This window comes from Balaenoptera acutorostrata, chromosome 13, assembly GCF_949987535.1.
Source record: "Balaenoptera acutorostrata chromosome 13, mBalAcu1.1, whole genome shotgun sequence".
Taxonomy (NCBI): Eukaryota; Metazoa; Chordata; class Mammalia; order Artiodactyla; family Balaenopteridae; genus Balaenoptera; species Balaenoptera acutorostrata.
Window position 1 is genome coordinate 78,369,142 of NC_080076.1, and position 60,948 is coordinate 78,430,089.

The 60,948-nt window shown below is 50.4% G+C and overlaps 2 protein-coding genes, 1 long non-coding RNA gene and 1 pseudogene across 5 annotated transcripts in view; 2 read left to right on the plus strand and 2 right to left on the minus strand.

The window, feature by feature from the left end:
* The window catches only part of LOC130704619 (uncharacterized), a 9,994-nt gene extending 317 nt beyond the window's left edge, over positions 1-9,677 (plus strand). The window contains exons 2-3 of the long non-coding RNA XR_009005060.1: positions 1,134-1,219; positions 9,503-9,677. This is a non-coding gene — a long non-coding RNA (uncharacterized LOC130704619). The remainder of the gene's footprint in view (positions 1-1,133; positions 1,220-9,502) is intronic.
* Positions 1-18,355, minus strand: part of DTX1 (deltex E3 ubiquitin ligase 1) — a 36,998-nt gene extending 18,643 nt beyond the window's left edge. The window contains exons 1-3 of the mRNA XM_028163758.2: positions 18,144-18,355; positions 16,678-17,660; positions 1-42 (exon numbers count right to left, since the gene is read on the minus strand). The exon at positions 1-42 is cut by the window's left edge and continues 637 nt beyond it. Of these exons, the coding sequence (XP_028019559.2) occupies positions 1-42; positions 16,678-16,936 (301 nt within the window). The 5' untranslated portion in view covers positions 16,937-17,660; positions 18,144-18,355. The remainder of the gene's footprint in view (positions 43-16,677; positions 17,661-18,143) is intronic.
* Positions 18,356-20,249: 1,894 nt separating this feature from the next.
* On the minus strand, positions 20,250-21,025 carry LOC130704642 (40S ribosomal protein S15a-like; annotated as a pseudogene).
* Positions 21,026-31,423: 10,398 nt separating this feature from the next.
* On the plus strand, positions 31,424-60,635 carry PLBD2 (phospholipase B domain containing 2). 3 transcript variants are annotated; one of them, XM_007170869.3, is made up of 12 exons: positions 31,424-31,804; positions 42,825-42,918; positions 45,034-45,192; positions 46,983-47,083; positions 47,303-47,517; positions 53,103-53,200; positions 55,906-56,066; positions 56,663-56,758; positions 57,019-57,090; positions 57,754-57,909; positions 58,467-58,629; positions 58,733-60,635. In XM_007170869.3, the coding sequence occupies exons 1-12, from the start codon at positions 31,515-31,517 to the stop codon at positions 58,898-58,900; spliced, it is 1,773 nt and encodes a 590-aa protein (XP_007170931.2). In that variant the 5' UTR covers positions 31,424-31,514; the 3' UTR covers positions 58,901-60,635. The 3 variants fall into 3 exon arrangements, with proteins under 3 accessions (XP_007170931.2, XP_057382704.1, XP_007170932.2); XM_007170870.3 differs by having other exon boundaries at positions 31,425-31,804; positions 57,757-57,909; XM_057526721.1 differs by lacking the exon at positions 57,019-57,090 and having other exon boundaries at positions 57,757-57,909.
* The last annotated feature ends 313 nt before the right edge of the window (positions 60,636-60,948 follow it).

The window sequence follows — 60,948 nt, forward strand, 5'->3', positions numbered from 1 at the left end:
ACGACGGGTCGTAGAAGTTGCGCCGCACCGGCCGCATGGTGCCTGTGCTCACAAGGGGGACGGGAGTCAGGACGGAGGGCTGTTAACATCCGCGGCCAGGGGGATCGGGACAGGCCGGAGGGGCGGGGGACAACACCGGGGTCAGCACGGGTGGAGGGTCAGTACGGGCAGGGGCGAGCTTGAGGGTCAGCACATATGGGTTGGGGCGAGAGGAGCGCGGGCCCGGGGAGGGGGGCGTGGAAGGCAAAGAAGCGGGGTGTCAGGACGGGGATGCAAGTCAGCAAGGGGGGCAGGGGACGTAAGCTGCCCCCACCACTCAAGGGTCAACACAGGCACTGAAGCAGTGGCCCATCACAGGTCCTGGGGGAGGAGAAGGGAGAAGGGGGTGTGGGCTGTTTAGACAAGGAGGGGGTGGGAAACAGAGTCAGAGCCTGAGGTGGGAGCCGGGATCAACAGAGGCCACGACCGTGTGGACACTGATGGTCCTTCTTTCCTTCATTAGTTCACTCATTCAGTAATCCATTCATCAGTCCATCCATTCATTAATTACTTCAAGCACAAGTTCATTTATGCATTCCTTAATTCTTTCATTCGTGCATTCCTTTATTCATGCCTTGGTTTGTGCATTCATGTATTCCTCAGTTCATTCATTCAATAATTCTCTCATTAGCTCATTCACCCATGCCTGCCATCATTCATACCTGCACTTACTCTCCTTCAGCAACTTTATCCATGATTTCAGTCATTCCTTCACTTACGACCATCCTATATAAAAATGTGCACCCTTCCACATTTCTCCTTTCCCCTCTCTCCTTCCCTGTTCCATCTGGTATACTTTATATGTTACATATATATCTTCCTTTCTGTCTGTCTCCTCCCACTAGAATGTCACTGCCACAAGGCAAGGACTTCGTTTTATTCACTGCTGTATCCCCAGTGCCTGCACACAGTAGGTGTTCACTAGATATTTGCTGAATGTGTGAATGAATTCATTAGTTCAGATATTGATCCATTCTGAGTTTGGTTATTTTATTCTTTCACGCCTTTTGCTATCCTTGCATTGGTCCATTCCTTCATCCACTTATTTATTCCTTTTTTCACGCATCTGTTCATTTATCTGTTCCTTCTTTTAGCAAACATGCTGCCTGTCTGCTCTGTGGAGGGCTTTGTGCTGAGCGGTCATTCAAAATGAACATAACCACGTGACAACCCCAGCCAGGTGGGTATTCATGCTCCCATTTTAAAAACAGGGGCCCTGAAGTTTGGCTCCCAACCTCTGCTCCATGCTTCCCAATTCTAGATGCTTCCTGAGAGCAAGGCTCCATGGACACTGGGTTAAAAAGAGATGAACAAGGTCCAGGCTGCAAGACTTCTCAGTGCCTTTAGCCTGCTCTGTGCCTTGGGGCCAGTGTAGAGAGATTCTTTTGGTTCACGTGGCACACTGGCAGGAAGGATGCACACTTGACTGCTCCTCAACTGTGGGCAAGTCCCTTAAGTCTCCCTAAGTCTCGGTGGCCCCATCTTGAAAATGAAGGTGATGATAATCCATGAGCCACCCCTCCCCTCTCACACGGGGCTGCTGGGAGGATTTGGTGAGAATAGCCACAGAGCACAGGGTCTGGGTGGGGCACCAGGGCTGGGAGGCAGACAGACCTCATTTCAAGCCCCACCTGCCCAACTTTCCAGCTGTGTGTCTGTGGTCAGGCGACTCAATGGCTCTGAGCCTCAGTTTTATCATCTCGAAAATGGGCACAAGTAGACCTTCCTTATAAGGTTGCTAAAAGGATCCATCAAGACAAATAGTGTCTCTACTCTGATGATTCCAATATCCTCTCCCCTTAGAGCCAGACTTCTGTATCCAGCTGCTCCCTCTGCACCTTCCCATGCAGGTCCAATGGGCTTCCCAAACTCAGCTCTGCCAGAGCAGAGCTGTGATCTTCCTCCACCCCAAACCTGCTCCTCCTGAAGCCTTCCTTGTTTCAGTTACTGGCAGCTCCATCCTTCCTTTTGCTCAAGCCCCAAACCCCCAATCCTTGGACCCATCCCTGACTTCTCATGTCATACCCCACGTCCAATCTATCAGTAAATCCAGTGGTCTCTATCTTCAAATACATCCCACATCTGACCACTTCTCCCTCTCCCCATCGCACCAAATCTACCTGGTCCAAGCCACTGTGTTTCTCTTGCCTGGACTATTGTAGTAGACTCATTACTGGTCACTGCTTCTGTCCTTGCCTTCTGTCGTCTCTTCCCCACACGGCAGCCAGAGGGATCTCATTCAATGCAAGTCAGATCACGTTCTCCTTCGGCTCAAAATTCTCCCATGGTTCCCTGCTTACTTGGAGTCAAAGTCAAAGTCCTGGCCATGACCTACAAAGCACCACATTGTCTATAAAGCCTCTACAATGTCCCACGGGTCTATAAAGCCCACCTCTCACTCACTCCCTGGCCCCATTGCTGTTCCTCAAACATCTGAAGCAATGTCCAGCCTCAGGCCCTTTGCATTTGCTGTCCCCTCCCCCTGGAATATGACCTAGCCACTCCCAGACGTTCTCACAGTTTTCTCCCTCCTTTCTTTTAGGTCTCTGTTCAAACATCCCCTCATTGGAAACGCCACCCTTCCATTGCCCTCCATTGCCATCCTCTTCCCTTGCTCTATCTCTCTTCCTGGCACTCAGTGCTACCTGCATGATACATTCATCTGCAGACTTGCTTTACTCTCTGTCTCCCCCGTACAAGGTCAGGGATCTTGCCTGCTTTACTCCTGACTCTATCCCCTGTGCCTAGCACAGTGCCTAGCATGCAGTGGGCCCTCCCTACATGGGGAGTGTTTCCACTGTCAACTGGCACAACCCCAGGGTGCCTGGCCCTGGAATCTGCAGCCAGATGGATGAGGACCCATCATGGTCCATCCTGAGGACCCCCTCCTTCCCCTGCCTTGTTTAAGCTTCTCTCTCCTGGGCACAGACTCTATCTGACCTTCACTTGGTCCCGACTCAGGGCTGAAACAGCTAGTCCTCTGCTCTCTCCTCTGTTTGAATCCCAAGGTCTATGGGCTATCCCCTGCTCCCTGTCAACCACCCAGACTCCGAGAGCTGGGGAAGTCGAGGCACAGAGCTGTAGCTGTAATGAAGCGTGGTGGGCGTGGAGTCCCCGGGCTCCTGTAATGTGCCAGTCAATCATATGAAAACTCCCCCCCTCCCAGGCCTCCAGGGCAGCCTCGTTCTCCAGTCTGTTTTATCATTTTAATTTAGCGTGCGCATATTGACTTTTTCCTTGACAACGGTGTTCTTCCAGGGCAGGCCTGAGAGGGGATTAGTTAGAGGGAAAATCTGGGATCCTGTTCCCACTCTGCTCCTGAGTCCTGGTCTTCCCCTCTCAGAGCCTCAGTTTCCTCATCTGCAAAATGAGGGCTCGTGACAGGTGATCTTCAGGTCCGATGTGTCTAAAGTACCACCATTAGCCTCCCAGTTAAGGGTTGAGGTGCTGTGTTACATGGAAGGTGTAACCCCTGAATGGGAAGGCAGGGGGTGGGAACTTGCTATATTTAATCACCTGTGTGCCAGGTCTTGAGCTGGGCAGGGCAGGGTCAGGGGCAGGAGGGGCAGAGTGAAGTGGTTGAGAGAAACAGCTCAGAAGTCTCACAGGCCATGTGCCAGTCCTGGCTCCACATTTAGCCTCAGTGTCCTCATCTGTCAAATGGGGGTATTAATACCCACCCCCAAGGAATTACTGTGGGGCAAAGTAAGATAATGCACGTCATAGATGCTTGGCAGAGCGCTTGGCTACAGTAAGTGCTTGAGGAATGTTAGCTAAGATGCTGTTATTATTATATACATTACCCACATTCACCTTTTCCCAGCCCTTGGTCCCTTGGCAAACTCCTATTCACCCAACAAAACCCTCTACGTGCCCACCTCCTCCAGGAAGTGCTTTTCCATTCTGCTGCTATAGCTAGCACATGCAGCTTTTTACTGCATGTATATCTTTGCACTATCATTAAGTGATTTGTTTTTGTTCTTAATCTCCCTCACTGGTTGATGACTTTCAGGAGGACAAGGACCAGGTCAGATCTATGTTTTTGTTCCCAGCACTAGGCACAAGGTGCAAATGAGGCATCTGCAACTGAAACAGGCAACCTACTTGGCATAGGTCAGGGCTCAGAGGGAGTGGGAAAGAGGAGGGGTTGGTCTTGATAGAGAGGGAGTGCAGACTGGAGCAGAGGCCAAAGTGCACAAGGGGTCCCCGGGGAAGGAGGGACAGGGTTCCAAAGGTCAGCATTGGCCAGCTCTGTAACAGAGGACTCTGGGAGCTCCTCCCAGCCAGCTCAGGGCCAGCCAGCCCAGGCGTCCCTCTCTCCAGGGCTCTATTTAGCAGGTATTGATTTTCCTGCCTGTTTACTGGTAGTTATTAAAGGCTGCGTCCCTGGAGTCCTTTTCAAACGAGATCGGAACCTGGCGAGCTGGAGTAATTAGGGCAGCTGCCGTCCTCCCCTCTGGGCCCTGCACCCTGAAGCGCCCAGCGCTGCCTGCCTGCCTGTCCGTCCACCTCCCAGCTCACGCTGGCCGTGCACCAGGCCGAGGGGGGCCAGCTGGTTCCCTGGTGACCTGCCTGGGCTGCGATCTCAAGATTTCCAAGGGAGCAGCGGCGGAAACACTCTTTTCTCTTCCCCAGTGGCCCTGGCCTAGATTTTCAGCCAGAACAATGGGTCTAAGATGAGGCTGGAGGTTCCTCAGCCTGGGAGATGGGAAGGGCCTCAGACTGGTGGCCTGGATGCACGGCTGGTCTTTCTAACGTGGACCGGCTCTGCTGGGTCCACTCCCCTTCTCTGGCCTCACGGGCACCCAGCTGCGCTGGCCATCAGGGTCGGTGTCCCCGTGGCAGTTAGGAACCTGTGTCAAGCACGTACTATTTCTGGGCCTGTTTCTGTGTCTGTTTTTGTTCCCTGTCCCCCCTACCCCCTCCTTTGTTTCTTAGGAATGTTTGGTTGAAAAATTCCAGTCTTATTCCAGCTGAACTGAGGGGAAAGGGGCTTTGGCCAAATGTCAGCTGGAGGATTGCAGGAGCTGGGCCCCTGGGGACCGGGTGTGGGGACGGCTGCAGCCACTGCAGCCAGTGACCAGTTCATGCCTGGGGCAGAGACAACCAAAGAGAGATCGAGGCACAGGTGGGGGGAGCAAGAGACAGGGAGAGAGGGGACCTCCCTGGCGGTCCAGTGGTTAAGACTTCACCTTCCAATGCAGAGAGCTAAGATCCCACATGCCTCACAGCCAAAAAAACCAAAACATAAAACAGAAGCAATATTGTAACAAATTCAATAAAGACTTTAAAAAACTGGTCCACATAAAAAAAAAAATCTTAAAAAAAAAAAAAGAGGGAGAGAGAGGCACAGAGACAGAGAGAGACGCACATGCACAGAGGGCCGAGATCAAAATGGGAAATGCTAAGGCAGATACAGGAGAGTGGGGGGCAGAGAGACTTAAAGAAACAGAATCCTGGGACTTCCCTGGTGGTCCAGTGGGTAAGACTCCACGCTCCCAGTGCAGGGGGCCCAGGTTCGATCCCTGGTCGGGGAACTAGATTGGGCATGCCGCAACTAAGACCCAGTGCAACCAGAATAAATATATAAATAAATAAATATTTTAAAAAAAGAAACAGAATCCTGAAGCCTAGAGACTGAGACAGTCAGGGACAGTCAGGGAGAACGAGAGAGCTAGGCCAAGAGACGGAGGAGCAGAGAGGGGGGACGGGGGGCGGGGGGGAAGACAACAGCTAGAGCAATACCAATAAAGCTAACGTTTACTGAGTCCCCACTATGTGCCAGAGGCTGTGTTCAGCACTTTCCTTGCACTATCTCATTATATCCTCACACGGTTCCTTCTAGGGAGGGACCAGAATTATTCCCGTTTTACAGGAGACAACTGAGGTCCCAGAAGAGTGAAATCTTGGGAGGGTTGGGGATAATGCTTCATTCACGGAGCAAAGGAAAGGCCAGGTTAGACTGGTTTTAAGGGGTTTAACTCAGCCAAGTGGTAGCCCAGCCTAGGATACCTCCAGCGACGGGGAACTCACTACCTCAGCTTTGCCCTCAGTTGTTTCACTGTGAGAGGTTTCTGGCTGGAGAACGTGGTCCTGATCTGACCCCTCTGCCTGAAGGTGGGGTGTCTGGGTGTCTCAGCCCCCCAGCTTTTGGCTTTAAGAAAAAGCTGACTCTGTAGAGAGACGGGAGGGTTCTGAGCCCTCCTCTCTGCCCCTCTAGCCTCCAAAGTGTTCCTCCCTGCGCTGAGCCAGTCCCAAGGCCCAGCAACAAACCACTCCCTCTGGGGGTGGCTTCCCGGAGGGAAGTGACCTCAGTTTGGGGGCACCCAGACCCTGACGGGAAGGGGGGCCCGTGGGAGGCAGTCATGGGACATCCTGTCAGGTGGGGGGAGTCCCGCTGCTGGCTGAGGCCTGTGATTGGGGGCTGGGCAGTGGGTTAAGCATGAGTTCAACACCCACTGGAGGCCAGGCCCCAATGGGGTAGTTTCCTGATTCCTCCCCCAACCCAGGAGTCATCATAACCATCATTCTCGCTCAGAGAACACACTTTTGTGGCCCAGGCTCATGTGAACTCATTTAATCCTCACAATGGCCCTATGAGGTAGGGATATTACCATCCCATTTTATTTTATTTTTTTTGGCTGCGCTGCGGAGCTTGAGGTATCTTAGTTCCCTGACAAGGGATGGAACTTAGGCCCCGGCAGTGAAAGCGCCGAGTCTTAACCACTGGACTGCCAGAGAATTCACCATCCCATTCTAGAGGCAAGGAAATAGAGGCACAGAGCAGGGTAGTAACATGTCCAAGGTTATCTGCAAGGAAGTGGTCCAGCCAGAAGCCATCCCAAGGCCACCCGGCTCCAGGCGTTCCCTTCACTGCTCCACTTGTACTAGCCCATGTTCCAGGGGAGGAAACTGAGGCACGGAGGTTACACAGTGAGTAAGGGACACAGCTGAGGTTCAAACCCAGACTGTTATGTGGCCTTCTGGAATAGCGACCCTCTCCCTTAACCCCTCGACTGATTATCTGCGTGGCTGGCCAACACCCTGACAGCAGTAACAATAGCCATCTTGCTTTATCGAATTCTTCTGTGCCAGCTACCGTGCCAAGGGCTTATGTGCACCCTCCAGTCCTCGCGATAGCCCTAGAGGTTTTGTGCACTACTGTTAGCCCCATTTGGCAGATGGGGAAACTGAGGCTCCTTGGGAGGACTTGGAGGTCCACCTGGGGGTAGTGGCTGGGCTGGGATTCGAACTGCAGTCTGTGGACCCGGGGCACCTCCCTCTCCCTCCCGCCCTGTGATCAATAATCCCGCAGTGTTCTGTTTCCCTCCAAACTCTCCCAGGGGACTTGTCAACAGAGCCACGGCCCATTAGCGGTTTCTGCACATCTGAAGCTGGCCCAGGCTCCCCAGGGTCTGCTGGCAGCTGGGCAGGAGAGGGGAGGGGTTCTCCAGCCCTGCCTGGGGAAGGCTGAGGGGCTGCACGGCACTCGGAGGCCCTCGCTCTGGAGGCCGCTGGCAGCTGCAAGCTGGCTTTGCCCACTTTATGGGCTGTGTGTGTGGCTTCCCAGTCACCTGGCTTCCAACACACTCGGGTTCAGACCCCCAGGCACGGCAGCAGCAGCTGAGAGACGGAGATGAGAGGGTAGGAAACAGAAGGAGCAGAGAGTCCTCTATCTCCTGGAGCCCTCAGTGGTGTTGGGCAACTGCCCTGATCCTACCAAGCCTCTGCTTCCTCATCTGTGAAATAGACATCCTCTTCCTCCTCATCATCATGATGGTAAACACTCACAGAGGGTCTACTCTGTGCCAGGTACTGCTCTAAGTGTTTCACATGTTAATTCTTAATCCACATTACACTCTGCAGAACAGGTACCATTATTATCATTGCCTTGTACAATTGCCAAAACAGAGAGGTGAAGTGATTTACCCAAATCACACAGCTAAGTTATTAAGCCAGGATTCAAGCCAGCCAGATTTGAACTTCTCCCCGCTTCCACTGCCACCACCCTGGTCCAAGCCACCATGACTGCTTGCCTAGACTACTGCAGCAGCCTCCGTCCTATGTCCCAGTTTCCACCTTTCGCACCCTGTAAAGCATTCTCCCAAGGCAGCCAGAGGATCTTTCACAAACTCAAGTCTGACCACATCACTCCTCTGCCCAACACCCATCAATAGCTCCCTAGTGCCCTTACGAATGAATCAGCCTAAGCTCTTTAGCTCATCTTCAAGGCCCATTACAAGCTGTCCGCACAGCCTCACACTCTAACGACACCAAACTTCTAGTTATTCTCTGAACACATCACGCATGGCTATGCCTCTGTATTTGCACATGCTGTTCCCTCTGTCTGGAATGTCCTTCAACCCACACCACCCCACTTCCCTCCCTGCCGAGTTCCTACACACTTGCCATGGTTCAGCTCAAGCACTGTCCTCTTGAAATCTTCTCTGCCATCCTCAGGGAGAGTCACTCCCTCCTTGGGACTCACATAGCACCTTGCACCTGCAGTACCGCCATTAAAGCCCAGAGCTCACTAAGTGTTGAGGTGTCTCTTCCCTCCAGCTTGGAAGCCTCTCAAAGGCTGGGCTGGCTTTCAGCCACCTTAGCATCCCTCCGTAGCCAGGAGCGCAGGGAAGTAGGTACTTGGAAAATGCTAGCTAAATGAATGAGTGAGTGAATGAATGAATGACCAAATACACACAAGTGAACCTACCTGAGTACTACAAATGACTAGGCTGGAGATTGCAAGTTGAGGGTGAATTTGATTTTGTCTTGGGCGCCACGCTATTTACATCTTGTAAATATAATGACCAGGCATTTAAAAACTGGGGTGGGCTCAGTCAAGTCTGGATTTCAAAAATCACCAAATATCCAAAGAGGCAGCCACAAGGGTTGGTCTTCTTGGCAACAGTTAGCAGAAGCTGAGTCACAGTCACTCCATTCATGTTTTCAAGTGTTTACTGAGTGCCTACTGTGTACCAGGCACTAGAGAACAACAGTTGAATGCCGTTGCCTTCCCAGCCACTGCACACACTTCTATTGGCTGCCCGGACCCTGGAAGCATCTGAATTTTCAGCCTCTTTCTGGATGGGGACATTGGAACCCAGAAAGCAAAAGGGGCTTTGTCCAAATCACCTACAACTTAGAGATAGATCTTGACCCCAGGCTCCTTGACTCTTATTTTCACAGCCCCAGGTGACTAAGACCTTGGCATGAGTGAACCTTTGTTCCCTAGAAGAGAGGAACCTGGGGAGGGCTCCAGAATGTGCAATTTCAGGTGAACCCTACGCTTCGCCTGGCGTGCTCTGCTTGCAGTGGGCAGGAGAGGGGACAAAGGCTCAGTGGCGGCGGGGCCCAGCCTGTCATCGGCAGAAGAGGTGGTTACGCTGCAGCTGCTGGCAGGACTGTCCCAGTCACCAGCGCTGCCTTCTTTGATTGCTTCCTCCTTTGTTCTGCATTTCAGGGCGTTCAGCTCCACGGCCCGGTGCCAGACTCCCTCCCATCGCCCATCACCCGCCTGCCACTCCTATTCAGGCAGGTGGAGGTGGCAGCCTGGAGCAGCTCCAGAGGGACGATGGGAGGAGCCCAGAGAGGGACAGGTGCTTGGCCAGGGTGACAGAGCAAGGATGCAGCTACACAGGACCTGTGGGGGGGACTCAGTCTCCAGCCTGCCTGCTCCTGGAGCCCAAAGATCAGGAACAGCCCCATATCCCGGATCTCCTCGGCGTCTGGCCTCCTGTATCATGCCCATCACCCCTACCAAAATACAAGGGCTTTGAGGGGAGCGATTTGTATCTGTCCTGTTCACTGCTGCATCCCTAGTGCCTAGGACAGTGTCTGGCCCATAGTAGGTGCTCACTAAATTCCTGCTGAATGAATGAACAAATTAATACTGACCACAATCCCATGAGATAGGTCCTGTTGTTGGGCCCATATTACAGAGGAGGAAACTGAGGCCCATGGAGAGAGAGTGGTTTACCCAAAGTCAAAAGCCAGCACCCCCTCACACCCTCACCGCACCCCACAGTCACCAGAGAGCTGCAAAGAAGGGAATCTAGAGCCTGGGCCTCACCAACAAGGCTCCCTGAGGCAGCCAGTTCCAGATTTGGGGCCCCTTGCTCTCAGCTGGTATCAGCCAAGGGCAGCTGGCGGCTGGTGGGGTGCCTTTGTGGACTGGGAGGCCAGGGGGACTCATGGGGGGGGCAACTGTCTTGGGACCTGGAGGCTGTGCTGCGGAGTGGCTACCACTGGGTGTGATGCAGGAGTGAGAGGAAGGAGGGAGGCCCAGGGAGACACAGATGTGGGGGGAGGGAGGCGTGGGAGGGCCCTGGGCACCTTCCATACCCTGAAAATACCACACAGAGGAGGGAGCTAGGGATCCCACTGCCCACAGCCTGAATGGACAGCTCCACTGTGGCCAGTCCTGCCCCATCACCTCCCCATCCTGGCCCCTCCTCATTACCCTCCCATCACATCCCCCATCACCCCCTCTGTAGAACCCCCATGCCTCCCCCTTCACTACCCTCCATCACAGCCGTTATTACCCTCCCCATCACGGTCCCCTTTATCACACCCGCAACTCCACCCCACCATCAATAGCTCCAGTCATAGGCCCCATCGCCTCCCTGGCCCCTCCCCCCTCCACGGCTCTCATCACCTTCCCTATCACCTCCCCTACTCCAGCCCCACACTTCCGCATCACAGCTTCCATCACCTCCCTCGTCTCTAGGTCACACCCTAGCTCCCTTGGACCGAGGAGGAGGGGCGGTTGGAGAGAGCAGGAAAAGATGGAGAGGGGAGCAGGAGGGGCAGGGTACATGAGAGGAGAGAGAAGAGGCTATGAGGAGGATTTGACCCAGGATCTCTCACACCCACACCCCACAGGAGTGGTCCAGCCGTGGGGTGGCGCTGTCCAAGGTGCTGGGGCAGCCGGGCCTGGCGCAGGGCGGGCGCTGCAGACCACCTAGATCTGACTCTCTGATCCATCTCTTCCTAGCTTGGGCAGGTGGATCCCCACCCTCTGAGCCTCACCTTTGCTATGCATAACATGGGTCAGGACGGGCCTGCGTCAGCCCCTGCCCAGCCTGCTTCAGCTCTGGCCTCCAAGGGCCCATGATTAATGAGGCTGGTCCTGCAGTGTGACTCTGGGTCCCCTGGGGCCTGGCTGCTAAAGGGTGACAGCTGGCAGCCCAGCCATGCCTGGTGGGACTCAAGAGGCCTCCCTTCCTCTCCTTACCTCTTCCCACTTCTGTCACTGCCTCCGTTTTCCACTCAGGCCTGGGTTTCCTCCAGCTGGAAGTGTTCCTCAAACCATACAGACTCTTGGAGGATTCCTCCTCCAGGAAGTCCTCCCTCTCAGAGGCCCCAGGCACACACTGCCCACATCACTTGGCCAAGGGCAGCCTGTACCTCTCCTATGAGGTGTTTAGATCTTTTTCCTACTTGAACGTGAGTACTATGAGCAAAATAATATTCTCCATGCTTTTAGCTACATTACCTCATTCAGTCCTCACGGTAATAATCCTCTCAGGTAGGGACTATTCTTATTCCCATTTTACAGAGCAGGAATCTGAGGCTCAGAGAGGTTAAGCGGCTTGCCCATGGTCACACAGCCAGCAAGGGGCCAGGCTGGAATTCAGATCTATATCTGAATCCAAGAGTTCAACTTCCATTCCCATGATACGTATTGATATTTGTCTTTGACTTCACTAGACCCTGAAATCAGTTTGGCAGGGGTCTTGTCCTTCTTTCTGAGTTCCTAGGAACCAGCCCAGGGCATGACACCCACGTGCGGACTAGTTGGACCTGCGGCCACCAGTGGACGGACCCCTCCCGGTCCAAATGCACATCATCCTTCTTGCCCCTGGTGTCAGGGCCAGCCCCCTGGGGCCCTCCAGGTTGTCTGCGAGAGGGTCCCAAGGGGTCCTGTAACTGGGTAGCTGGGCCCTGGAGGCCTCTGGGGTTGCACAGGCTGTTCCTGCTTTGGTACACAATCTGGCAACAAGCCAGAGCTCTCAAGGGAGAAGGGGGAGGGGACTCTCTCAGCTGGCGCGTTGAATGTCACCTTATTCTCCACCCTGAGACCTGTCTGAGAGGCCTGGGTTCCAGAAGAGTGATCGACTGTGTGACTTTGGACAAGTCACTCACCCTCTCTGGGCCTCTGTCTCTCCATCGATACAATGACCTGCCTAGGAGTCTAAATTCTGGCGGTGCCTTCCCCAGTGATGGCTGCTCTTCCCGCTGGGTGGCCCCACCTGGTCTCCAACAGCCTAAGTGTGTCTTCAGACAGGATGTTCCCATAAGGGCAGCAGGGCTGAGTGGAGCCCCAGCTACCCAGAGAAGGGATGATGTAGGCTTGAAAGGTGCTGAAACCAGCTGCCACCTGTGACTCCAGCCTGACAGCTTGCCAGGCACAGCTGTGCTTTGAGTTGTGGGGACAGCAGTTGTGGATGGTCCCCAGCCTGGCCTCACCCAGCCTCAGCTGTCCCATCTACAGAATGGGCAGAGAGCTGCCATAAGTGCCCCCAGCAGCAGTGGGAGGAGAGAATGGGCGTCACCAGTCAGTCCGAAAGGTGGCCCTCCCCCTGCCCCCAGCCATGTGAGCTCAGGGAGAAATCTGGAAATTGCCTAGGAATTGGTTAGGTCATATGCCTGTGAAAGGAACACCAGGGTCACAGCATCCCTGCCACTTGGGTTCCAGACCTGCTGGGCTTCAAAGGGAACCTCACCCCCTGTAGAGAGTGATGAAAACAGCTCAGTAGGGGAGAGGTGACGGGGCACCAGCTGAACAAACAGCAGCCCCCATGGGACCAGGCCTGGCCCTTCCCTTGTGGTCCAAGCCTGACATCTGGGCTTTCTTCTGCTGGCCGCATGACAGGCATATAGACAGGGCATTTGTGGGTCAAGCAGATTGGTGCTGTGTGCGTGTATGCACACACGTGTGCACCTCGGCATACGCCATGAGGTGAGTATTTCTGTATAGGCCACACTGGGCATGCAGTGGCACCACTGCTGTCCTACCCCGTGGGCAGGTTAAGAACATATTAGGGCAGGGGTTGGTGAACTGCAGCCCACGGGTCAAATCCACCCGCTGCCTGCTTTTGCACAGCTCACGAGCTGAGTGGTTTTTACATTTTCAAATGGTTGGGAAAAAAAAAAGAATTCATGACCCGTGAAAATGATATGAAATTCAAATGTCAGTGGCTGCAACTAGTTTTATCAGAACACAGACACATTCATTCATTTGCATACTGTCTGGCTGCTTTCAAACTACAGCAGGAGAGTTAAGCTATAGCAGCAGTTACAATAGAGACTGTAGGGCCCACAGAGGCTAAACTATTTACTATCTGACCTTATCAGAAAGTCTGCAGCTCCAAAGTCAGGGTGCTGGGGCATGCTGCTACCTCCCACAAAAACTTAAAGTTCAGCTTCAATGAACCTATCAAGAATTCTACAATTAGAAAATCTAGAGAGAGGTTGTGTCCATTTCAGTACATACACGTGAGCTTTGGGTTTTACAACTTTACATTGTTTGTGTGTGTGTGTGTCTGTGTACCACGATCTTCAAGATTTAGGATCTCCGACTCATCTTTCACGCGTCTGTAGTGTTCAGCACATGCTAGGCACATGGTGGGTAATTAGTTAAGGTCTGTGGGATAAAATAACGTGTATGGTTCTCTCCATCAACTCAACAGTCCTGCTAGCAAAGCGATACTCTTGCCCATTTCATAGATGTGGAAACTGAGGTCTGGACAGGTGACAACGCCTGCTTGAGGCTCTTTCCTGGACCATTAACTATGAGGACAAGATGTCCTTCCTTGACTTTGTATTGCTCCTGGGAGAAGTGGGCGATCACATTATAACACATCTGGTGGGAGACATCTTGCTCCTCCCTCTAGCAGTTTTCCAGGCATCCTAGGTCCCCTGCCGGCCCCATAGGTTTCCAGGCCTTCCTCCCTTGCTGGGGGGTCTTGGCAGGCTCCCAGGAGCCTGTGGAGGGATGAGTATTTTTTTTTCCCTTTTCCGGCAAACAGGGGGCAGGTGTGGAGTGAGCAGCTCCCGGAGGGGGCAGTGGGAAGACGACTGAAATTGAACTTCTGGGGGATCCAGTGAGGCTGACCCATAAGAGGGGTGCCATTGAGAGTAAGGGACCTGCTGAAAGGGGGAATGGAGGGAGTTTGGGGAGTTAGGAGCCCAAGTGGGGGTGTGGGGATAGAAAAGGAGCCCCGAACAGAGGTGTGGAGATCAAGGGCAAAGTGGCCAAGTTGGCAACCTCGGGTGGGGCTATCGCTGCTTCTGAGGACCATAAGTCACGCCCTGGAAAATCCGCAGCCCCCCCCCCCCCACCGCTAGCTTTGAACCTACAGAATGCAGACCACCGAGCCAAGGAGAAAACACACTCCTGCTGTCACACCCCTGCCCTCCACCAGAGACGGTTCCGGGATAAACCAGAGAGAATGGGGCAGGGGACGCCTAGCAATTCACCATCAGGGACGCTGCCTCTCTGGAAGGATTGGCACCAGGACTCAATGGTGACTTCCTCTACTCTCAGGATAAAATCCAAAGCCCTTTTTCACGGCTGTCCAGTGCTGTATGTCTGGTCCCTGTTCCAGTCTCATCTTGTACCACCTTCCCCTCATCCACTGCACTCCAAACGCAATGGATTTGAACGTACTCTGCTCCTTCCCACCACAGGGCCTTTGCACTGGCTGTTCCCTCTGCTGGGAACACTGTCTCCCACACTCATTCTTTAGATTTCTATTCAAACCTGACTTCCTCAGATTAGCCTTCTTGACCACTCCTAGACCAAGTTTATTTCATGTTCTCAGACCTGCAACTGATTATCTGTGTGGTTATGTGTTTGCTTGCTTGTCGACTACATTGGAATCTCCAGCATAGGTCCTCCACAAATAGACCTCTACTAAGGACCCTGGCTGTCTTTTTTTTTCTTTTTTTTTGGCCATGCTGTGTGGCTTGCAGGATCTTAGTTCCCTGACCAGGGATCGAACCGGGGCCACGGCAGTGAAAGCGCCAAGTCCTAACCCCTGGACCACCAGGGAATTCCCTGACCGTGGCTGTCTTGCTCCTTGCAGTATTCTAGGGCTTAGCACGGGGTCTGACACACAACAGGAGGTCAGTAAATCGATGATGGCGTGAATGAACGATTGGTACCACCAGTGACTGCTGCCAATACCTGATGTTTTGGAACACAGACGTACTGAAAAGTAACATCAACAAACCATCTGTTATGATTTTGCCTGTGTTTCCACACTTGGTGACCACCCTGTAGGCACCAAGCAATGTTCTAGAGCAGAGCTATCCACTAGAACTTTCTTTGGTGATGGTGATGTTCTGGATCTATGCTGTCCAATACAGTAGCCACAAGACACATGCGGCTATTGAGCACTTGAAATGTGGCTAGTGGGACCGAGGAAGTAAATTTTACTTAATTTTAATTAAACGTAAATTTAAATTGCCACATGGGCTTAGTGGCTACCATATTGGACAGCCCAGCTCTAAGAGAGAAGGAAAGTGTCCTACTGTCCCCAAGGTTGCTACATGCAGTTTTGTCATCTAGGGATTCACTGTAATTCCCTCAAACCTCCATCAGCTGGTCCTTGGGGGTGAACATGCCAAGGATTCCTTGGCAGCTTCCATGAGGCAGGACCTCACCATTCCCCACTGCCCACCAAGATTGTCGTAGAGACCACCAGGCAACAATGACTCAGGGAGATCTCCGCAGTGGTGGCAAACAAGAATGCTGAGAGTGGGACCTCCCCATTTTTATCACCATCATCACCTATCACACAGCACCAAGACTGCCACCAACCTCATCCTCTCCATCATTACCATCACACCACTCCCAAGACCACCACCAACACAACCATCAACACCACCACCACAAATTCCACAATCAATACTACCACTGACATCACCACCAACACTGTCTTCTCCATCATTACCCCTCCCACCATCAACACCACCAACACCCTCACCCCCCCATCATTACAACCACCATCACATCACCCCAACAATACCAATACTTAGAGCCAATATAAGATACCAGTTAAGAGTTTCGGTTCTGGAAATCAATTGGGCTTAAATCCCAGCTTTAAGTTTAAATCACTCAACTTCTGTGAGACTCAGTTTCTTCATCTGTAAAATGGGATGGCTACTACTACCACTACTACCACTAACATAATAGTAAGACTGGCTGTAACAGTTGGAAAAAAATCAAATGAGGAAGTGCATGAAAAGCCTTTTTACTATGATGATTGAGTGCTAATGATCTTCTAGGTTCTTTGCTCAGTGAGCACAATTTTATTGAATCCTCACACAGCTGTGAGAGACATTGACCCATCCATCTTGCAGACGAGGAAACTGAGGCTCAGAGAGGTGATGTAACTTGCCAACAGCCCCACTCCTAATATGAGAGGCTGGATTGGAACCCAGGTCTTCAGCAGGACTTTGCTAGACTGTCCCTTTTGGGGCGAGGGGGTTGGATCAGCAGATTGGCCTTCCGCAGTTCTGTGCTCCCTCTTCAGGGATGCCGGGGGGCATTTCAGCATCCCGCCATGAAAGGTGGTATTGTGGTGGTGATGGTGGTGGTGGGGTGGGGAGGGTAGCGAGTCCACTGACCTGTGTCCTGGCGAAACTGGTGCATGGACTGCAGGTCGATGATGTAGGGCACCAGCTGGGCGTCCACTTGCCCCAGGACCACGGAACCACGGGCATCCTCCTTGAGCACGTTCTCGATGTGGTGGCACACGGTGGCTGTGTAGGGCCGCCAGCGGCTGTGCTCGTTCAGCCACTCCCACACCACCACCCGGGCCACATTCTGCGGTGGGAAGCCCAGCCCGCTCACAGGCATCATCACACCCTGGCCTGGTCGTGACATGGCCGCTGCCGCCTCAGGGGCCAGGACCCTACTATTACTGGCCCAGCTCCTCCTGGGCCTGGGAGCAGGTGGGGAACTTCCTCTCTCCCCAGGGGGGCAGCAAGGACTCTCCGGCCTCCTTTCTAACTCCCGGCCCTCTCTGAGGCCCAGAGGCCTCAGTTAAAGGAGTGTGGGGTGATGTTCCAGGCTCCAAGACCCCTTCCCGGCAGAGCCGTCTCAGATAAAGGTGCTGCTCTGGAGAGCAAGTGTCTTTCCTATGATGGGGAAGACGGTGCTCTAGATTCCTTGGTTCCCTCGGCTCCGATAAGGGAGTGAAGCAGCCGCCTCTACTCTAGGTCCGGGCTCTTTCCCGCTGGTCTCCCGTTCTTCCTGGCCGCGCAGGGCCTGTCACCAGGAGGCCCGGCCCCAGCCTGCCGCTCTCTGCAGCGCCCAGCCAGCCCTCTGCGCTCCCCACTGCGTCCCAGACCCTGCGCCTGGCTCCAGTGGGGCTGCTTGCCTTGTCTCAGGTCCGCCCCCCCGACGGCTCCCGCTGAAGGGGGCGTCCCTGTCCCCGTTGTCCCCGATCCACAACGTCCTGGAAGGCCTGGGTGGCTGAAGAACGCACGGGGGAGGGGTGCGGCGCGTACTCCCTGCCCTCCGGCCGGGGCTGCGGCTCCGGAGCTGGGCTGGGGGACGAGGGGGGCGGGGGCCCGTGGGCACGCCCCACCCCACTCGTGCTCGCGACCTGCCAGGAGACAAGAAGGGGAGAGGGCCCTTTAAGAATAGAGCGCGGCACCCCCTCCCCCCTTCCCGGGAGAGCGATGGGTTGAGAACAATGGGGAACCGATGGGGGGGGCAGCAAGGGGGGCTAAAGGGGGTCGCCTGGTCGCGCTCCCTTGGGGCAGGCCTGAAGGGAGGGCTGGGGCCGGGGGCGCGATTTCCCGAAACTCCTCGCCTGCTGCGCCCCCTCCTCAGCTCCCTGAGCGCTCCCCCCCCCCCCCGGGGCCCGCTCCCGGCGAGGGATGCAGGGTGCGCGGGGATGTGCCAGGATGCGCGGCGCTGCAGGCGAGGCCCGGGGCCCCGCAGGGGTCGCGTCACCGAGGAGGCGAAGCCGGGAGCTGGATCGTCTATGCCTCCCTCCCTGGGGGAACAGCCCTCCCTCCCCAGAGCGCGCGCGGGCCTCCCAGAGGAGCCGGGGGTGGGGTCCCTAAGCACCCCGCGCTCTCACCGCCTCTCCTCTGCTCTGCCTCGTTCTCCGGTTCACGCTTCAGCACCGCCGCCTCCTGGGCTCCCCCCGGAGTGGGAGGGAGCCGCTGTCCCCCCTCCGTGCCCTTTCCCTCCCAGGCCGCGCGCCGGGGCGCTGGGCTTTCCGCACGCTTACAGACCACCCCGCCGACCGACGGACGCGGACGCGTGAGCCTGCTGCCGGCCGCCGGGATCCCGCGGGTGGGAGGCGGCCTCGGCCGTGCTCAGGGGAGGGAAGGGGGAGGGGGCGGAGAAGGAGGAAGGGGAGGAGACAGATCGCGGCCCTAAGCGCCAGCGGCGCTGACACGCGAGTCCCCGGGCGCCCCATATCCTCGGCTAGGCCCACCTGGGACCCCACGAGGCCTCCTGACCCCAGCAGGGTGCAAGGCATGGAGTGGGGTGTCCACTGGAACGCCTGCTTGAATCTTAGTCATCTTTACATTCCAGTTGCCCAGTCCAGGGCCTGGTACAGAATAGATGCTCAATAAATGCTTGAACGAATGGAATAAGATCCAGAGGTTGTTTAAAGAAAGATCTTAAAGCGTTCTAGGGTAGGCTTCTTTTCTCCTTCCACTATTCTGGGGGAGGGGAGTGAGGAGGGGCTGGCAGAGGGAATCGTAGAATCTGAAGTGTAAGTATGGGACGACTGAGGCCCATAGAGGGTAAGAAATAGGCCCAGGATCACACAGCAGCTTAGAGCAGTGCCCAGACAGCACCCAGCGCTGATTCTCCTCCCAGTACCCAATTAGCCAGCCCAGAGCCCACTTCCCCAAGGCAACTAACCCGCTCCAGGTAAGTGGGATGGCAACAACATCTTGCCTCCAGGAGGGTGGGGTGGACCTAGGCCAGGAGGCAGAGGCCTTGGAGGAAGGTAAGGGTAGGCCCTCCGTCATCTCATTAAGGTATGCCTGCAAACAACAGGTGCTTGATAAATGCTCGATGCGGGTTGGCTGGATGGAAAAGGAGGCAGGTGGTGGCAGCAGCTCAAGTGTTAATGGGATGACCAGCTCTCCCTCCTCTGGCAGGCTGAATGCAACTGAGAACACACATCATCTTGGAGGGGGATGGACCACCCGGGGCCTGCGGGTGTTTAGATTAGGGAAGATGAAGGATACGTCCGTCCGGGAACTCCAGCCTGGGTGGCAGACGGAGGTCAGTGGCCTGTTTGGGAGCCTGTCCAGAGCAGCCCACGCTCCTCTTCCTCTCCAGGGCAGATGGTGATAAACTAGGCAAGGTCAGGGGCAGACTGCTCAGGGGAACGTTCCCAGAACCGAACTCTGGCTCCCCAGACAGCTGGAGTGATCTTCCCCCGACACTGCGCCCCGGGGCCCCTGCAATCTCCTGCTGTCCAGTGCTCAAGGGGCTTTTCCAGGTTGGGCATGACTCTGTTTGCTTCTGCCTGCTGCAGGCTAAAGACAGAGGCTCTGTATAGAGCCAGCTCTGCAGTGCTACCGCTCCAACAGGATGGCTGAGCTCTGGGATTTTAACCTGGGGTTCACCGATGGCTTTCCAGGGGTCCACGAGCCCCGTCCTCCCATTACAGGCAAACTTATATGTCTGTGCATTTTTTCTAGAAGGGCTCTGGCTTTCATCAGATTTTTCTCAAAGGAGGCTGTGACCCAAAAGATTTGGAGCTGATGTTGAACAACCTTATTTACAGAAGGGGATCTGGACCTCAGGGTGGAGAAGAAACTGGCTCAAGGTCACATGGAAATTTAGCAGCAAGTTGGAAAGAAGCCGCCAAGACTCCAGACTGTATAATGCTATTTAAGGTCTGACTAAATGTCACCTCCTCCGGGAAACCTTCTCTGAACTCATCCCATCTTCCTCTGTGTTCCTTTGCACATACCTTGATGTGACACCCTATATCACAACTAGCCGCTTCAGTGGAATCTGTCCCTGCTAGAGTGAGACATCCATGAGATCAGAGACTGTGTCTTATTCATCTTTGTGTGGTGTGGCTGGTGTTTATTACATAAGCATTGTCGTTTATTGAGTGCCTATTATGTGCCAAGGCACTTACATAATGCTCGCTCCTCTTCACAGTTGTCCTGCAGGGTAGGTAATATTGTCCTCATTTTACAGGTAGAAAAAAATCTCCTGGAGCTCAAAGGGGTGAGGTGGCTTGCCCAAGTTCCCACAGGGAGTGAGTGGCAGAGCTGGAATTTGAATCCCAAACCCTTTTGCACCACCCACGTCACCATACTGCCATGGTGTTTGTTCAGCGACGGATGAATGGCAACCACCTGAGGATCTGGTGCAGCGTGGCCCTAATGGCCCCTCTCAACTGGACTGTGGAGCATCTGGAAGTACAAAGCCCTGCTCCCCAGGCATCCTGGGAGAAAGGGATTCCAAGGAGGGGAAAGGAATTTGGCCTTCAAGGAGCTCACAATCCACTGGGGAGATACTCAGACACCAGTGGAGAAGCCAACAGCAGAAAAGCAATCCATCATGAACTCTTTTTAAAATGTATTGTATGTATGTATGACATCCCTAGTAGAAGAATCCCAGGATTTTGTCTTCTGTGTGTTTCTGTTGCTTCCTTGAGGCCATGATACTAGCTGAGGTCATCAGTACAGTGAGTTGGGAGAAGATGATTCTGCCACTTTTCTAGATCTTTGAGTGACACTTCAAATCCGAGGCTGATCCCACTTATTTAGCCTGTGTGTGAGTTTCACAATGACTTTCTTGCTCTGTGATCATCAGTGATTTCAAATTTGCTGATGTAGCCATGCTTCATCATCACAATTAGAAACCAGACGATGACTTTGGAGCCTGACCTAAAGGAACTTGGAGTTTGTCTTTCTTCTCAGCATTGTTGATGCCCTTAAGAGCATTGGCCAGGATGTTCATGTGCACCATTATAGCAGCATGGAAATACGGCAGAAAGAGATGACTCATTTTTTGTTCTCCTGTCCATCCATCAGTCCACCCAACCATCCATCCATCCATCCATTCATCTGTACATTCAGCTGTACAAGTACCCTCCCTCCCTCCCTCCCTTTCTCCTACCTACCCATCCCTCCATCCATCTATCCACTCATCTATCTGTCCATCTATCCATCCAAAAAATACCAGACCCAGCCCATGAGCCAGGCACTAGGCTATCTGTGGAGACACAGAGATAACCCAAATAGCATGGTTCTTGCTCTCCTGTTTCTCAGAGTCTAGTGGGAGAGTGAGCTGTGAATCAAAGAATCACATAAAGTATGATTAAAATTTTGCAAGAGCCATGAAGAAGTTCAGGATATCATGAGGGCCTCTACCAGGGGTCCTACCAGGTCTAGGGAGTCAGGGAGGGCTTCTCAGAGGAGGTGACATTTCAGCTACTCCCTGAAGGATCCATAGTCTTAATGTGGCTAAGCCAGTGGGAGGAGGAGCAGGAATGTGCGAAGGCCCAGGGGAGGGAAAGAGCTTGGTGTGTTAAAGCAACAGAGAGGAGGCTGGAGTGGCCACTGAGAATGGATCAGGGGTGAGCGTGGGGCAAGTCGAGGTGGGCAGGGCCACCATGCAGAGCCTAGCATGGGTTTGGGATTTTTATCCTGAGAGCCATGGGGAGTTACTGAAGGGGATTTAATGCAATCTGAGTTGTGTCTGAAAGAGCCTGACAGTAACTAAACTTTATTGAGCACCTACTGTATGCCCAGTGCTGGGCTAAGTGCCCCAGAGGGGGAAGTGAAGATGTGGGAACTGTTTTCTCTGGGACACAGAACAGGATGGGTGACCCTGAAGACCATACCAAGGTCATGTATAATCGGGGCATGAGTCCTGGGAGGCAGATGTCACCCCTGCCCTCCACCCCGAGGAGCCAAGTGAGTTAAGACTTTTCCAAATTCTTCTCTCCAGCTCCCTACATCCTGGTGCGTGGACCAGCTGTGACCTTTCCTACAGCGGCGGGGGGAAAGTGTAAGTGGGAAATAAGAAACAGAGCAAGAAAGATTGTTTGGGTGTCTTGGGGACTGAAACAGGGCCTCTGGAACTCAGAGCGTTCTGCTGAAAACAGGGGACTTCCTCCGGGCTGCAGGATGCAGGTGGGGTGGCGAGTGGTACAAGGTCATTCGCTGCCAGCTGAGAACTGGTGGTGGAATTAGAGAAACCCCAGAATGGTAACATACACAGCTGGCCCTGGTGGGCGAGGAGCGTCCACAGTCACAGCGGCCAGGGTGGGAGCTGCTCTGATGGCCACATGTCCAGGTTGTGGGGTTGCTGCCAGGTGAACACAGATCCCTGAGCCTCACCCTAAAATTTGGATCCAGCAGGACTTGTGTGGGGCCTGAGTATCTCTGAGTGAGACAAATGGCTTACCTTAGAGCTCTGGGCCTCACTCTGGATGCACAGGAGAATCTCCTGGGGAGTGGTTAAAAACTATCCATGTCCCAAGCCCCACCCTCAGGAACTCTGATTTAGTTGGACTGGGGGTCCTGGCATCAGTAGTTTTTGGCCAGTGGTCCTTTCCTGGATTGGGGCGATTGAAACTGAGAGAGGGTTAAATCAGCCCAGGTAATTGGGCCGATAATACATAGTATGAGCTCTCAGCTCTCGTTTTGGGCCATCCGCTTGTTCGTCCAATCAGAAGATGTTTATTGAGCATCTACTATGTGCCACACACTGATCTAGGCACTGGGAATACAATAATGAACAAAAGAGTCAAACACCTCTGCCCTCCTGGTGCTGACATTCTAGTGGGGTGGAGGGCAGAGACAGACAGTAAACAAAGACATAAGTAAAATACATAGTATATCAGAAAGTGTAAGTGCTGTGGAGAAAAATAAAGCCTTCTTAACATTGCTGGTGGGGATGTGAATTGGTGCTACCATGTTGGAAAACAGTCTGGCTTTATCTCCTAAAGCCAAGCATGTATGTATCCTACGACCCAGCAATTCTACTCCAAAGTATGCACCGTGGAGAAATGCTGGCCCATCTACATTCTTCCATTACATGGAAGAATATTCATAGGGGCGCTGTCCAGAAGATTATGGTGAGGGGATTATGATGGGGCAGGGGGAACCATCTGGTTAGATGTAGGTTATTGTCAAGGCTATAGTTTTTGTTTCGAGTGGTGGTTTCACAGGTGTTTATTATATTATTAAATTTAATAATTAAATGCTGATGAGAGTAGGCTTGAATCAAGGGTTATGATTACCCCCTCTTTATTTTTTGTGAACTTGGGTTAAAGAAAAAAAGCAAGCAAGCAGGAGAGGGGCTAGAGCATGCTGCTGGTGGGAGGTGGATTGCAATTTTCTTTCTTTCTTTTTTTTTTTTGGCATGTGGGATCTTAGTTCCCCAACCAGGGATTGGACCCGCGCCCCTTACAGTGGAGCCCCTTGCAGTGGAAGTGCAGAATCTTAACCACTGGACCGTCAGGGAAGTCCCAGTTTGCAATTTTCAATCAGTTAATCAAGGAAGGCGCCACTGGGGTGACATCTGCGCCAAGACTTGAAGGAGGGGTTAGTGAACCACAGGAGAGATGTAGGGAAGGGTGTCCTAGGCAGAGGGCAAAGCAAGTGCAAACGCCCTGAGGTGGGAGTGTGCTTGGCATGCTCTAGGAATGGCAGCAGGGTCTGTGGGCTGGAGGGAGAGAGTGTGGGCACTTGTCCTGCATGGAGGAGAGAATAAAGCAGGCTTTGGGGAGGGGACAGGGAGGATGGTCCAGGGTTCCCCGAAGAGCCCAGATCCTGGATCTGCTCTTCTCAGCAATTTGCTGTTCGATTGTTTTCTTGGATTCCATGAGACACTTCAGTTTCCTTGAGGTAGTTTAACTGAGTTTCTATTACTTGCAACCCAGTGAGTCCTACATGGTTAAATCACTGACCCTGTCTGGTCCAGAAGACCGTGGTGCAGGTTACTCCAGGAGAGGTTTCTCAAGAGATAAGTGCAAACTCGGGAGTAGATGCTGTGCAGTAGAAAACCAACCGGAGACGGGAGGAGACCCAGGCCGGCATCAGATACGGGGCATGGAATGGTAATTACTCCATCCGCTGAGTGCTTTTTAAGCATCAGGGATTTTATTGACTTCTTTCCATCCTCCTGGGTATTAATATAGATTTTACAGATGAGGAGACTGAGACCCAGGGAGGTAATGACATACAAAGTGAGCAGCCGAGTGGGAAAACCCCATGTCTGGTTGACGGTGAAGCCCCTGCACCTGGGATAGGAGGTCTCTGACTCATTTCCGTTGGCGTGTCCCCTCATCTTTGGGTAACTTGGGGGCAGGTGAGTCCTTGTCACTTCTGCCTCTTCTCCAGCCCCTGGGCAATCTGGAGGCCCGCGGGCAGCTAGGCGTGGTGGGCGCACTCCATCCAGGACCCGCTGTGTCTCTAGCACGGAGGGAAGGGGCCCAGAGAAAGAACGGGGTTCAGAGTCGGCTGTGGCGGGCATGTGGCAGGGATGCGGTGCAGCTCTGGGGTTTATGCAAAGCTGGTCCATCTGGGGAAGGCGGGGAGCAGAGAGGAGCTCTGACTTTCTCCAGGATCCTAGTGCATTTCCCCCCCACCTCTAGAAACCGCCAGTTTCGTCCCGGGGTGGGAAGGGTGGGGAGGGCTGTGAATTGAAATGGAAGCATAGCGCCCCCTGGTGGCCTATTTTGGGTCATTGCTCTAATGCTGGAGGGATTTCCAGGTAATTCATTTTATTTTTGCTGTGGTAAAAACGTGTAACAAAATTTATCATCTTAACCACTTGTAAGCATACAGCTCAGTCGTGTTAAACATATTCAAATTGTTGTTCAACCAATCTTCAGAACGTTTTCATCTCATAAAACTGAAATTCGATACCCATTAAACAACTCCCCATTCCTCCCTCCCCCCAGGCCCTGGCAATCACCGTTTTACTTTGTCTCTATGAATTTGACTGCTCTAGGGACCTCCTATAAATGGCCTCATACAGTATTTGTCTTTCTGTGACTGGCTTATTTCACTTAGCATAATTTCCCCAGGATTCTTTCCCATTGTAGCCTGTGTCAGAATCTCCTTCTTTTTTAAGGCTGAGTAATATTCCACCGTACGTACACACCACATTTTGTTTGCTTCCACCTCTTGGTTATTGTAAATAGTACTGCTATGAACATGCGTGTGCAAATATCTGAGATCCAACTTTCAATTCTTTCTAATCTATACCCGGAAGTGGAATTGCTGGATCTTACGTGCTATGGACTGACTTGTGTCTCCTCCCCCTCCCCCAATTCATTTGTTGAAGCCCTAACCCCACAATGTGACTCTATTTGGAGACATGGCTTTTAGGACGTAATTAAGGTTGAACGAGGCCATATTGGGGTCCTGATCTGATAGGACTGGTGGCCTTATAAAAAGAGGAAGAGACGGAGTTCTCTCTCTCTTCTCCCGGTCTTCATTCACACATTGAGGAAAGGCCACATGAGGCCACAACGAGAAAGCGGTCCTTTACAAGCCAGGAAGAGAGCTCTCACCAGAACCTCACCAAACTGGCACCCTGATCTTAGACTTCTGGGCATACATTTCTGTTGTTTAAGCCCCCCAGTCTATGGTATTTTGTTATGGCAGCCTGGACTGACTAATACAATTGGTAAATCTACTTTCAGTTTTTGAGGAACTGCTGTCTTGTTTTCCACCGCAGCTGCACCATTTTACACTTCCACCAACAGTGCACAAGGGTTCCAGTTTCTCTGCAGCCTCACCAACACTTGTTATTTCCTATTTTGTTGATAGTAACCATCCTCATGGGTGTTGCAGGTAATTTTCCTCCTGACCATTCAGTGAAGGCTTACGTGTGCCCAGTACCTGACTAAGTGGGTTCCATGTTTGCCGTCATTTAATCCTCATGTTAGCAAGTGAAAGTGTTAGTATCATCCACATTTACAGATGAGGAAACTGAGGCACAGAGGTTGGAGGGACAAGTAACTAACTTTAATGTCACCAGCCAGTAATATTTACATCAAGGGCTCGAACTTAGTTGTGTGTCTCTCTACAGCCCAGGATCTTGACAGCAATCCTATTAACCTTGGTGATGATGGTGGTGATGAAGACAGCTAGTGGTCACAGAGCATTATGCCTGTGCCAGGCGCTGTCCTCCACTTTTTAACATATATTTTAACCCATTTAAGTTTTATAACAATGCTATGAGATATAATATTATTATCCCCATTTAACAGATGGTGAAACTGAAGCACAGAAAACTCAAGTTGCATGTTCAAGGTCAGATGGCCACTAAATAGTGGCCGGGATTTGAAGCCAGTGTCCTATTCTGCCTTCCTATGGGCACACATAGCTTCCAGCAAATCCTGTTTATGAAAATCCAAATCCTCCCAAAGTAAAAATGAGGGAGGGAGTATTTGCTGTAATAAAAGCATCACTACCACAACTCTCCCTCCTGGTGTGTATGTGATGCTGTACAGTTTGCAAAGGATTCTCACGGCTCAGAGGGATTAATCCTCATGCCACCTTTGTTGAAAAAGGACTGGTTTTGAGTATGAAAGGGCCCGTGACTGACCTGAGATCATCTCTGGGTTTCTGGGAGCTGGTACTCCAACCCTGGGCTCCCAAGGAAAGCTCAGGCATTTGTATCAAACAAATCAAGTTTGTACCTGGCTCCCTTTTTCTTTTTCTTTTTTGTTTAAATTTTTATTTTAAATTCATTTTGGGGGGCTTCCCTGGTGGCACAGTGGTTAAGAATCCGCCGGCAAATGCAGGGGATACGGGTTCGAGCCCTAGTCCGGGAAGATCCCACATGCTGTGGAGCAACTAAGCCCGTGCGCCACAACTACTGAACCTGCACTCTAGAGCCTGTGCTCTGCAAAAAGAGAAGCCACCGCAATAAGAAGCCTGCGCACCGCAACAAAGAGTAGCCCCCGCTCGCCACAACTAGAGGAAGCCCATGCGCAGCAACGAAGACCCAATGCAGCCAAAAATAAATAAATAAATAAAAAGAAAATTATTTTAAAAAAATTCATTTTGGACTTAAAGAGAAGTTGCAAAGAATGCAATGAATTATTGTATATCCTTCACTCAGAGTCTTCAAATATTACCATTTTACCATATTTGCTTTCTTTATCTCTCTCTCTCCAATTGATTGGATGAGGCCCACCCTCATTATGGAAAGTAATCTGCTTTACTCAAAGTCTTCCAATTTAAATGCTAATCACATCTAAAAATACCTTCACAGCACCATCTTGACTGGTGTATAACCAAACATGTGGGCACTATAGCCAGGCCAAGGGAACACATAAAATTACCCATCCCAGCTATCAAGGTTCTTTCATCCTTCTGCTTTTCTGTCCTAGATGTGTTGATATTTCAGCCTTAGCATTGTCACCTCAAGGTTACAAGATGGCTGCTGAACTCCAGAAATCACAATCTCAGACAACAATACTGTCCAGAGCAGTGGCCAGGGAAAAGAAGATTAAAAAGGTCTTTTCTTTGCCCATCTCTCTCTTAATAGACAGTCTGGGAATAGACTGGAAGACAGTCTTCCCAGAATCCCTTAGCAGACTTCTCTCTATGTTTAATTGGCCAGAATAAGGTCACATGTCTACCTCTAGACCAATCACTGGAAAGGGGACACAGGATGCCAGAATTGGCTTAGACCAATCAAGACTCATCCCTTGGGACCAGGTGGATGATTTTGGGTAGCAAGGGAAAATAGAGGAATTACTGCTGGGTAACCAACAGCGCTGGTGTGTACTCGATGCTCCTTAAATGCTGAGGAGTGAACCAATGGATGACTTAAACTTGGTAGAGGCAAGAGTCCGATAAAGGAAACCAAGTGTGTAGAGAGTTGGCTTGGGTTTCCTTTGCAGGCTTAGCTTTCATGGCTTGCCCAGTGCCCTTGACGATTAACAGGCTACCTGGGAGACCCTAGCTGGTCAGGTAGACAGGGCAGCCCAGTTGCAGAGGAAGAAGTGGCCACCACCAGCCTTTGTCCTCTCTGATGTGACAATCTGGTTCCGTCCCATGGCCTCCCAGCCTGGGCTCTGGCCAACCCTCTGACACCGGGACAGCCATCTGCTGTTCTAGAAGCTGACTCTGCAGGCGGGAGACTTCCCCAGCAGGAAGTGGGGGTGGAAGGAGAGAGGGAGGAGGAGGAGCTCTCAACCCCAAAGCTAAAAGCCAGTAAGAGAGGTCAAGGGTATCCTGAAATGGGTTGGAAAATTCAATCCTCATTTATAGGATACTTACCAAGCCTTTTCACATTTATTGTCTTGTTTAAGTATCCCCACAGGCAAGGGAGACAGATACCATTCTTCTCATTATATGGATGAGGCTCTGGAGGCCCAGAAAGTCAAAAAGCCTTGCCCAAGGCCACTATATGCATTCCTATTGCTGCTGTAACAAATGACCACAGACTTAGTGGCTTTAAACAATACAAATTTATTACCTTACAGTTCAGGAGGTCAGAAATCCTGAAGTCAAGGTGTCGTCAGGACTGCGGTTCATTCTGAAGGCTTCAAGGGAGAGTCTGTTTCTGTGCCTTTTCCAGCTTCTAAAGGCCACTGCATTCCTTGGCTTGTGACCCCTTCCTCCATCTTCAAGGCCAGCAGTGTAGCATCTTCCAATCACACCGCCTTTCCTCACTCTGACCTCCTGCCTCCCTCTTCTAAGGACGCTTGCGATTACATTGGGCCCACCATCTGGATAATCCAGGACAATCTCCTCATGTCAAGATCCTTAACTTAATCACAACTGCAAAGTTCTTTTTGCCATGTGTGGTAACGTATTTGTCACTTGTGGGGGTCAGGATGTGGACATCTTTGGAAAGACATTATTCAACCCATCGTAGTTACCCAGCCGAGGAGTGACTGAGAACTTCTGAGCCCCTACATTGCTCCTTTGCCCTTCTCCTCAGCAGTTTCACTGTGGCTGCAGTCACTGACAGATCCTGTTTGTGCCTTGTACACCCGCGTGGCAGCATTTCAGTGGATCCTGCATTTGCCATTTTTAGGTAAGGAATGAACACATGGGCCCTGGAGTCTGGTTGTCTGAGTTGAAATCCTAGCTTCAACTCTTCCTAGTTGTGTGATGTTGGGCAAGGTACCTTACTTTTTTGTAGCTCTGTTTTCTCATCTGTAAAATGGGAATGATGATAATAGATACCTGTCCCCTAGGTGAGGAGTATAAGGATTAAATGATTTAATGAATGTTGAGTGCTCAGAACAATGTCTGGTTCATAATAACTTCAATACATGTTAGCTCGCTTTTTTGTTTTTAATTGAAGGCATGACAGCCCATCATTTACTCTCTACCAGTGTGCTTTGCTCTCTTCTAACTTTGGGGTCTGAAGGTGTCAGGGTATTTAATGCCAGCCGCCGCAACATACAAACCTGGAATCACAGTGGCTAAACACAATAATCTTTGACTTATCACTACTTTGAAATCATGATAGTTATTAGACTGGAGTCTTCATTTCAGCCAATGCCCAAGGGCTGGGCTAATCAATGGGGCCCTTGGGGGCTGTAGCTGAGGGTTTTCTATGTCTGCCAGGCTCTCAGGTGGGATTGTAACCCCTGAGGGTGAGGGTCTTTCTCTGGGACTTGGATCATTACAGCTGCAGTGAGGGTCACCTGGCCCAAGTTGGGGTAGGGGGCTGCTGCTCAGGTTCAGGGCTCAGCTGGGAGTATTCTGGAGGTTTCTTATCACTCAAGGAGAATCTTTTTGTTTTTGATGACCCATGGCCATTTCAACCTTTTCTCCACACAGGCTGAGATCCACAATGGTTCACTAGCTTCCAAAGCCAGGTTTACAGGAGTCCATATAGTTAAGAAGTTAAATGCTTAGAATTCAGAGGCAGAGAGGCCCAGGGTAGAATCCCATCATCCTACTCACTTGCTGCAGGCCCTTTCGAGGCTGGAAGGAGACAAGGCACTTATCTCTCAACATCCTTCCCATCCCTCACAAACTACTCCCCCCCAAATCAAGGCCTTTCTCCTCTCAGTGCTACAGCCACCAAACCCACTCCCCTGGCCCCATCCCAACACCACTGTCCTTTTCTCTTATGGTCAATGAAGTGAGCATTTTCCATGTTTAAAGTTCATTTTAACATCTTTTTTCATGAATTGTCCGTTCATAGTTTTTGTCTATTTTTCTGTTTTTCACATTTTCCCCTCAAATTTAGAGGGTTATTCATAAATTAGTGAGAATGGCCCTTTATCCATGATACATGTTATAAATATCTTCTCCCAGTTTGTCACTTGTCTTTTGACTTCGCTTATGGTGTTTTCGACATGCAAAAGTTAATGAAAGTTTTATGTAGTCAAATGTACTAATCTTTTATTGCATTTGGATTTTGAGTCATAGTTAGAGGCCTTTTTTTTTCCCCACACACAAGTTATGGAGGAATTCACCCATACATACACTTCTAGTAATTGCAGTTTCATTTTTTACATCTAGATGCTCATCATTTAGGAGTTTACTCTTTTTTTAAAAATAAATTTATTTACTTTTATTTATTTATTTTTGGCTGCGTTGGGTCTTCGTTGCTGCGCACAGGCTTTCTCTAGTTGCGCCGAGTGGGGACTACTCTTCGTTGTGATGCGCGGGCTTCTCATTGCGGTGGCTTCTCTTGTGGAGCACGGGCTCTGTGTGCGTGGGCTTCGGTAGTTGTGGCTCGCAGGCTCTAGAGCACAGGCTCAGTAGTTGTGGCGCACGGGCTTAGTTGCTCCGCGGCACGTGGGATCTTCCCAGACTAGGGCTCGAACCCATGTCCCCTGCATTGGCAGGCGGATTCTTAACCGCTGCACCACCCAGGGAAGTCCCAGGAGTTTATTCTTGTGTGTTGTGTGAGGAGTGGATACTGGGTCAAAAGAAAAGAAAAACAGAGAAAGTATTTTTGGGACAACTGGTAAAATTCGAATAAAGACCCTGTATTAGACAATAGTATTAAGTAAATGGTAAATTTCCTGAGTGTTATAATGGTACTGTGGTTATGAAGGATAATGTCTTTTCTCTTATATGACCACCTGCAGTTTTTAGGGTTGATGCGTCTCGATGTCTTCAATGAACTCTCAAATGGTTGAGCAAAATTACATATAAGTATGAAGAGACAGTTAATAAAATGTGACAAAATATTAGCAATTGATGACAGGCATATGGATATTTATTATACTTTACTATTCTTGCAACTTTTCTTGAGGTGCAAACTTTTGAAAAATAAAAAGCTGAGAGGAAGTGTGTCATTGCAAGGTTTGAGCAGGCTGACGAGGGCGCCGGGCCCCTTTAAGATGGCCCCGTCCCTTACGTCCCGCCCCCAGGCCCCGCCCACCCGGAAGGGCTTGGCCCAAGCCCCGCCCCTCCACCGCCTACGGCCTTTTCTTTCCAGCCCTGGCCCGGCCCTCCGCAGCGGAGTGCAGTCACGTGAGCCGGGCTGCGGCGCCCCGCTCCGCACGGTCATGGTGGACCCGATGTATGGAGCCCCGGGCGGCCGCCTGGCCCGGGCGCTGACGCGGGCGCTGGCGCTGGCCCTGGTGCTGGCCCTGCTGGTCGGGCTGTTCCTGAGCGGCCTGACCGGAGCAATCCCGACCCCGAGGGGTCACCGGGGACCGGGAAGGCCGGTCCCACCCGCCTCCCGCTGCCGTTCGGTGCTCCTGAACCCTGAGACGGGCCAGCTGCGCCTGGTGGATGGCCGCCACCCTGACGCCGTGGCCTGGGCCAACCTTACCAACGCCATCCGCGAGACCGGGTAAGGGTTGGTCCGGTCTCGCGCGGACCAGCCGGGGGAGGGAGTTGCGTGGGCGCCGGACCTCGCCTGCCCCTAGGACCAGCGTCTTGCCGGTGACAGAGTCCCATCCTTGTCTCCCTGGGGGTCAGTGTCCCACCTCTGAGGCTGCTGCACCGTAGTTGGGTGGGGCTGATGCCGCATCCCTCAGCTCATGGGGACCAGTCCTTTGCCTTCAGCCAGGGATGACAGTACCTCTGTCTCCCTAGTGATACAGTAACTCTTATCCGCACGTAGGCCGGCAGTCTCCCCCTCAGCCCTCATCTCACCCCCATGACCAGAGGGGTGGTAATGGCTCTCCAGGACAAATTCTCACTTCCTTGGTTTTAGCTTACCCCGTGGGTGCCAGCCCCGCTGCCTTCTTTCCAGAACCAGAGCAGCAGGACTGAGCTTGGATTCCAGGCCAGTCTGAAAACAGAGGGTCCCTAAATTCACAAAGACCCAGACTGTATCATTGCTTGGCCTCTGCTCCTTGCGTCCCTCCTCTCTCCTGGTCCGGGGGGAAGTCACTTGGCCAGATACTTAGTCGGGAGCCAAGCACTCCATCTTTGGCAGTCACCGTCACTATCCTTATCACTGGGACCCAGGCTGTCATTCTGTTGTATGGCTCTTACCTAACTCCTCTGCCTGTCTGGGCTCTCATTTCCCCATCTGTGGCTTGGATTTTGATGATGTGCTCTGGCTGGGAAGTTGGGTGGTGTCCCTCTCAGGCCTTGTACCAGGGCTGGTGCCCATTCATTCATTCACTCACCTGGTGCTCTTGGCTATGGGGACACAGAGCTGAGGGGGTCCCCATTCAGTCAGGGAGACAGTGCCAGGAGGGAAAATCCTGGGCGTGGGGAACATCTGCCTCAAAGCCTTGTCAGCAAGTCCCAGATCCTGGATCCACGCTGTGTTGGGGAATCTTGGGGAACCCTGTGTCCCCCCCACCCCCTCCCCCACCTGCACTGTCCCATCCTGGGGTCATCCCAGTGCTTAGAATACGTTACCCCCTCCAGCAGGCACGGCTTCTCCCACTGCTGCCCCCATCCATTTTGCTGGCTTGCATTCATTTCTGCAGGTGTTGGGGAGACATAGGACACTGTGGACACCCCCCGTTCTGGTGCTTTGTGGCATTTGGGAGTGTATTAGATAGACAGACCAGAGATTGTGGGGAGAAGATTTGCTGCAGACCCAGGAGCTGGGTGCGGCTAATCTGGGAAGGCTCCCAGGGAGAGGAAGCCACAGAGTGGGCTGGCGTCTGTAGAGGGAACCAGAACTCTGTGGCGACTTGACTCTGGAATCTGGTGACCCAGTCTCTGCTGACTCACATGTTTTGGGCCCCCGCTTAGCAGAGCTAAGAGAGATGACAATCTCTGGGTGCTAGGGAGGGGGCACAGAGGTAAGGCTCAGCATGGGGAGGGGGCTTTGGCCCCAGCAGTTCCCCGCTAGGCTGTGTTGCTGTCAATTATGGAAAACAGAGAAGTGGGGAGAGGGCTCACCTGCTTGTGCTGGATGGAAAGTTCTTCCAGGCTCAGCTCTGGCACTGTGTGACCTTGGGCAAATCACTTCATCTCTCTGAGCCTGTTTCCTTCCCTGAAGGTGGGGCTCGAAGGGAAATTCGGGGGATCACAGAAAGCACCTCTGTTTATTTACTAAAGGAAGGAGTGAATGAAAGAGAAAGGAACGCGTGTCTTCTGCCCCCATTTTGCAGGTGGGGAAACTGCGGAGTGAGCCCTGGTCTCTTCCACACTTCTTGCTCTCACTTCACTGTTCCAGCATCTTTTCTGTCCAGTCTGCCCCTTTCCCTGTGGGTTTGACAGCACTTGGGACTATGATGTAGGGAAAACTGTATGGGAAGCCCCCATTTTATAAGCAGGGAAACGGAGGCCCTCAAAGACACCCTCTTGAGAACTCAAGAGTGAGATGTAAGAAAGACATCTGGGGTGTCCTGGCCCCCGAGCAGTAAAACCGCTGATTTGCAGGTGACTGTCTTATTTTTTGGAGGGTGGAAATCATGGTTTGACTCTTCTGTTCACCTAGAATTGGGATCCTTCCTCCTTTCTGGCTCCCAGATTTCACCAGATCCTGGGATTGTCAGGATAACTTGCACATCTCCTTCCCCCATAATCTTTCCGCTTACTTGTGCTGTATCTGACTCTGGACTGACACTCCCCATGGAGCCTGAAACATTTAGATTTAATGCTAAGGGATCAGAGATGCACCCAGAGGCAGCGCCTGCGCCAGCCTGGCTCTGGTCTTGGTCCTGGGGAGGCCGAACCCTCCAACCTTAGCTTTTCCTCCTTTTCTGACCTGATGCCCCCCAACCTGCTGATTGACCTAAATAGCCTTCGAGTTGGGAGAGGAAGTGAATACCAATAAGAGGGAACTAACCTATTAGGAAACTGGGAAACATCCCAAATCTACCACCCAACAGGCAGAAACCCAGCCCAGTAAAATGGATAAATACCACCCAACTGTTTCTTTTCTTTTTTTTTTCCTTTATCTATTTTTTTTTGTATTTTATTTTATTTATTTTTTTATACAGCAGGTTCTTATTAGTCATCCATTTTATACACATCAGTGTATACATGTCAATCCCAATCTCCCAATTCATCACACCACCCCCCCCCCACCCTCCGCTGCTTTCCCCCTTGGTGTCCATACGTTTGTTCTTTACATCTGTGTCTCTATTTCTGCCCTGCAAACCGGTTCATCGGTACCATTTTTCTAGGTTCCACATGTATGCGTTAATATACGATATTTGTTTTTCTCTTTCTGACTTACTTCACTCTCTATGACAGTCTCTAGATCCATCCACGTCTCTACAAATGACCCAATTTCATTTCTTTTTATGGCTGAGTAATATTCCATTGTATATATGTACCACATCTTCTTTATCCAGTCATCTGTCGATGGACATTTAGGTTGCTTCCATGACCTGGCTGTTGTAAATAGTGCTGCAATGAACATTGGGGTGCATGTGTCTTTTTGAACTATGGTTTTCTCTGGGTATATGCCCCGTAGTGGGATTGCTGGGTCATATGGTAGTTCTATTTTTAGTTTTTTAAGGAACCTCCATACTGTTCTCCATAGTGGCTATATCAATTTACATTCTCACCAACAGTGCAAGAGGGTTCCCTTTTCTCCATACCCTCTCCAGCATTTGTTGTTTGTAGATTTTCTGATGATGCCCATTCTAACTGGTGTGAGGTGATACTTCATTGTAGTTTTGATTTGCATTTCTCTAATCATTAGTGATGTTGAGCAGCTTTTCATGTGCTTCTTGGCCATCTGTATGTCTTCTTTGGAGAAATGTCTATTTAGGTCTTCTGCCCATTTTTGGATTGGGTTGTTTGTTTTTTTAATACTGAGCTGCATGAGCTGTTTATATATTTTGGAGATTAATCATTTGTCCGTTGATTTGTTTGCAAATATTTTCTCCCATTCTGAGGGTTGTCTTTTTGTCTTGTTTATGGTTTCCTTTGCTGTGCAAAAGCTTTGAAGTTTCATTAGGTCCCATTTGTTTATTTTTGTTTTTATTTCCATTACTCTAGGAGGTGGATCAAAAAAGATCTTGCTGTGATTTATGTCAAAGAGTGTTCTTCCTATGTTTTCCTCTAAGAGTTTTATAGTGTCCAGTCTTACATTTAGGTCTCTAATCCATTTTGAGTTTATTTTTGTGTATGGTGTTAAGGAGTGTTCTAATTTCATTCTTTTACATGTAGCTGTCCAGTTTTCCCAGCACCACTTATTAAAGAGACTGTCTTTTCTCCATTGTATATCCTTGCCTCCTTTGTCATAAACTAGTTGACCATAGGTGTGTGGGTTTATCTCTGGGCTTTCTATCTTGTTCCATTGATCTATATTTCTGTTTTTGTGCCAGGACCATATTGTCTTGATGACTGTAGCTTTGTAGTATAGTCTGAAGTCAGGGGGTCTGATTCTTCCAGGTCTGCTTTTTTCCCCTCAAGACTGCTTTGGCTATTCGGGGTCTTTTGTGTCTCCATACAAATTTTAGGATTTTTTGTTCTAGTTCTGTAAAAAATGCCATTGGTAATTTGATAGGGATTGCATTGAATCTGTAGATTGCTTTGGGTAGTATAGTCATTTTCACAATGTTGATTCTTCCAATCCAAGAACATGGTATATCTCTCCATCTGTTGGTATCATCTTTAATTTCTTTCATCAGTGTCTTATAGTTTTCTGCATACAGGTCTTTTGTCTCCCTAGGTAGGTTTATTCCTAGGTATTTTATTCTTTTTGTTGCAATGGTAAATGGGAGTGTTTCCTTAATTTCTCTTTCAGATTGTTCATCATTAGTATATAGGAATGGAGGAGATTTCTGTGCATTAATTTTGTATCCTGCAACTTTACCAAATTCATTGATTAGCTCTAATAGTTTTCTGGTGGCATCTTTAGGATTCTCTATGTATAGTATTGTGTCATCTGCAAACAGTGACAGTTTTACTTGTTCTTTTCCAATTTGTATTCCTTTTATTTCTTTTTCTTCTCTGATTGCCGTGGCTAGGACTTCCAAAACTATGTTGAATAATAGCGGTGAGAATGGACATCCTTGTCTTGTTCCTGATCTTAGAGGAAATGCTTTCAATTTTTCACCATTGAGAATGATGTTTGCTGTGGGTTTGTTGTATATGACGTTTATTATGTTGAGGTAGGTTCCCTCTATGCCCACTTTCTGGAGAGTTTTTATCGGAAATGGGTGTTGAATTTTATCAAAAGCTTTCTCTGCATCTGTTGAGATGATCATATGGTTTTTCTCCTTCAGTTTGTTAATATGGTGTATCACATTGATTGATTTGCGTATATTGAAGAATCCTTGCATCCCTGGGATAAATCCCACTTGATCATGGTGTATGATCCTTTTAATGTGTTGTTGGATTCTGTTTGCTAGTATTTTGTTGGGGATTTTTGCATCTATATTCATCATTGATATTGGTCTGTAATTTTCTTTTTTTGTAGTATCTTTGTCTGGTTTTGGAATCAGGGTGATGGTGGCCTCATGGAATGAGTTTGGGAGTGTTCCTTCCTCTGCAATTTTTTGGAAGAGTTTGAGAAGGATGGGTGTTAGCTCTTCTCTTCTCTCTTTAATTTTTAAAAAAAAATTTTATGGGAGTATAGTTGATTTACAATGTTGTATTAGTTTCAGGTGTACAGCAAAGTGAATCAGTTATACATATATCTACATTTTTTTTTTTTTTTAGATTCTTCTCCCACGTAGGCCATTACAGAGTATTGAGTAGAGTTTCCTGTGCTATAGAGCAGGTTCTTATTAGTTATCCAACTGTTTCTTTGAAAAGTCACAAAAGATAAACTTACACCATCAAGAATGGAAGAGGAGTGATAGCCGCAAATGAGGTGGTACATCCCACATAGTAGCGGGTGTCCAGGGCACACTGTACACTGAAGGGACAATGAAGGTGAGGGGAGATTTGTGACCCGCTGCTCATCTCACAAGAACGGTCTGGCTTTTCCCAAACGTGGCCTCTTCATTAGATCCTGGAGTCATCTCAGAGGTATTAGCTACCCCTGACATAAAACCACAGTGTGGCCCATACACTTTCCAGAAATAAAAAAAGATTGGGGAAATAGATTCAGTGCAGCCGACTTTTTATTTTTGCCAAGCAATGTTTTTGCCATTAAAAACAAACCACAACAATATTTATTGATCTCTGCCCATTTCATCTAATAAAAGATCAGCTATTTTAGAACCAAACAAGCAGGAAGGACATGATCTCTGAATTAAGAACAGTCTAATGGGGACATTTTGCTTTAGAAACACATTCTTTCCAGTGGTTTGTTATTTTGTTTTGTTTTGGCCAGGGACTGGGGTAGAGTCTCCCAAAGTTGTCAGCCAGCACAGCAGTGAGGGATTCCAGAAGCCATTTGCTGATGTCCAAGCCTTCCCGTTTTACAGATGGGGAAGCTGAGGCTGGGAGAGAGTGGAGGTGTGGTATGACGCAGGGTTTCAGGTTTAACATCAGAGAGACCTAGGTTCAGGTCTCTGCCCGGACACTTCCTACAGCTGGCTGTCGGCAGCTGCCTCACCCCAAAGAAAATCATTTGATTAGGGCTTAGGACCCGAGGCAGCAGAGGGATCCTCAGAGATCAGCCAGAGGGGCTCTAGCACTGAAATTCCCTCATGAATGGGAATCTCTCTCTTTCCAAGGTATTCTGGAAAGATAGGCAGACACCTACGTAGCCAGGTTTTCTGAGAACTCAAGCAAAGTGCACAAACCCCATCCAAACCGAATCACCCCAGTTGCCCTTTGGAATAAGGCGGATCAGAGAGGAATGCAGAAGGCACTCTCTCCGACAAGGGCAGTGACTAATTCCATATTTATGGTACTGTGGCCTGGCTGGGGGGGCAGGGTTCGGGGGGGAATTGTCACTCTCCACTCATCCTTTTCCTTTCTGTCCAGCTTGAAAGAGTCACACTGCTCTCTTTTAAATCTTTGTAACTGTTGCACAAGTACTTAACTTTCCATGGTAAAAAAATTCTAGCAGTTTAGAAAGGTGAGGTGGAATGTGGAAGGTAAATTGCGCTCCCCACTCTTTCTTTTTATATATAACCACTGTTCTTCCTTCTAGAATTTTCTATGCATAAACAGGCCTAAACATACATACATACATACATGTGTATACATACTGGTATGTGTGTGTGTGTAATGTTTTTGTACATGGGGTTATCCTGAGTCCACTGTTTGTCCTTCTCTAATCTTATTTTTTTAAAAAAAAACTTTGTGTCTGACATCTCATCAGCACATGGCAGTCTGCCACATGGTTCTAGAAGCCCACCGCATATATGGATAGATTATTGTATCAGGCCCCTAACACTGGATGTTTTGGGAGGGTCCTGTTTTCCTCAGCTCTAGTCAAAAATGCTGCTGTGAGCTCTATTTACAATAGCCAGGACATGGAAGCAACCGAAGTGTCCATCAACAGATGAATGGATAAAGAAGATGTGGAACATATATACAATGGAATATTACTCAGCCATAAAAAGGAACGAAACTGAGTTATTTGTAGTGAGGTGGATGGACCTAGAGACTGTCATACAGAGTGAAGTAAGTCAGAAAGAGAAAAACAAATAACCGTATGCTAACACATATATATGGAATCTAAAAAAAAAAAAAAATGGTCATGAAGAACCTAGGGGCAAGATGGGAATAAAGATGCAGACCTACTAGAGAATGGACTTGAGGATACGGGGAGGGGGAAGGGTAAGCTGGGACAATGTGAGAGAGTGGCATGGACATATATACACTACCAAACGTAACATAGGTAGCTAGTGGGAAGCAGCCGCATAGCACAGGGAGATCAGCTCGGTGCTTTGTGACCATCTAGAGGGGTGGGATAGGGAGGGTGGGAGGGCGGGAGATGCAAGAGGGAAGAGACATGGGGACATATTTATATGTATAACTGATTCACTTTGTTGTAAAGCAGAAACTAACACACCATTGTAAAGCAATTATACTCTAATAAAGATGTTAAAAAAAAAATGCTGCTGTGAACAAGGACGCTGATCCATATCCGTGAGGGCTGTGTGAGCACCGGTCACGGGGTGAGTTCCTAGCTGCTGCCTGTCTTCAGGGCCTCAGCACTGTGGCCTTGACTGAGCCTGCTCCCTGCAGAAGGAGAGCTTTTAAGCAGGCGCTGTCTGGAAGAAGGCCACTGGCCTCTCAGTTATAACCAGGACTTGGCATCTGAACAGCCTTTTTGGTTTTATGTAAGTTGTGTATGTTCTCCCTTGATTCCCCCGCTTTTTTTTTTTTTTTTTTTTATCACGAGGGGAACTACATTCTGTACCCTGTTTTAAATTTCTTCCCATCACCATGTCTACTGGATTGCTCCAAACCTCCCCTCTCAGGTTCATGATGAGACACATATTTAGTGAGTATAAAACGTGAGTTCTCTTCTGGCACCTGCCATGGCAACCCTCTGAAGTGGGAATCGCTTTGCCCATTTTACAGGTGAGGAAACTGAGGCCCAGAGAGGTTAAGCAATTTGCCCAAAGGTACACAGTTGATAAGAGAGAGACCTGGGGGCTTCCCTGGTGGCGCAGTGGTTGAGAATCTGCCTGCCAATGCAGGGGACACAGGTTCGAGCCCTGGTGTGGGAAGATCCCACATGCCATGGAGCAACTAAGCCCGTGAGCCACAACTACTGAGCCTGCGCGTCTGGAGCCTGTGCTCCGCAACGGGAGAGGCTGCGACAGTGAGAGGCCCGCGCACCGCGATGAAGAGTGGCCCCCACTTGCCACAACTAGAGAGAGCCCTCGCACAGAAACGAAGACCCAACACAGCCATAAATAAATAAATAAATAAATAAATAAAATTTAAAAATAATAATAATAATAATTTAAAAAAAAAAAAAAAAAAAGAGAGAGACCTGGGGATTCAGACGATGCCTGAGGGACCCACAATCCCAGACTCTCTTTGTCCTCCACTCTCCTTGAAATTTAAGACCTTTATTCTAGTCTCTTCTGTTTTTCTGTCCATATCTGTGATTATATGTGAGTCATTAGCCGGAAGTTCATGGCTCTTAGATTTGTTTGATAAGAGCTAACTCCTTCACCTTCAAGGACAAAACAATCCCCCACAAAACTCAGTTAAGGTAGAGGCTCAGAGCACATCATGCTCTGTGATGTTAGTCTCAGCTCTGTTGGGCAAGTGACTTCACCTCTCTGAGCCTCAGGTCCCACAACTGTAAATTGGGAGAATCAAACTCATGTCATAGGGTCTTTGGGAGAATTTAGAGAGAAAAGTAGACATGTGATGTGCTTAGCACTGGGGGCTATTGTTATCCACAGTAGCAGGGCCTCATTACCAGTCCCCACAGCTCCATTTTATCTTGTAGCTCAAATTCTTTGCTTTGGAACTCTCAGAGCTCAGGCTTCCTTCTTTTACTTTCCCTCTCCTCCCCCCCCACCCCCCTTCTCCCTGCAAGCTCTTACTTAAACTTCAAAACGCAGAGCAGCTGTCACCTCTTCTGTGAAGCCTTCCTAAATTTTACTCAGTAGCAGCAGGAGCGTACCTTCTCAGGGTACTTTATTCCTTTTCTCGTCATAGCAGTTACATATATTCATTCTTGTATACCCTCGGTGTCTGGCACCCAGTAGGTGCTCAAAGAAGCTTGATTGCCAAAACTATTGGGTGTGAGTATTTTGATAGTCATTTCCTCTCCTGTGTCTTCTCTAGGGCAGAGCTGTGCCTGTCCTGGAGCTCTTTGGTGACTTTTTAGCCAAATTCTTGTGAGACAGTCCTGGCTGAGCCTGGCTCTCCGTGTTGTGTAGCCTCTTCAAGGTCTCATTAGTGTCTTCTGTTGCCCTCATTTTCTTAATAGAAGTTGCCTTCACAAGTGTTTTCCTTAGTTACAGAAGTCACCTGGGTGAATATTCTTTGTGTCCTTGGAGCAAGGATGAAATCCAGAACCATAAAGGAAAGACTGATAGGACAAAACTGAAAACTACCATATGGCAAAAACAAAAGCAAAAATCTATTAAAATACAGGTATTTTCAATATTAGTGACAAGCCAAGGGCTAATATGTATATAGAGAATTTCACCAATCAATAAGAAAAGGTGATGGGAATTCCCTGGTGGTCTAGTGGTTAGGATTTGGTGCTTTCACAGCCGTGGCCAAGGTTCAATCCCTGGTTGGGGAACTGAGATCCCGCAAGCCACGGTGCAGCCGAAAAATAATAATAATAATAAGATGAAAAAAACCACGGTAGAGAAAAATGAGTAAAGGACATGAACCAAAGAACTATAAATAACCAATAAGAAATAAGAAAATATATGTAACTTAACTCATTAAAGGATTATAATTACGTGATTCAATTTTTCTGTCACCTTAGTAAGGATGAAAAAGATTGATTTTAAGCAGGGAAGTGCACAGACAGGAGTTTGTACATTGTAGAAATGCAGTATATATCCCAGGCATCACCTGGGAGCTAGTTAGAAATACAGAGTCTTGGGCTTTACCCCAGACCTCCTGATCAGAATCTGCTTCCTGGGAGCCAGCCTGCCTGGAATTGAATCTTAGCTTTGCCCTTTCTTAGCTCTGTGACCTTTGGTATGTGTATCAGCTAGTATTGGGCAACAGTGTTGTGTAGTAACAAACTGCCCCCAAACTCAGCGGCTTGAAATGACAACCGTTTATGCTTGTGGATCCTTGGAGCAGTTGGGGCAGCTCTGCTTCATGCTATAGTTCTGCAGACATGGTCAGCAAGATGTGTCTCTCATATTCTTGGGACCAGCGAGCTGGCCGGGCATGTTTCTCTCGTGGCCATAGCAGGGACACAAGTGGAAACACGGGAGGCCCTTTGAAGGCTAATCTCATAACTGACACAAGTCACTTCCACCACATTCCATCGGCCAGAGCAAGTCATATGACATGACTGAGCCCAAATCAAGGGGACAGGGAAGGACATTTGGCCAGTGGTGGGAGGGATGTAAAGCCACACAGCAAAAGGCAGGGACATGGGGGGAAGAGGCTGCGATGCCATCTACCACAGCAGGTACGTAACACTGTGCTTGAACTTCCTCCCCTCCTGTACGATGGAGACAAGAATGGTGCCTGCCTTGCAGGACTGTGGGATTGTCATGAGGACTAGTACATGAGTTAATAGATATGGAAGTGACTAGAACAGTGCCTGGCTCAGAAGAAACCCTCAGTAGATATTAGCTGGTATTATCGTGGGGGAGGGGCAGGGAATGAAGATTAGTACAGCCCTGGGGGAGGCTGTTTGTCAGTATCTATTAAAATTAAAAATACATGTGCCCTTTGACCTAGCAGTTCCTCTTTTAGGGATTTAGCCTGACACGTGCACAGAGACAGACCGACAGACATTCACGTGAATGGCAGTTCATCACTGCGTTGTTTTCTATGGTTTAAAACTGCAGACAGGTGCATGCCGAGCTGAGGGCCCGTTTCACACTTGCCCCCTCGCTGACCAAGTGTCCCCTCTCCTCCCCCTGCAGGTGGGCCTTTCTGGAGCTGCACACGAACGACCACTACAACGATAGCCTGCAGGCCTACGCAGCGGGCGTGGTGGAGGCCGCCGTGTCCGAGGAGGTAAGGGCCAGATGCGGGACCCCGGGGTTCCCCCCGCCCATCAAGTGTGTTCCCCAGGGAGCTTTGGAGGGTTCTGAGGTATGTGTAGAGGGGGCTCTCCCACCCCCAGCCTTCCATCTAGTTGGGGAGAAAAGGCTCTCATGTATTTGTTAAAAATTTACACTGGGTGCTATTTGATGCATATAAAAAATACACAACACATTCCAAGTTACGAAGCTTAGTAATAAAATGAACACCCAAACTAAACCCTGGACTGTTACGAAAACCACTGAAGCCCCCTCTCAACTCCGTTCCCCTGCCTCTCCTACCCCAGAGACACCCACCACACTACATGTGGTGGCTGTCATTCCCTTTCATTCATTCATTCATTCATTCATTTATATTGAGATAGAATTCACATGCCATAAAATTCACCATTTTATAATGTACAGTTCAGTGGGTTTTAGTATATTCACAAGGTTGCACGACCACCACCACTATCTAATTCCAGAACCTTCTCATCAGCCCAGAAAGAAACCCCATACCTGTTAGCAGTCACCTCCCTTTTTCCCCACTCCACCCAGCCCCTGGCAATCGCTAATCTACTTTCTGTCTCTACGGATTTGCTTATTCTGAACAGTTCCTATGAATGGAATCATCCAATATGTGGTCTTTTGTGGCTGGCTTCTTTAACTTGTCTCCAGGGTTCCTCCACGTTCTAGTGTATGTTAGTGCTTTATTCCTTTTTATGGCCGAATAATATTGCATTGTAGGGATAGACTATTTTATTTATCCTTTCATCAGTGGGTGGACATTTGAGTTATTTCCACTCCCTTCCTTTGGTTAAACTAGTTTTACTACATGTGATGGAACCTTAAACAACATATTATTTTGCTTTACCTGCTTTTGGGCTTTTTAAAAGTGATAATCACAGATTTCAGAAGGCAGACCGCATCAGGAGTGGGTGAGGCCCTGGTGGGCTGGCCATGTTCCCACACTGTGCGTGAAGGGGTGACACCCACGTTGGAATGTAATTTGGCATTAACGTGTAGAGTTGAATACACACACGCCTTAGGACCCAGGGGCCCCACTCCTTCGGTGTGTACCCTAGAGGTGACCCAAGGGGTTCAAAGCAGCCCCGAGGCAAACACGCTCAAACGCCACCGGTGGGTGCACGGGTAACCGGATTGCAGTACTGTCACACAGTGCAGGATCATAGAGCAGTGAAAATGAACGAGCAGAGTGGATGGGTGTGAGATGCATGGTGGTGAGAGGGACAGAGCACGTCACAGGAGACGGTGTACAGTGTGACAGCGTTTAATAAACTCCCTCTCCTCATTCTGACACCCAGCTGCAGTTTGAGATGCCCTCCTGGGACCTCGACGTCTGGGGAGGTGTCAGACACTGGGTCACGCCACGCTGTTTTGGGTGCTTGGTGGTATCTGAGACAAGATTCCATCTCTCAAGGGCCCCGTAGCCTGAGCCAGGAACACTGAGGCAAGGCCCGAAGTGGTTCTCACGTGAGGAACTCCAGACACACGTGCCAGGGGCTTTGCCCACGTTACCTCTCTGAGCTTGCACACCAGCCCCCGAGGGAGGCTCTCCGTCTGTTGGGGTGACGGGGACGATGGGCTCATATGGTCTTTCACCCCCCAGCAGGCTGGCCCAGCTTGTTCATGTGACGTCGGGGCGGGGAGGTGGGGAAGGCCTCTTGAGGGCTGGTGGAACTGGCACAGGATTCTCTTGCCAGGTTCACTGCAGTGTCCTCAGTGCTCAGGACAGGACATAGTAGGTGCTCAAAAAAAAAAAAAAAAGGTAGTTGAGTGACTGAATACATGTATAGATGGGGGGGGCAGTCCCCAGTAACAGAGGAGGTGTAATCTAGGGCAGACTGTGAGTGCTGAAGGCTTTCAGAGGAGGGAGGCATCCAGAGGCATTGGGCCCTGGTGGGGGTGAGAGCTGGCTGGGTGAGAGAAGCCAGCGTGAGCAAAGGTGCAGAGGTGTCCTCACCAGAGCTCCTCGACTCTTTGGAGACCTGGATAGGGGTGAGGACTCTGAGCCCGAGTGGGGGCCAGTGGGGTCCTCAGGGAAGAGCGCAGCCCCGCTGCCCCGCCCCTGTCCTCGCCCACCCCACAGCTCATCTATATGCACTGGATGAACACGGTGGTGAATTACTGCGGCCCCTTCGAGTACGAAGTCAGTTACTGCGAGAGGCTCAAGAAATTCCTGGAGGCCAACCTGGAGTGGATGCAGACGGAGATGGAGTTGAACAATGGCTCTGCTTACTGGCACCAGGTGGGCGTGGCCCCCGTGCTCGGAGGGCTGGGGCAGCAGGCTGGGTCTGCTTTGGGGACCTGCTACCACCGCGGCTGCTACTGTTCCAGCTGGCCAACCTAGCTGTCCCCTGCTCCTCCTAGCCAGCCGTTTCTCCCTTCCTCCCTCCCTCCCTCATCCATCCACCCATCTACCTACCCGTCCTCCCATCCATCTACTCATCCATCCACAGATCCATCCAGTCTTCCCTCCCTCCCTCCCTCCATGTCCATCCTTCCCTTTCTCCCTCCCATACATCCGGCTATCCATCCACCCACCCACCCCTCCATCCATCTACCCTTTCATCCATCCATCTATTCATCCATCCATCCATCCATCTAGTTTTTCAGCACATTCGTCCACCCACCCACAAGTCTATCCATCTTTCATTCTCTTCTTCCCATTTATTCATCTGTCACCAACCTGCCCATCTTAGCCTAGTTGTCAGATACTCTATCCACCCGCCTTGTTGATATACCCCATTTGGTTGCCTGTCTCTCTCTCTGTTCATCATCTACCTGTCTGTCCATCTGCCCTCCCATCTACCTGCCTAGCTATCTTTCTGACGGACCACATTCCCTGCTTCATTCCTTCTCTTCCTTCTGGCCAGAGCCTAGGCACCTCTCAGTCTGTCCATCTGTTGGTCCATCCCCTCTGCTCTGTCTCTGCTGCTCGTACATCTCGCCAGGGGCTGCCCAGTTCTCCAGGGTGATGCCCACACTCCTTAATGTGGCCTCAACACCGCCCTGCACCCTCTCCCTCCCCAGCCTCATCTACTGACCTTCTCGATCTGTGCTCCAGCCTCCTCCCAGTTCCTTGAACAAGATGTTACCTCTTCACTCAGGGCTTTAAAATGTGCTGTTCCTTCTGCCTGGAACACTTTTCCTTCTCCCCCTCTGCCTGGCTCACCCCCACCACTCCTCACCTCCACGTCCCCTCCCTGCACTTCTTCGTAGCACTCTTGTGAGGCATTCAGGTTCTGTCTTCAACTGGACTTGGGCCCCATGAGGACAAGGCAAGGACCACATCTGCCTTGTCCACTGTGGTATCCCCAGTACCTAGCACAGGGGCTGGCACATAGTAGGTGCTTTATAAGTGAAGGTTTGTTGAGTATTTACAGATGAAGGAGTGAATCCCTCTGGTCCCGTCCATCTGCTTCAGCACCTGCCTGAACATCTGTCCTTCTCTTCACTCTCCTGTCCATCTAGATGATTGCCTTTCTCTCTGTCCTTCTCTCGTTTAACTCGGTAGCCACCATCCAGCCATCCATCCATCTGTCCTTTTGTCCATCCATCTTATGGATGCTTGCTAAGTGCCTGGTGTATGCCCAGCACAGGCCAAGGCCCGGTGGGGGACACAGTGATATACTCCATGGTTACAGAACAATGACAGTGACAGTGGGGAGAAGTCAGCCACGAGACAAGTGTGCTGAGCCAGCAGCACAGCCAGTAAAACTCAGAACAGGGAGCAGTCAACAGTGGGCCAAGGCAGGCTGGGAGGCTTCCTGGAGGAGGTGGGTTTGAGTTGGGTTCTTAAGTGGGGTGATTTGGGGTTGCCACAGGATGGAGACGTATAGTTAAATGATGGCAGAAGGGTGCTTGGCATGGAGGGGTGGCTGGTGGTTAAGGGGGGGGTCAGGGTTGGCTGGAGCCTGGAGGGTGCACCTGAGCCTCCCTTGCTGGAGCCCCTCCCATTGCAGAAGGCATGAGCCTGGGGGAGAGGCCTCACACTCCCTCTGCCCCCTGCCCCCTGCCCCCTCCTCCTCCCCCTAGGTGCGGCTGACCCTCCTGCAGCTGAAAGGCCTAGAGGACAGCTATGAAGGCAGTGTGACCTTTCCAACTGGGAAGTTCACCATCAAACCCTTGGGGTTCCTGTAAGTGCCACCCCCAGAGTGGATAGGGCAGGGGAAAGTGCCACACACCTTATAGTCAGACAGACCTGGGTTCCAATACCAGCCCTGCCACTTCCTGGCTACATGGCCTCGGACTGGTCGCCCAACCTCCCAGTGCCTCAGCTTCCTCTTCTGTGAAATGGGTATGTAATGGCACTCCCAGCAGGCGTGGTAACCCTCCGGCACTCTGACCCTCCTCAGCCTGTTGCAGATCTCTGGGGACCTCGAAGACTTAGAGCTGGCCCTGAATAAGACCAAGACCAAGCATGCTATGGGCTCTGGCTCCTGCTCCGCCCTCATCAAGCTGCTGCCTGGCCAGAGTGACCTCCTGGTCGCCCACAACACCTGGCACTCCTACCAGTACATGCTGCGCATCATGAAAAAGTACTGGTTCCAGTTCAGAGAAGGGCCCCAAGGTGGGTAGATGTGGGTGGGTCTGTGTGTGAGCATGTATGTGGGTACACAGTGGGCATAGTACTGGGAGGTGTGGGCCTCAGCCCCATATACACTGGGGTCACCATAAGGCCACTCTAAGAGTTCATGTTATTTTTAACATGTTTATTTCCTTTTAATTTTTATCTCACAAGGCGTATCAGTAAGCTACTGCTGCGTAACAAATCACCCCAAATTTAAAACAACAAAGGTTTAAAACATAGCCATTTATTTTTGCTCACGTGTCCATGGGTGTGCTGGGTGGTTTTGTTATTCTGGGACAAGCCTGCTGATCGTGGCCGGGCTCACTGATGCTTCTGTAGTCAGCTGGGGTGAGCTGGCTGACCTAGGATGGCCTCGTCTGCACGTCTGGGGGTTGGCTGTCAGCTAGGATGATGTGACAGCTGGGCTACGTGGTCTTTCATCCTCCCACAGGCTAGCTCAGGTTTGTTCATGTGACGTCTGGGCAGGGAAGTGTGGAAGGCCTCTCGAGGGCTGATTGAAACTGGCACAGCATTCTGTTGCTCAAAGCAAGTCAAGTGACCCGTGCAGATTCAAGAAGTGGGGAAATAGACCCGACCATGTGATGTAAGGAACTGCAGAGTCACATTGTAGATGACGTGGATACAAGCATGGGGAGAGTTACAGCCATTTTTGCAAACAGCTACACAGGAATGGATGAATACGTTCTTCCTGTCAAATGTGAAAACCTTGCCACTAAGGCCCAAGTGCCGGATAGTGTGCCCGTCATTCCTGGCCCCAGTGTTAAGTCTAGAGGTAGCCACTGCCAGATGTTTGCAGTGCCTCCTTCTTGGCCAAACTTAAAAAAATTAATGTTGCCAGGAGGTGGCGAGAGGGTGGGGAAATGTATACCCTCATTCACTGCTAACGGGAGTGGGAGCTGGCACGGCCACTTTGAAGAGGAGCCCAGCTGGCGTCTAACAAAATTTAAAATCTGTCTCGCCTGTGATCCAGCAACTCTCTGGCTCATATCTGTCCCTGGAGAGACATTTCTATTTCTGCAAGGGGATTGTGTACGTGGATGTCAGCTGCATTAGTGGTTTGGAAACAACCTAATGCCCATTAATTTAAATTTAAACTTCTAAATTGACATTTGTACAGAAAAGTGTGCTCATCATAAGTGACCAGCTGGAATTTTTGCACGTTGAACACACACCTGTGTGTGTAATATCCAGACAGAGAAACAACATTCCCAGCCCCCAGAAGCTTCCTTCCCGTCCCTTTCCAGGCACTGTCCCCAGCCCGTAGTGACTTCTCACAGCCTGGATTAGGTTTGATGGATTTGGAATGTTTTGCGAATAGAATCATGCAGCATGGGCTTGTTTGCATCTGGCTTCTTTCACTCAGTGTAACGTCTGTGAGTTTCATCCACGTTGTCCTCTGTAGCTGCAGATCTGTCGTTCCCATTGCTGTGTATCCACTATCGTCTTAATATCTGAAAAACCTATATAAGTCATACACGTATGTTATAGAAAATTGGAAAATGCGGCAAAACACACATACACACAATGAAAGTCACTGGAACACCCCACATCCCACAAGAGATCATTTCTGCAAACACTTGGTTATGTTTTTTTAGACTTTTAAAAAACGTACCTCACTTTTCCATTTGTTTTAACTTATCAATATTTTTATTATACTATTTATATGTAAATACACCCTCACTGCCACAGATTCCAGCAATAGAGATGAAGAAATACATCTCCCTTGATACCTTCGTCCCAAATTCCAGATCTCTCCTAAGAGGAAAGCACTGATGCCATTTTGGTTTGGATCTATCTAGATTTTGGGGGATGCATTTATATGTGTGTATATATGGACCTTTTTAAAATTAATAGACTTTATTTCTTAGAAAAATTTTACATTGACATAAATTGAGTAGACAGTACCGAGCGTTCCCATATATCCCCCTTCCCACTTTCCCCTGTTACTAGCCTCTTGCATTAGTGTGGTTCATTTGTTACAATTGATGAACCAATATTGATACATTATTGTCAACTGAAGTCCATGGTTTACATTTGAGTTCACTCTTTGTAGAGTTTTATGGATTTTTGATGAACGCTCAATGACATGTATCCGCCATTACAGTATTCTACAGAATAGTTGCACAGCCCTAAAAAGTTTGCTTTCTGGGTTTTTAAAAAAAACATAAATGAGATCATGCTACATGGATTGTTTGCCACTTGTTCCTCTTGTTCCACAGCCGGCCTTGGAGAGCTTTTGATATTGCCATGTTTGGTCCACCTTTTAACAGCTGGACGTTAAATTTTAATTAGTCCCCAGTTGAGGATATGAGCCATTTCCAGGTCTTTGCTCTTCCTCCCTTCCTCCCTTCCTTCCTTCCTTCCTTCCTCCCTCCCTCCCTTCTTTCTTTTTAAAAAATATTTATTTCTTTATTTGGCCACACCGTGAGGCTTGTGGGATGTGGGATCTTAGTTCCCCGACCAGGGACCGAACCTGGGCCCTCACCAGTGAGAGCAAGGAGTCCCAACCACTGGACTGCCAGGGAATTCCCAGGTCTTTGCTGTTTCAAACAGTACTACAGCAAGCAAGTGGGCCCCCAGATGTGTTTCCTGGTGGAAACGCTGGGTTAAAAGATGAGTATAATTAAAATTTTAGTTTCTAGATAGATAACAGCCAAATTGCCTCAAAAAATGGTTGGGCCAATTTATACTTCCACCGCCATTCTGTGAATACGTTGTCTTTCCCCACAGCCTTGCTAGCACTGGGTATTATGGTTCATTTCAAATTTTTATGCCATTCTGCTGGGTGATAAATGATGTCCCGGATGAAATTTGTTCTGTTTTTTTTTTTTTAATTCACTTTATTGATGGATAGCTTAAATACACATTTAGAGCATATAATTTGATGGGTTTGGACAAACATCTGCAGTCATGTAAACACCATTCCATGAAGATATAGAACATTTCCGTCACCCTAGAAAGTTCCCTGCGACCTTTGCAGTTAGCTTCCCCGCCTCTCCCCAGGCAACTGCTCTTCTGATTTCTTTCCCATGAGGTTAGATTTGCCTGTTCTAGAACTTCATATAAACGTGCACTAACTTTTAAAAATTTTCTAAGGGAACTCCCTGGCGGTCCAGTGGTTAGGACTCTGCCCTTCCACTGCAGGGGGCACAGGTTTGATCCCTGGTCAGGGAACTGAGATCCTGCATGCCTCACGGTGCAGCCAAAAAAAAATCGTTTTTTTCTAGTTTTATTTATTTATTTATTTATTTAATTGAGGTGAAATTCACATAACATAAAATTAACTATTTTAAAGTGAACAATTCAGTGGCATTTAGTGCATTCACAGTGGTGTGCAACTGCCACCTCAGTCTAGTTCCAAAACGTTTTCATCACCAAGAGAGGAAACCCTGTACCCACTGAGTAATCACTCCCTTTTCCCCCTCCTCCCAGCCCCTGGCAACCACCAATCTACTTTCTATCTCTGTAGATTTACCTGTTCTAGACAACCCATAAAAATGGAAACATACAATGGTGATTTTCTTACGACTGGCTTCTTTCACTCAGCGTCATAATTTCAAGGCTTCTCCATGTCGTAGCAGGTGTCAACACTTCATTCCTTTTTCTGACTGCCTAATATTTCACCACATGGAGATACTACAGTTTGTTTATCTATCCATCTATTGATGGATATTTGGGTTATTTCTTTTTGTATTCTATACTTAATTTTAATAATTAAAAAAACAAATTACTCAAGTCATACATGTTCACTGTAGAAAGTTAGAAAATAGAGCACAAAGAAGGAATAAAAATCACTTGTAACCCGCCCTACCACCAGCTACTGAAAAACCACCATTGGTGTTGGTTGTTTTCCCTTCCAGTTTTAGCTGTTCATTGATGACTTTGCCCTTTTTACTTTTATCTATTCATTAGTTATATAGAAATAGCTCCTTTGGTCCATCCCCTCATCCCTAGGGGCCCTCATCCCCACCCCAGAACACTTTGTACCAAAAGTCCATCCCTTGACAAGTGCTGGTCTGGTTATGCAGTAACCTTGATTGTAGGCCTACTGGGTACCCACTGTTGTGCTAGAAACTACCTCCACGATCTTATAAATTAAATCTTTACAATTGCCCTGTGTGGGATGAAGGATTATTATTCCCAGTTTGCAGATAAGGAAACTGAGGATCAGAAAAGCTAAGTAACTTGACATAAATCAAACAGTTGATAAGGGCCTGAACCGGGATTCTGCCCAGGTCTCCTCCCCACAAAGCCTGTGCTCATATGATCCATCCATCTCACTTCCAGGAAATAAAATCTTGAGGAAGTGTCTGCACTCCTATGTTCATTGCAGTATTCACAATAGCTGAGATATGGAAACAACCTAAATGTCCGTCGCCAGACAAATGGATAAAGAAAATGTACACGTACACACACACACACACACATACACACACACACACACACACACTCACAAAATGGAGTATTATTCAACTGAAAAAAGCAGGAAATCCTGCCATTTGCAACAACATGGGTGAACCTGGAGGCCATTATGCTAAGTGAAATAAGTTAGAGAAAGACAAACACTGTATGATCTCACTTTCACGTGGAATCTAAAAAAGTTGAACTTGAGGGAATTCCCTGGCGGTCTGGTGGTTAGGACTCTGAGCTTTCACTGCTGCGGGCCCGGGTTCAATCCCTGGTTGGAGAATTAAGATCCCTCAAGCTGCGTGGTACGGCCAAAAAAAAAAAAAAACTGTTGAACTGATCTAAGCAGAGAGTAGAGTGGTGGTTGCAGGGGGCTGGGGGGAGGGGGAAATGGGGAGATGCTGGTCAGAGAGTACCATCTCCCAGTTAGAAGACAAATGAATTCTGGAGTCTAAAGCACTGCATGGTGAGTGTAGTTAACAACGCCGTATTGTATACTTGAAACTTTCCAAGAGAGTAGAACTTCAGTGTTTTCACCACACACACAGCAGAGGTAACTACGTGAAGTGATGGATGTGTAAATTAGCTTGACTGTGGCCATCCTTTCACAGTGTCTACGTCTATCCAAACATCACAGTGTGTACCTTAAACACAGACAATTTTTATTTGTCAATTATACCTCAGTAAAGCAGGAGATAAACCCTCCCCCCACCCCTCAAAAAAAACCAAAAAAACCAAGTTTGTGCTCTCAGGCTTCTGGGTATTTGCTCTGTGAATTATCTTTTTCACAATAGGTTTTTGCAATTAATAAAAAAAAAAGGAAAGCCAAAAAAAGGTACAGTAATCAAAAAAATTATATATATATATATGTATATATATATATATACACATATATATATATATGTGTGTGTATATATATATATATATATATATATGTATGTATATATATATATATTGCTACTAGCTTTTACACAAATGGCCTGGTTTGCTGACTCTCAGAAAGACTGGAGTAGGGGCTTCCTCTGAAGCCTGCCGTTCTACCTGGAGACTCCCAAGTCTTGCTGGGAGGGGGGAGTGGGGTTCTCTGTATGCGCTTGTCTGACCAGGCCCCCTCCCCTGCCCCCCCCCCAACCCCGGGCTCACTCTCCCGCCTGCAGAGCAATCTACCCGGGCTCCTGGCAACAGGGTGACCTTCTCATCCTACCCTGGTACCATTTTCTCCTGTGATGACTTCTACATCCTGGGCAGCGGGCTGGTGAGTCATCCTCTGGTGTCACTTTTCTCCCCGGGGGCAGCTTCGCACCCAGCAGCTTAGGCACAGCAGGGGGACGCAGACACCCCCCATTCCCGCATCACCACCACCCCAGGGCCGAGGCCGTCCTCCACCAGGAAGCGCTTGTAAAATGTCGCTCCCCAGGTCACGCCCGGGCCTCCAGACCCTGCAGCTGGCCTGGGACTCTGCATTGTCCTGCAGTTCCTCAGGAATCCCTGGTTTGGGCCCTTTTGAAATATCCGTGGCCCCAGTGACCTCATTTTGTGTTTATGTATTTAGGACAAGCCATCTCTCTCCTTACCATGACTCTGCTCTTTCTCGTTCAGCCTTCCCTCTTGCTTTCCACAAAACCCCCTCTAAACCTGGCTGGGTTTTCTGAATAAATGTTGTTTACAATGTGTTGTTTTTATCGGTTTTCCTGGCTGGGCTCCAAACTCATTTAGAAATCTGTTCCTGGCACCCCTAGACGACACAGCAAGCCCTGTAGTCGCCAGGGTAACACTGCAGAGGAGAAAAAACATCACTTAAAAAAAAAATCCTAGATGCAGAGGACGCCAGTTCCTGGGGAGGGGAGAGGAAGGGGCTCTTTTTCTTCTATTACTTTGTGAGAGGAGCGTGGGATTTAGTTCCCTTAAATGTGGGAAGAAGCATGAGAGGGGCCAGGCAGTGGGTGAGGGGACCCCCTTGCTGCGGTCCGGGGTGGGGAAAGCAGGAGTGAAGCCTGGGGAAGGACAGTTGAAACAGTTTGATCCAGTTACGAAAAGTGTCCGGGAAGGAAATTTACCTCCATCTCGGTTCTTAACTGTTTTTGTGCCACAGACTCCTTTGGCAGTCTGGGGCCGTGAACCCCTTCTCAGAATAATGCTTCTAAATGCACAAGCCAACATATATGGGATTATAAAGGAAACCAATTATATCGACATGCATTTATCGAAATATAAGTAAACTTTTAATGTAATATACAAGTATACCTCGTTTTATTGAACTTTGCAGATATTGCAGTTTTTACAAGTTGAAGGTTTGTAACAACCCTGCATCGGGCAAGTCTGTCAGCGCCATTTTTCTAACAACATTTGCTCATTTTGTGTCTCTGTGTCACATTCTGGTAATTCTCACAATATTTTAAGGTTTTCATTATTATTATATTCATTATGGTCATCTGTGGTCAGTGATCTTTGATGTGACTATTGTAATTGGTTTTTTGTTTTGCATTTTTTTTTCTATTTTTAAATTAAGGTATGTACGTTGGTTTTTAAGACATAATACTATTGCACACTTAATAGACTATAGTGTAGTGGAAACATAACTCTTACATGCACTGGGAAATCAAAAAATCCATGTGACTTGCTTTCTTGTGGTATTCGCTTTATTGCAGTGGTCCGGAACAGAACCCACAATATCTCTCGGGTCCGCCTGTATGTGCTGCTTTATTAGCACGTTAAATAAGAAACTCCAGGGACTTCCCTGGTGGTCCAGTGGTTAAGATTCCGTGCTCCCAATGCAGGGGGCACGGGTTCGATCCCTGGTCGGGGAACTAAGATCCCTCATGCCACAAGGTGTGGCCAAAAAATAAAAAAAAGAAACTCCAGTCTCAGGTGGGCTACCTGCCATTATTTAGATGTATGAGGAGCGTAAACGATATCTTGAGATGTGTGCAATCCTGTCCTATGGTGGGAAAACATCTGTGATTTCTGTTGGTGACGATCTCAGGTACCGCTAATAACATTGTCATGTGTCACCTCATTAGCAATGGAAGGAGATGCTGCATTTCGGTTTGACATTAGTGGAAATAAAGATGTAATGTTTCCCCATCCAAGTCTGCAGACTCCCTGAGCACTGTCCCAGGTTGAGAACAGCCCCTGGCGCAGAGAGAGGAAACTGCCCTCCAGGGCTTCTGAGGCCATGCGGGTCTGAATCCTGGCGATGACGTGGGACACTAGAGGGATGAGGAGGGTACAGTGTGGAGGGAGTACAGAAGCTCTTCCTACCTGTGCATCGCTATTGAGAGGCTTGCTTTGCAGATTCCTCTTTGAAACATCATATTGATGGCTACTGCTATCTCGTAGTTGTTTTCCAGCTTCGTATAAAAAAGGAAGAAGCATGCTAATATCCTGCTGTAGGGGAGCAAGCCCCGATTTAAGAGTTGGAAATCTGAGGATCAAATCTTGGCCCAGCCACGTAGCGGCCATGACCTTTTGGCAAGTCTTTTAGCTTCTCCAGGCCTCAGTTTACCTTTCAAGAAGAAGGGGGCTTAATAGCCGTGCTGTGTTTTCCCCCGGAGGGCTGTAAGAGTTCATGGAGACTGTAGCAGTCCACCAGGCTACCAACCCCAAGCCTCCCAGCTTTCCCTGCGGAACTGCAGGGAAGGGGTAGAGATGGGATGCTGTCTCTCGGGAAAGAGTTGACCCACTTGGTAGGGGGAGTGGGTCCCGTAGGAGCAGCACCCTGGGCTCTCTTAGGGGCTGTTCCCCAGGGCAAAGGTGGATGCATGATCTTGATCATGAACCCCCTCAATGCTCATCCAAAGAACTAGTGAGGAACATGCACCTAAGCCAGGACATGAAGTTTTAAAAAACTAGTCAACAAATTTGAACCACGATTGATGCAGCGCTGCCACTTGGTGGCATCACGCCCCGGCTGTGAGTTAGGGGGCCCTTTCGTGCAGCGCCCCCTCGGCTCTCCCACAGGTGGCCCTGGAGACCACCATCGGCAACCGGAACTCGGCCCTGTGGAAGTACGTGCAGCCTGAGGGCTGTGTGCTGGAGTGGATGCGAAATGTTGTGGCCAATCGCCTGGCCTTGGACGGGGACTCCTGGGCCGATATCTTCAAGAGGTTCAACAGTGGCACGTGAGTGGGCTTCCGGCACTGCGGCCGTCCCACCCAACCTCCCCACTAATGCTCAGACCCTGGGAGACCTGACGTGGCACCAGGGCCACACACCCCACACCCTCTGCAGAGTCCTCTCCTTGTTTTATACGTGGGGAAACTGAGGCATGGGGAAGGAAAGGATTTGCCCCCCTCTTGCAGGCTCCTCCACCCAGGGAAAGGCTCCCAGAGGAAGGACAGGAAGACACTTGGAACTTGAGAGCTCTGGGGACAGTGGAGCGGGCCATCCGAGGAGATGGACATGGGTGGGTGGGGCCCCATGAACCAGAGACATGGGAACTGGATAGGGCAGGGTCTTAGAACGTTGCGCAGAATTGACCTTTGTTCCAGTAAGCACTAGGGAGCCATAGACTCTTCTGGAGCAGGTAAGCAGCATGATGAGAGAAAAGTCTGAGGACGCCTGCTCAAGCTGCAGCGTCCAGGTGACGGTCGGATGGCCGGACGCGCCCAGACCGCCCCGGCCCCATGATTCCTGACTGTGTGTGGCCCTGGGGGCAGGGGGAGGCTGGGGCAGTGACCACAGGGTCTGTTCAGCCCTCCTTCCTTGGGCACGGCAGGTACAACAACCAGTGGATGATCGTGGACTACAAGGCATTTGTCCCCGGTGGGCCCAGCCCTGGGAGGAGGGTGCTCACCATTCTGGAGCAGCTCCCGTGAGTACCCGGAAAGGGGCAGGGCGTTCCAGCAGAGGGGACTGCCGAGGCAGAGGCCTGGAGGCAGCTGAATCATGTGCGGGAGGGGAAACATCAGGAAGGCAATCCTGGAGGAGAAGGCAGCTCCTGATTGGGGCTAAAGATTGGGGACGTAATCTAGCCCCAGGCAGTGGGGAGCCATTGAGGGTCCTTGAGCAGGGCAGCGCCCACAGGAGCCCCCTTTCTCACCACTCCTGCCCCGTGTCCCTTCCCGGTCGCAGGGGCATGGTGGTGGTGGCCGACAGGACCTCGGAACTCTACCAGAAGACCTACTGGGCCAGCTACAATATCCCGTATGTCCCCCCTTCCTGGTATTCCCCACCCTTTGCTCAGCTCTCCGTGCTGGGGAGGGGTGCTTCCCAGGTGATTCTTTAACTCCACAAAGAAACCCACCCTACCCCCTTTTTCTCCAGGAAAGCCCTGATGGTTTTAGGGTACAGTTGTGAGGTCGGCATCCGTTCGGCCTCCCAGTCTGCACCCACCCACCGCAGGGTGGTAGGGGGCGGCCTGGCTCAGGTGCCGACCCCTGCCGTGGCTCTCCAGCTGGAGCTGCTTTAACTGGGCTACACAGCCAGCACCTCTTGACCCTCACTGTGCTTTACGTGGGTTATCCCCTTTGATCCGTGCAGCCACCATGCGTGGTAGCCACGGCTCCTATTCCCATTTCACAGATGATGAAACTGAGGCCTTGAGAAAGTACCTAACTCTCCCAAGGTTCCATAGGTGGCCAACAGTGAAGTCAGGATTTGAACCCGTGCTTCTTGGACCCCAGAGCCCTAGCTTGGCCACCCCACCAAGCCACCCCACAGCACAAACAAAAGACATGATTATTGCTATCCCGACTGTCGTGGTTGTTGGTGTTAATGTCCTGGCACGACCGCCCCCTTCACCTCCCTGGCCGTGGTCACGGCCGGGTGAAGTCAATGGGGGTCGTGAGTGACCATCCTCGTTCCCAGCAGGTCCTTTGAGTCTGTGTTCAACACCAGTGGGTTGCCGGCCCTGGTGGCCCACTTTGGGGACTGGTTCTCCTACGACGGGAGCCCCCGGGCCCAGATCTTCCGGCGGAACCAGTCGCTGGTACACGACCTGAACTCCATGATCCGGCTTATGAGGTACGCGAGGGACCATGAGCCCAGAGTCATGTGGTGGGGCTTTATTGTAACTCATTTCAACCTCCCAACAAGCCCGGGGGGGCGGCGGGGGGTGGTGCAACTGTGTATCAGCCAGGACAGCAGGACCGAGGCAGCGCTCAGCTGAGCCCTCTTGCTGTCCTCATGTCATGGGTGAGGATGACGAACAGCTGTGGAGTGACCGCCCTGTCCTTTGGGGGATGCAGAAATCCATCCCGTACTCCCACCGATGTGGACGTGTAACTAGGACCGTCTGAGCTCCAGGAAATGCTATGAAGGGACAAAACGGGGGTCTCTATAGCCTGGCCTGGGGTAGGGGCCCAGAGGGATTCCCGGAGGGAGGGAGGGAGGGATGGCAGAGCCGAGGCTGAGTGAGGCCTGTGGAGTGACCAGCTGAAGGGGGAGGTGGTGACTGAAGCCCAGGCGGCGGGAGGGAGCCGGGCACGTTGCAAGCAGGCGGCTGGGTGAGGGGCTGCCGCTAGCAGTCTGGCCTCCCCCGCTCCCCGCACCACTGATGTCTCCTCTCTTTCCGCATCCAGGTACAACGACTTCCTGCATGACCCCCTGTCATTGTGCAAAGCTTGCAACCCCAAGCCCAACGGGGAGAATGCCATCTCGGCCCGCTCTGACCTCAACCCAGCCAATGGCTCCTACCCTTTCCAGGCCCTGCACCAGCGCTCCCATGGGGGCATCGACGTGAAGGTGCCGGGCCTGGGGCTGTGGATGGGGTCAAAGTTGGGGCGGGAAGCAGCAGAGCCTGGCAGGTTGGGACAGCTCAACGACCTGCCCTCCCCTCTACCCCCAGGTGACCAGCACGACACTGGCCAAGGCCCTGCGTCTCCTGGCGGCCAGCGGCCCCACGTGGGACCAGCTGCCCCCGTTCCAGTGGAGCACCTCGCCCTTCAGCAGCCTGCTGCACATGGGCCAGCCCGACCTCTGGAAGTTCTCACCCATCGAGGTCTGGTGGGACTAAGGCTCCATCTCTGCTCTGCCGCCTCTGCCCCTGCTGACCCCAGCGGGGCCACCCGACTGGCTGCCACCCTGCCCTCCTGGCTGTCCCCCCACCCTGGTCCCCCGTGTGAGCGTTGCCCCCCGCGCTGTGCCCACGTTGGGGACCTGGGTCGGCCAGGTTCACTCTCGTCTGGGTGGCCTCCTGGGTGGGGAACGGAACCCGATGGGACCCAGGACTGACTCTGTCCCCCTAAGTGGGTGATGCCATCCCCGTCTCCCTCTGCCTCTCTGCGTCTCTCTCTCTCTCCCTGCTTTTCTCTCTCTTCCAGCCTTGGGCCCCCTCCTCGTGCCGCCCCTTCCTGAGGGCGGGAGCCGGATCCTGGGACCGGGTTCCGGGGCCCCTAGGGGGGCCGGCAGGAGAGGCCTGTTCCAGTGCCTGCTTCCCAGTGCTGTTCCTGCCGGCGGCTCTGGAGCTTCAGCCCCCGAGACCCGAGACCCGGGCGTTGCCTCCGGTTGGCATCTCTCCTCCCAACCCCCGACCCCAGCCCCACTCTGCTCCTTCGGGAAGTAGCTCCCCTGTTTCTCCTCCTGGAGAGCCTCCTTGAGGACAGAAACTTGAAACCAAACAAGAACCAAAGTTTCTGGCCACTTGTGGCTGGAAGGGCCGGAGTGTCCTTCTCTCTCCGGGGGCAGGCAGGAGTGTCAGCCCCCTGCTCCAGCCTCGGCCCGTGCCCCCCCAAACCCAGGCCTGCCCCTGGCCTCAGGGCAGTGCCCACAGGTCCCCTGCTGCAGGAACCAAATCGCAGGCTGTGCCGCCATTAAAAAGAGAGGCCATGGCCCCTGTGCTGTGCTTCTTGGGGCAGTGGGGAAGGCTGGGTCGGCGCCCTCTCTCTTCTCAGGTTTGGGTTCTGACCATTCACCTATGCATCTCCTGTCCATCCTTCTGTCTGTCCATCTGTACATTCATTCACCTGCCAACCCACCCACCCCTTGTCCATCTGCACAGTCATCCATCCATCCATCCATCCATTTCCAATCATCCATCCATCCATCCGTCATCCAGATACTGACCCATCTACCCATTCATCCATCCATCCATATCTATCTGACCATCCTTCTATCCATATGTTTATTGAACACCTACTTTGTTCTGGGTCCTGTTCTAGGGCTCTCTTAACCACCAAGACCCTCCCAAATCCTACTGGGGGTTGAGGGGGGGACAGATCAACACAACACGGAGTCCCTCCCCACCTGATCTTACCCAAAGCCTACAGTGGAGACTCGCACAATGCGATGTGCTTAGGGAGAGGAAAGCACACAACCCGGGAGTCCGAGGCCTGGGCTTGAATCCTGTCTCCACCTCTTACTAGTTATGGGACTTAATCTCTCTGAGCCTCGGTTACCTCATCTGTAAAATAGGTAACCATGTGAGCAGCATTTCCCCGCGCATGTGTGTGCACGTTTGGTGGGGGGAGGGTGAGGATTTGCTGCAAAGGTGGCTGTGACGTAGCCCACACGGGGCCTCACACACTCAACGTTCATTCATTAGCGAGAATTTATCGAATGCTTAGAACATGCCAGGCACTGTTAATAAGGTCCTGGGGATACCTCAAAACAACAGGTATCCCTGCCCCCCCCAAAAAATCCCTGCTCTTGTGACGTTTGCATTGGGGAGGTAGATAGATACTGAAAATAGACATACAGTGTGTAAGATGCTGGTAAATGCTCTGGAGAAACTAAAGCACAGTTGAGGGCTGGGGATGGATTTGCTATATTTTTTTTTGGCCTCGCCGTGTGGCTTGTGGGATCTTAGTTCCCTGACCAGGGATCTAACCTGAGCCCCCTGCAGTGGAAGCATGGAGTCTTAACCACTGGACCACCAGGGAAGTTTGCTTTTTCTCACCATAGCTTTACAATTCTTGTTATCTGGGAATTGACAACTTGTGGTTCTAAAAATTAACTTTTCTGCCGGTACATTTCCCAGCTCCCTTAAGAGTGTTGTCTTTCCCAGGTCTCTTGAGCTCACAACAGCCCTGTTAGGTGGGGTAGGCCGGGATGTTCACATGTGGT

Bases quoted from the DNA above. Each gene is read 5' to 3' on its own strand.
- PLBD2 (XM_007170869.3), top strand. From the start codon at position 31,515: ATGGTGGACCCGATGTATGGAGCCCCGGGCGGCCGCCTGGCCCGGGCG. The intron at 31,805-42,824 runs GTAAGGGTTGGT...CTCCCCCTGCAG, and splicing joins AACGCCATCCGCGAGACCGG to GTGGGCCTTTCTGGAGCTGC. The intron at 47,084-47,302 runs GTAAGTGCCACC...GACCCTCCTCAG, and splicing joins ATCAAACCCTTGGGGTTCCT to CCTGTTGCAGATCTCTGGGG.